Raw genomic sequence first — 57,271 nt, 5'->3', positions numbered from 1 at the left:
CACCTCCTCCTCAGCATCTGGTGCCGGCGTTGCCTTTTTTTTGGTACAACTCAAGTTTTTAACGCACCGCATTGCCTTCTGCAGCGCCTTTTCGGGAGGCTCCGAGGGATTGCATCTAGTATTAGAAAAAAATTAGTTTTAAAAATAAAACAAGACGAGAATAAAAACGAGTGACCGAAAGTAATCGTTATTTGTAAGATTTATTTATAATAAAAGAAATGTTATCTTTGGCATTCAATGTAAAAATCCCAGAAGTCTTTTAAAAATTAAACTTAAAAACAATAGTTACTTTCAGCCTCAATAAAAACTTACTTAATAAGTAAGTTGTGGGACAGAACAAGTTCCTCGGATAATATGCTTAAGATGGAACGATTTAGCCTTCCATTTTTTTATAGATTTACCTTCAGCCTTGTCTAAAAATATAAAAAAATGCAAAAAATATCGAGACGAAATTAGCAAACTTTTGTTTTCGGTCACTTGATTTATTTTATTTTGTTGTAAAAAATTATTTATGTATTTTTTTTATTATTTATTAAATCATTTATTTATTTTGCAGATGCGGAAAAAATACCACTTTTCCAGGAACGGAAAATTAGAGATGTTTGAGATTTTTATTTAAATAGCCATGTTTGTTTACTTACACAAAAATAAAAATTGTGCTTTAATGTTATTAATACAAAAAATCATAAGTTATAAAAACAAACATCTCATATTTTTGGTCCCAAGGAACTTAGCACTCAATAAGATTTTCAAATTTTTTCACAGATTCATTCATTTGTTTGCTGCATCATTTGTTGTTTTTCACGTCAAAAATTAAAATTTTTCACAGCTTTTTTTTTTCCGCCACGTGTTTTTTTGGGAATCTTGTATTTTCCATTTTTTTAATACACATTAACTTGTTTTTACTCTCACTGATTAAATAAATAATGGTCAGCGACAGACTTACATGGGAATCGTATAGGTATCACTTTTAAACCACTGGTTTATTTTATTTAACTACGTAATTGCGTGCAATTCTAACTCCTTCACATACTCGTAAGTAAACGCAAGTGAAAAAGCGTGCCTTCCAGAAAAACAACAAGCAACAACAACAACGGTTCCGCTAATCCGTTGTTGTTCTGTTTTTTTGGCATGTCCATTTTGGTCTATGCATCTTGCACATAAAAGCAGGGTATTTATAGACATATCCGACTATGCAAATCGGTTTATAAAAATATATTCTTAAAACTTCACATATTATTAAATAATATTAATAAACCTATACATTTTTTTTACGAAATACAAATATTTTAAAACAGAAACCTATTATTTTAAATGGTTGTTTTATCATTTACGAACAAATGTCGCATTATTCAAAAGGCAAGGGTGCACAAAAGTCTATATATTTTAGTTGCTGGTCCTCCTTCACACGCACTTTTCCGTCTGAGACATGGCGAGAGAGGAAGAGCCCAAAATTACTTTTTGTGCGTTCTCTTTGCGGACCTGACTTAGAGTGCGTCGCTTTGCCGCCGTTGCGCTCAGCTCTGCCGGCGTCGCTGGCTTCTCTGCCGACGCCGCAGTCGGCATCGTGATGATTGGGCGCTTAACTCAATTGCGGAACTGCAGGGTAGTGTCAAGGCTTGTCCTAACTACTTTGGTTTGAGAGCATTGGACTGAAAACGGAAGAGTTTTTTTGGGACATTCTATAGGTATTTATTAAGCTAATTCATATTCTTTGAAAGAGATAAATAAAGATGTACAGATCTTTAAAGGTTTTTGCCCGTCAATGGGACAAATGGATAAAGGGTTCATTATTCAATAGAATAAGTTAGCCGCGCACTTTGCTCTCTCTGAGCGCCGGCAGGGCTTTTTTCTTTGCCGCTAAGTTCGGCCGGCAACTATTTACATACACACACATACACGCGTAAAAACATTTCGCATTGTCTGGCTCTGAGTAGTAGAGTAGAGTAGGCGTAGCATGGTCAATCGATAGGTATTTACAAGACTAATACATTTCAGTTAATATTTGGTTGAATAGCTTCGTTTGTAGTATCAATCGTGTGTTTCGACTTTTCCAGGCCAAAAAGAAAAACGATTTTCACTGCTGAAAAGTGCATTTCGCGCCAGGAATCTTCGATGTGGTCGCTTTAAGCCAGCAGCTAGATTGCATTTTCGAAATTTTCCGCCTGCAGCTGGCCCTGGACGTGCTTTGTATCCGTGGAGAACAGAGACGCAAAGATAGACGCCGTGTGGGGTTGGGTTGCTTCCGGCCCGCTGCGCTTAGCAGCGAACAGAATGGGCGACCTGCCGGGCTCGGGCTCCACCGCTCAACCACGGGATGCTGCTGTCACCGGAACAGGTGGTAATTCCACGGCTGGTGGCGGCTCCGTTGGATCGACGGCAGTGGACCGACCTCCGTCGCCCGCCCGCCTCTCTCACACTTCTGAAAAACATCCGAAGGTCACGATCACGGAACTCAATATGCTGCGGCGCCATCGGGAGCTCTGCGATGTGGTCCTGAACGTTGGCGGACGGAAGATCTTCGCCCACAGGGTCATCCTGTCCGCCTGCAGCTCTTACTTCTGTGCCATGTTCACTGGCGAACTGGAGGAATCGCGCCAGACGGAGGTCACTATACGCGACATCGACGAGAACACCATGGAGCTGCTTATTGACTTTTGCTACACAGCCCACATCATCGTCGAGGAGTCCAATGTCCACGCGCTCCTTCCCGCCGCCTGTCTGCTGCAACTGGTTGAGATTCAAGACATCTGCTGCGAGTTCCTCAAGCGACAATTGGACCCCACCAACTGCCTGGGCATCCGCGCCTTTGCCGACACACACTCTTGCCGGGAACTGTTGCGAATAGCCGACACGTTCACGCAGCACAACTTCCAGGAGGTGATGGAGAGCGAGGAGTTTCTGCTGCTGCCCGTCGGCCAGTTGGTGGACATCATCTGCAGCGACGAACTGAACGTGCGCTCGGAGGAGCAGGTCTTCAACGCTGTCATGTCCTGGCTCAAGTACAATGTCGCCGAGCGGCGACAGCACCTAGCACAGGTACTACAACATGACCGTCTGCCTCTACTCTCCCCAAAGTTCCTGGTGGGCACGGTGGGCTCTGATCTCCTGGTCCGCAGCGACGAGGCCTGCCGGGATCTGGTGGACGAGGCCAAGAACTATCTGCTGCTTCCGCAGGAGCGACCGCTGATGCAGGGTCCGCGCACCAGACCTCGCAAAACGACCCGACGAGGTGAAGTGATGTTTGGCGTGGGTGGCGTGTGCTCCGACGATGCCATAGCCTCCGTGGAGCGCTTCGATCCGCAGACAAATGACTGGAAAATGGTCGCTCCTATGAGCAAGCGGCGCTGCGGAGTCGGCGTGGCCGTGTTGAATGATTTGCTGTATGCAGTGGGCGGTCACGACGGCCAGAGCTATCTAAACAGCATCGAGCGGTATGATCCGCAAACCAATCAGTGGTCCTGCGACGTGGCGCCTACCACTTCCTGCCGCACCAGCGTGGGCGTGGCCGTGCTCGACGGCTTTCTGTATGCGGTTGGTGGCCAGGATGGCGTTCAGTGCTTCAATCATGTGGAGCGGTACGACCCCAAGGAGAACAAATGGTCGAAGGTGGCCCCGATGACCACACGACGGCTGGGTGTGGCGGTAGCTGTCCTTGGAGGATACCTATATGCAATTGGTGGCTCCGATGGACAACGTCCGTTGAACACTGTTGAGCGATACGATCCCAGACACAACAAATGGGTGGCCGTCAGTCCAATGTCCACGCGAAGCAAGCACCTGGGCTGCGCTGTCTTCAACAACTACATTTACGCCGTCGGCGGACGAGAGCTCCATTCTATCGTACCGTCCACCGACGGCGTAAATGTAGTTAGCTACAAGCGCTACAATCCACTGACCAACACCTGGAGCCCCATCGTGGCCATGACCTCTCGTCGCAGTGGGGTTGGCCTGGCCGTCGTGAATGGACAGCTGTATGCGGTGGGCGGTTTTGATGGGTCCGCCTATTTGAAAACCATCGAGGTCTACGACCCAGAGACGAACCAATGGCGTTTGTGCGGCTGCATGAACTACAGCCGACTGGGCGGCGGCGTGGGCGTTATGCGGGCCCCCCAGACTGAGAACTATATGTGATGCGAAAACAGTTTTAAGCAACAAAATCCCTGAAACTATTCCAACTCCTAGCCCTTCCATTGCTGATAAAATACCGTTGTCTTGTCTCTTTCTCCCCCCCGAACACATGCTATCTCGAGTGCAGGATTCGCAAGGATTCTGTTGTCTGATGGGAGCAGCAGCCGACGACGTTGCCCTCGCAAACGTTGCCGCCGCCGCATTTCTACTAACAATATCCGCAATCGAAGCCAAATCTAATCAACTAAATCCCTTTCACCCCATTGTCTAGCATTATAATCGCATTGTATTAATTGTTAATTGTTTATTTGGTAGAGCCTGAAGCGCGTGTTTGTTAGACTTTCCCAGCGTTAGCATAACCCCTTCGCTCCCGTACACCTGCAATCTCATATATATATATATTTTATAAAGAACTTAATATCTAAATGTTGCTGGTGTTATTTCATGGAAATAGCTAGCTCATAACCATGCCTTCTTTCGAAAAAAAAATTAGAAAGAATTCTATTTGCCGCGGATATTAGATTGCAATTTTTTACATCCACACATGCATAAACACATACATGTATGTATATATGTATATCGTTTTCTGGCTCTAGTGTAAAGCATTGGACTGAAAACGGAAAAGTTTTTTTGGGACAATCTATAGATATTTATTAAGCTAATTCATATTCTTTGAAAGAGATAAATAAAGATGTACAGATCTTTAAAGGCCCACAAACCGCGAAAACCTGTGACGCCCACAATTTGCATGCTAGATAAAAAATTGATTGAAATATCGATTGATCCAAAAATAAATTTGCCACGCCCACTCTAACGCCCATAACACTTAAATCTGTCTACCGCCGGTAGGTGGCGCATTTTAGTCTCGCTTTGCTGCTTGCATATCTCCATTTCCCTTTGAGTAACGGGTATCTGATAGTCGAGGTACTCGACTATAGCGTTCTTCCTTGTTTTTGTTTTTATTTGTTTATTTTAAAATTTGAGCTCGGGGGTTTCCGGTGTTATCGGGGTCGCTGGCACCTCCTCCTCAGCATCTGGTGCCGGCGTTGCCTTTTTTTTGGTACAACTCAAGTTTTTAACGCACCGCATTGCCTTCTGCAGCGCCTTTTCGGGAGGCTCCGAGAGATTGCATCTAGTATTAGAAAAAAATTAGTTTTAAAAATAAAACAAGACGAGAATAAAAACGAGTGACCGAAAGTAATCGTTATTTGTAAGATTTATTTATAATAAAAGAAATGTTATCTTTGGCATTCAATGTAAAAATCCCAGAAGTCTTTTAAAAATTAAACTTAAAAACAATAGTTACTTTCAGCCTCAATAAAAACTTACTTAATAAGTAAGTTGTGGGACAGAACAAGTTCCTCGGATAATATGCTTAAGATGGAACGATTTAGCCTTCCATTTTTTTATAGATTTACCTTCAGCCTTGTCTAAAAATATAAGAAAATGCAAAAAATATCGAGACGAAATTAGCAAACTTTTGTTTTCGGTCACTTGATTTATTTTATTTTGTTGTAAAAAATTATTTATGTATTTTTTTTATTATTTATTAAATCATTTATTTATTTTGCAGATGCGGAAAAAATACCACTTTTCCAGGAACGGAAAATTAGAGATGTTTGAGATTTTTATTTAAATAGCCATGTTTGTTTACTTACACAAAAATAAAAATTGTGCTTTAATGTTATTAATACAAAAAATCATAAGTTATAAAAACAAACATCTCTTATTTTTGGTCCCAAGGAACTTAGCACTCAATAAGATTTTCAAATTTTTTCACAAATTCATTCATTTGTTTATTTATATGCATCATTTGTTGTTTTTCACGTCAAAAATTTTTCACAGCTATTTTTTTTCCGCCACGTGTTTTTTTGGGAATCTTGTATTTTCCATTTTTTTAATACACATTAACTTGTTTTTTTCTCACTGATTAAATAAATAATGGTCTGCGACAGACTTACATGGGAATCGTATAGGTATCACTTTTAAACCACTGGTTTATTTTATTTAACTACGTAATTGCGTGCAATTCTAACTCCTTCACATACTCGTAAGTAAACGCAAGTGAAAAAGCGTGCCTTCCAGAAAAACAACAAGCAACAACAACAACGGTTCCGCTAATCCGTTGTTGTTCTGTTTTTTTGGCATGTCCCGTTTGGTCTATGCATCTTGCACATAAAAGCAGGGTATTTATAGACATATCCGACTATGCAAATCGGTTTATAAAAATATATTCTTAAAACTTCACATATTATTAAATAATATTAATAAACCTATACATTTTTTTTACGAAATACAAATATTTTAAAACAGAAACCTATTATTTTAAATGGTTGTTTTATCATTTACGAACAAATGTCGCATTATTCAAAAGGCAAGGGTGCACAAAAGTCTATATATTTTAGTTGCTGGTCCTCCTTCACACGCACTTTTCCGTCTGAGACATGGCGAGAGAGGAAGAGCCCAAAATTACTTTTTGTGCGTTCTCTTTGCGGACCTGACTTAGAGTGCGTCGCTTTGCCGCCGTTGCGCTCAGCTCTGCCGGCGTCGCTGGCTTCTCTGCCGACGTCGCAGTCGGCATCGTGATGATTGGGCGCTTAACTCAATTGTGGAACTGCAGGGTAGTGTCAAGGCTTGACCTAACTACTTTGGTTTGAGAGCATTGGACTGAAAACGGAAGAGTTTTTTTGGGACAATCTATAGGTATTTGTTAAGCTAATTCATATTCTTTGAAAGAGATAAATAAAGATGTACAGATCTTTAAAGGTTTTTGCCCGTCAATGGGACAAATGGATAATGGGTTCATTATTCAATAGAATAAGTTAGCCGCGCACTTTGCTCTCTCTGAGCGCCGGCAGGGCTTTTTTCTTTGCCGCTAAGTTCGGCCGGCAACTATTTACATACACACACATACACGCGTAAAAACATTTCGCATTGTCTGGCTCTGAGTAGTAGAGTAGAGTAGGCGTAGCATGGTCAATCGATAGGTATTTACAAGACTAATACATTTCAGTTAATATTTGGTTGAATAGCTTCGTTTGTAGTATCAATCGTGTGTTTCGACTTTTCCAGGCCAAAAAGAAAAACGATTTTCACTGCTGAAAAGTGCATTTCGCGCCAGGAATCTTCGATGTGGTCGCTTTAAGCCAGCAGCTAGATTGCATTTTCGAAATTTTCCGCCTGCAGCTGGCCCTGGACGTGCTTTGTATCCGTGGAGAACAGAGACGCAAAGATAGACGCCGTGTGGGGTTGGGTTGCTTCCGGCCCGCTGCGCTTAGCAGCGAACAGAATGGGCGACCTGCCGGGCTCGGGCTCCACCGCTCAACCACGGGATGCTGCTGTCACCGGAACAGGTGGTAATTCCACGGCTGGTGGCGGCTCCGTTGGATCGACGGCAGTGGACCGACCTCCGTCGCCCGCCCGCCTCTCTCACACTTCTGAAAAACATCCGATGGTCACGATCACGGAACTCAATATGCTGCGGCGCCATCGGGAGCTCTGCGATGTGGTCCTGAACGTGGGCGGACGGAAGATCTTCGCCCACAGGGTCATCCTGTCCGCCTGCAGCTCTTACTTCTGTGCCATGTTCACTGGCGAACTGGAGGAATCGCGCCAGACGGAGGTCACTATACGCGACATCGACGAGAACACCATGGAGCTGCTTATTGACTTTTGCTACACCGCCCACATCATCGTCGAGGAGTCCAATGTCCAGGCGCTCCTTCCCGCCGCCTGTCTGCTGCAACTGGTTGAGATTCAAGACATCTGCTGCGAGTTCCTCAAGCGACAATTGGACCCCACCAACTGCCTGGGCATCCGCGCCTTTGCCGACACACACTCTTGCCGGGAACTGTTGCGAATAGCCGACACGTTCACGCAGCACAACTTCCAGGAGGTGATGGAGAGCGAGGAGTTTCTGCTGCTGCCCGTCGGCCAGTTGGTGGACATCATCTGCAGCGACGAACTGAACGTGCGCTCGGAGGAGCAGGTCTTCAACGCTGTCATGTCCTGGCTCAAGTACAATGTCGCCGAGCGGCGACAGCACCTAGCACAGGTACTACAACATGTCCGTCTGCCTCTACTCTCCCCAAAGTTCCTGGTGGGCACGGTGGGCTCTGATCTCCTGGTCCGCAGCGACGAGGCCTGCCGGGATCTGGTGGACGAGGCCAAGAACTATCTGCTGCTTCCGCAGGAGCGACCGCTGATGCAGGGTCCGCGCACCAGACCTCGCAAAACGACCCGACGAGGTGAAGTGCTGTTTGCCGTGGGTGGCGTGTGCTCCGACGATGCCATAGCCTCCGTGGAGCGCTTCGATCCGCAGACAAATGACTGGAAAATGGTCGCTCCTATGAGCAAGCGGCGCTGCGGAGTCGGCGTGGCCGTGTTGAATGATTTGCTGTATGCAGTGGGCGGTCACGACGGCCAGAGCTATCTAAACAGCATCGAGCGGTATGATCCGCAAACCAATCAGTGGTCCTGCGACGTGGCGCCTACCACTTCCTGCCGCACCAGCGTGGGCGTGGCCGTGCTCGACGGCTTTCTGTATGCGGTTGGTGGCCAGGATGGCGTTCAGTGCTTCAATCATGTGGAGCGGTACGACCCCAAGGAGAACAAATGGTCAAAGGTGGCCCCGATGACCACACGACGGCTGGGTGTGGCGGTAGCTGTCCTTGGAGGATACCTATATGCAATTGGTGGCTCCGATGGACAACGTCCGTTGAACACTGTTGAGCGATACGATCCCAGACACAACAAATGGGTGGCCGTCAGTCCAATGTACACGCGAAGCAAGCACCTGGGCTGCGCTGTCTTCAACAACTACATTTACGCCGTCGGCGGACGGTACGATAGCATGGAGCTCTCGTCCGTCTCGCTTTGCTTCTTGCATATCTCCATTTCCCTTTGAGTAACGGGTATCTGATAGTCGACGTACTCGACTATAGCGTTCTTCCTTGTTTTTGTTTTTATTTGTTTATTTTAAAATTTGAGCTCGGGGGTTTCCGGTGTTATCGGGGTCGCTGGCACCTCCTCCTCAGCATCTGGTGCCGGCGTTGCCTTTTTTTTGGTACAACTCAAGTTTTTAACGCACCGCATTGCCTTCTGCAGCGCCTTTTCGGGAGGCTCCGAGGGATTGCATCTAGTATTAGAAAAAAATTAGTTTTAAAAATAAAACAAGACGAGAATAAAAACGAGTGACCGAAAGTAATCGTTATTTGTAAGATTTATTTATAATAAAAGAAATGTTATCTTTGGCATTCAATGTAAAAATCCCAGAAGTCTTTTAAAAATTAAACTTAAAAACAATAGTTACTTTCAGCCTCAATAAAAACTTACTTAATAAGTAAGTTGTGGGACAGAACAAGTTCCTCGGATAATATGCTTAAGATGGAACGATTTAGCCTTCCATTTTTTTATAGATTTACCTTCAGCCTTGTCTAAAAATATAAGAAAATGCAAAAAATATCGAGACGAAATTAGCAAACTTTTGTTTTCGGTCACTTGATTTATTTTATTTTGTTGTAAAAAATTATTTATGTATTTTTTTTATTATTTATTAAATCATTTATTTATTTTGCAGATGCGGAAAAAATACCACTTTTCCAGGAACGGAAAATTAGAGATGTTTGAGATTTTTATTTAAATAGCCATGTTTGTTTACTTACACAAAAATAAAAATTGTGCTTTAATGTTATTAATACAAAAAAGTTATAAAAACAAACATCTCTTATTTTTGGTCCCAAGGAACTTAGCACTCAATAAAATTTTCAAATTTTTTCACAGATTCATTCATTTGTTTATTTATATGCATCATTTGTTGTTTTTCACGTCAAAAATTAAAATTTTTCACAGCTATTTTTTTTTCCGCCACGTGTTTTTTTGGGAATCTTGTATTTTCCATTTTTTTAATACACATGCAGGGTCCTCTTTTAGAAAAGATGACGCTGACTTAAATAGTATGATGATATGCTTTATTCACATTCGACTTGTTAACTTAGGTTTTACAAAATATACGTGTGCTATTAAACTGTACTCTTCGAGATTCTGGCAGCGAGTGAGTATGGCGGTGCGTTGCCACTTTGCACTCACGTTGCAACTGGGTATCGAATATAACTTAGGAATATCGAGTAACTTAGGAATATCGAGTACAGAAAGGGAAAGATAATAGATCAGTAGGTGAGACCGCTTCTAGTGGTCCTTGTCTCTCCAGTACCGCATCCCACAATCGGCCCTCCTGACGCAGGATTCGTCCCGAATGCCTTCATGTACTCTGCGACGGTTGATGTCTTATAAGGCCCATCACCTTCGCCTACCCTTTCAACTTCGTATCTTCCATGGTTTCCTACTCTGACTACTTTATACGGCCCTAGGTACTTTCCTTTCAATTTCAAACCAGTACCATACTGGGTACGTTTAATGGCTACCAAATCGTTCAACTGGAACTTCTTTTCGACCTTTCTTTTTGAATCAAAAGCTTTCTTGTTCTCCGCTTGGATACTCTGAATGTTCTCCCTTGCTTCCTTCCTTAGTTTGTCGCGTTCATCATCTAACTCGGCAATCAAACAATCCTGTATAAACGACTTGAGCTGGACATCTCCTGAGATACGCATATCTAGTCCTGTTAACAGTTTGAACGGTGAAACTTTGGTACTCCTTGGCTCAGTGTTGTTTATAATCTGCTGTACCTTACCTACATGCTTATACCAGCACCCTGGGCTTTTAAGGCTTAGTTTGGAGAGCATCGGAACAACTATTTTATGCATGCGTTCTACTTGTCCGTTTCCCCTTGGTACGCCTGTTGCAATCAGCAAATGTTGGATCTTCTCCATATCGCAGTACTCCTTGAACAGGTGGGATGTGAATGCAGATCCACGATCTGACACTATCCTATACGGATTTCCAAAACAAACAGCCTGGCGCTCCAAACATGTCACTACTTCATCAACCCCTGTGCTTCGCGTAGGATACAACCATACGTACTTGGAAAAGGCATCTACAATTACGAAGATGTGATTATATCGTTTTTTGGTTAACTCCATCGGACCAACATGATCGACATGGTATGTGACGAGCGGCTTGTCTCCTTTGTCTATCGGTGTAAGGAACCCTTCTTGCCTACCAGCCTTCGCGTTCACAAGGATGCACTCTACGCAGCTATCGACCACTCGCGCTACTTTATCTTTTAGCTTCGGAATGTAGTAAGACTTCTCAATCAAATCCTGAGTTTTCTTGGATGAGAAGTGTCCTTGCTTGTGACTGTTCTGGATGATTTCGGTTTCCATGAGTGAAGGTACTACTAGCAACTCTTTGTTAGGATCCTTGAACAGAACTTCGTTCACGATGTAGAAGTCTTCATAGCCTTTGGTCTCAACGACACTTTTGAGCACCTTCGTCCACTCATCTAACAGCTGTGCTTCCCGCAAACGATGTAACAAACTGTCAGTCAACGTATAACATGACACCCTACTCAACGCATCGACATGTCTCATCTTCGAACCTGACCTGTGTTCTATTTCGTAGTCAAAATCTTGAAGGTACATCGCCCATCTAGACACTCTGAGTGGAATCTCTTTCTTCTTCATGGTCATGGCAAAAGCATTACAGTCCGTAATAATTTTAAACTTCTTCCCTAGAACGTACACCCGCCACTTTACCAAGGCTCCAATAACTGCAAGTACTTCCAGTTCATAGGAATGATACTTTTCTTCACACGGCTTGGTTTTACGGCTCATGTAGAAAACTGGATGCCACAAGTTATCACAGGGATCTCGTTGAAGCAAAACGGCTCCAAATCCGAACTTGGATGCATCGGTATGAATTTCTGTGTCAAGCGAATGATTATAGAGCTTCAGAACTGGACCACTGATCAACGCTTCTTTGAGCTTTTTGAATGCTGCTAATTGCTGGTCTTGAAACTCGAACCTCACCTCCTTGCGCAACATATCGGACAACGGTTTGGCAATTACGGCGTATCCTTCCACAAACCTACGGAAGTATGACGTCTATCCTAAGAATCTTTGGACTCCTTTCTTGTCGCGCGGAATCGGAAAATCAGCAACTGCTTGAGTTTTCTCATTACCTGGCTTGATGGTACCGTTTTCAACAACATAGCCTAAGAAGTGAACTTTGCGCTTCAACACCTGACATTTACTCCAATTTATGCGCAAGCCATTTCCTTGTGCCACTTCCAAAACTCGCTTCAACTTCTGCACGCCCTCATCGATACTCTTGCTCGAAATGATCACATCGTCCATGTATACAACCGCGTCCTCGTTCTTAATCGAATCACGCATAACTGCCATGATAAACCTGGTAAACACTGCAGGAGAGTTTGTTATACCGAAGGGTACAAACAGGAACTCATACTGACCACTCTGAGTTACGAACGATGTATACTTTTGGGATTCTGGCGAAACAGGAACGTGAAAGAAACCATTAGTCAAATCTAGAGTTGTAAAAACTTGTCCACCTTGTAGCTTTTCGATCACACAGTCCATTTGAGCTGTTGGGAAGTTATCTCGAACAATCTTTTCATTTAACTTTCTATAATCGCAACACAAGCGCTTCTTCCCGTTCTTCTTATCTACAAGCACCACTGGCGAAGCAAACTCGGATGTACTAGGCTTGATTATCCCTTCCTCTAGCCATTCTTGAACCTGGTCATCGACAATTTTCTGATCGCAATAAGCTAATCGTCTCGGATGTTGGAAAACAGGCAACTCGTCTGTCAACAAGATCTTCATCTCGACTCGTGAAGTGAGGTTTCTTTTTGGCTTGTAACTTTCGATCAATGACTCCACTTCAGAAGCTACTTCCTGACTCAAGTGCTCTAAATCTACTGCTGAGACTGTCTTAGAGTCTTTCGTGCTGATCATGCACAGACTTTCGAATTCACTAATTAGCTGCATACAAGTACTCTGCCCTGCCTGGTTATCCTCTGATCCTGTCGTTGGTCTTTGCTGAACACTTTGAACTCTTGGCGAAAATATAGTGCCAGACTTGGTTACCATCATGTCTATGCTGTTTAAGATTGTTGTGCCTAGGATTGCGTCAAACTTCATATCGTCATCTGGTATGACATGAAACTCGACCGACATGTCGATTCCATCGATAACGACCTTTGTAACGAAGCTTCCGAATGTTAGCACCTGACTTTCACCGATACCTGTCAAAACTCTCTGACGACCCATCAGACTGCCTACTCCAACGCCTAGCTTTAAGAACACACGCCTACGCATCAAACACAATTCAGCACCTGTGTCCACAAGTCCTTTGAATTCTGAATTCCTACACATCACAGATTTCAATTCCAAGCTTGAAGAAAAGGACTCACGCGATGGTTGTGAAACGACTTTATCGTCCTGGACGACATTGGTTGCTCTCTCTGTTTTGACCTGTACATCTGCTTTGCATTGCGCTGCTCGGTGTCCTGGTTGATCGCATTTAAAACATTTCTCCTTCACGGGACAGTCTTTCTTCATGTGCGACGAATCTCCGCACCGAAAACATTTCCTAACTGATCCACCTACCGCATCTTGTTTTGTGTCGTGCACAGCCTTGCTACCCTGTAAACCATACTTGTTAACTGGTTTGGATGATCCACGTGATTTTTGATACGCGTCGATTTGTAGCTTTAGATCCTTGAGGTTTCTGGCCTGGTACAGCATTGCTTTATTTGATCTAGCATCTGGGATACCCTCAACGAAATACTCGATCAAACTTTCCTCCTCCAAACAAATGGGCTTTGCAATTTCCATAAGTGCATAAAGGAACTCGAGCAAGGATTCACCCTTATGCTGCTGTCGTTTTCCCAACCTGCGATGAACTTCTGCTGAGGATAATTTGATTCCAAACTCCTCCAACAAAGCCGATTTCAAACTTGCCCAGTCTTTGATATTTCTCTGGCTACGCACAAACATCTTTGCTGCTCCACTAAGCAACTGTTTTGCATACACAAACAACTGTAAAGGGTTCCACTCAACTGTAGCTGCACAATCCTCCAACTCTCCTATCCATTGGTTTATATCTGGGGAACTCGACCCAGAAAACTGCGAAACACTGCCCTCTACATCTTTCAACGTGAACCATGATCTACCCTGCCTTTCATTTCCTAGTCCTTGATGCCAACCTGCTGCGTTTGGCCGATTTATAGTGGTTTCTGCGGACGTTACTGATAGACCATCTTCACCATTATCCTCCGTTTCCGACTCTCCATCGTTGTTTAGACCGTAGTAGGTCAACAACCTCTCTTGCAATTCCGCTTTCAATCCAGTCGTACCCAATTGCAACTCCGACAACTTCCGACGCAACTCTTCAACTCGCAGTGCCAAGATCCCGTTTCTCTCCATTTTACAACTTGGTCCTATAGATTATTAAGATTAAACAATGTTTTCTTAAATTTAGTATCAAAAGCAAATTATAAATAGATTAACCACCCTGTCTCTGGAACTGCTTGATTTCAATGTTACCCCACTACTTTACAAACGACTTGAAATAAACTTTCCGGCAACACTCCTCCAAAAGTTCAGCCACTCGCTCAATGATGTCGCTTTTGGTCGTCGTCGTCGTATTTCTTTGCCACGCTTCCCGCTTTTGTAGCGTCACACATACAATGAAGACTTCCAAACTCAACTTGAACTTTCTGGATGTTTTCGTCTGCTGCCAAGATCTGTGCACCAGCCTTCCGCTTGCACAATCCTGCACGCACGCTCCGATGACCACACCAGATCCAATCTCTTGCTCGCTGTATCTCCACTGCTTCCAGCCTGTGTCTGCTGCTTCTCCTAGATCTCCAGCCACGATCCGCTGCCTCTTAATCCTTCCAGCACTTCGTCCGCTAGTTCTCCAAGTTCTTGCCTTTGCAAAAGCCACCAACTGTGTCTGCTTTCTGCGCCAGCCTTCTTTGTCACACTCCAGCCAAATTGCTTATGACGATTTGAAGATATCTAGCCGATTTGCTCAATTTCACCAGCTCTCCGCTTACGCACTCCACGTGTTTTTTGCCAAGGTGAAAGTTCTGTCGAATGGTAGGCTATATCTCGGTTGAGCCCCCAAAAATTGCAGGGTCCTCTTTTAGAAAAGATGACGCTGACTTAAATAGTATGATGATATGCTTTATTCACATTCGACTTGTTAACTTAGGTTTTACAAAATATACGTGTGCTATTAAACTGTACTCTTCGAGATTCTGGCAGCGAGTGAGTATGGCGGTGCGTTGCCACTTTGCACTCACGTTGCAACTGGGTATCGAATATAACTTAGGAATATCGAGTAACTTAGGAATATCGAGTACAGAAAGGGAAAGATAATAGATCAGTAGGTGAGACCGCTTCTAGTGGTCCTTGTCTCTCCAGTACCGCATCCCACACACATTAACTTGTTTTTACTCTCACTGATTAAATAAATAATGGTCTGCGACAGACTTACATGGGAATCGTATAGGTATTTTATTTAACTACGTAATTGCGTGCAATTCTAACTCCTTCACATACTCGTAAGTAAACGCAAGTGAAAAAGCGTGCCTTCCAGAAAAACAACAAGCAACAACAACAACGGTTCCGCTAATCCGTTGTTGTTCTGTTTTTTTGGCATGTCCCGTTTGGTCTATGCATCTTGCACATAAAAGCAGGGTATTTAGAGACATATCCGACTATGCAAACCGGTTTATAAAAATATATTCTTAAAACTTCACATATTATTAAATAATATTAATAAACCTATACATTTTTTTTAAGAAATACAAATATTTTAAAACAGAAACCTATTATTTTAAATGGTTGTTTTATCATTTACGAACAAATGTCGCATTATTCAAAAGGCAGGGGTGCACAAAAGTCTATATATTTTAGTTGCTGGTCCTCCTTCACACGCACTTTTCCGTCTGAGACATGGCGAGAGAGGAAGAGCCCAAAATTACTTTTTGTGCGTTCTCTTTGCGGACCTGACTTAGAGTGCGTCGCTTTGCCGCCGTTGCGCTCAGCTCTGCCGGCGTCGCTGGCTTCTCTGCCGACGTCGCAGTCGGCATCGTGATGATTGGGCGCTTAACTCAATTGTGGAACTGCAGGGTAGTGTCAAGGCTTGTCCTAACTACTTTGGTTTGAGAGCATTGGACTGAAAACGGAAGAGTTTTTTTGGGACAATCTATAGGTATTTATTAAGCTAATTCATATTCTTTGAAAGAGATAAATAAAGATGTACATATCTTTAAAGGTTTTTGCCCGTCAATGGGACAAATGGATAAAGGGTTCATTATTCAATAGAATAAGTTAGCCGCGCACTTTGCTCTCTCTGAGCGCCGGCAGGGCTTTTTTCTTTGCCGCTAAGTTCGGCCGGCAACTATTTACATACACACACATACACGCGTAAAAACATTTCGCATTGTCTGGCTCTGAGTAGTAGAGTAGAGTAGGCGTAGCATGGTCAATCGATAGGTATTTACAAGACTAATACATTTCAGTTAATATTTGGTTGAATAGCTTCGTTTGTAGTATCAATCGTGTGTTTCGACTTTTCCAGGCCAAAAAGAAAAACGATTTTCACTGCTGAAAAGTGCAAGATTGCATTTTCGAAATTTTCCGCCTGCAGCTGGCCCTGGACGTGCTTTGTATCCGTGGAGAACAGAGACGCAAAGATAGACGCCGTGTGGGGTTGGGTTGCTTCCGGCCCGCTGCGCTTAGCAGCGAACAGAATGGGCGACCTGCCGGGCTCGGGCTCCACCGCTCAACCACGGGATGCTGCTGTCACCGGAACAGGTGGTAATTCCACGGCTGGTGGCGGCTCCGTTGGATCGACGGCAGTGGACCGACCTCCGTCGCCCGCCCGCCTCTCTCACACTTCTGAAAAACATCCGAAGGTCACGATCACGGAACTCAATATGCTGCGGCGCCATCGGGAGCTCTGCGATGTGGTCCTGAACGTGGGCGGACGGAAGATCTTCGCCCACAGGGTCATCCTGTCCGCCTGCAGCTCTTACTTCTGTGCCATGTTCACTGGCGAACTGGAGGAATCGCGCCAGACGGAGGTCACTATACGCGACATCGACGAGAACACCATGGAGCTGCTTATTGACTTTTGCTACACCGCCCACATCATCGTCGAGGAGTCCAATGTCCAGGCGCTCCTTCCCGCCGCCTGTCTGCTGCAACTGGTTGAGATTCAAGACATCTGCTGCGAGTTCCTCAAGCGACAATTGGACCCCACCAACTGCCTGGGCATCCGCGCCTTTGCCGACACACACTCTTGCCGGGAACTGTTGCGAATAGCCGACACGTTCACGCAGCACAACTTCCAGGAGGTGATGGAGAGCGAGGAGTTTCTGCTGCTGCCCGTCGGCCAGTTGGTGGACATCATCTGCAGCGACGAACTGAACGTGCGCTCGGAGGAGCAGGTCTTCAACGCTGTCATGTCCTGGCTCAAGTACAATGTCGCCGAGCGGCGACAGCACCTAGCACAGGTACTACAACATGTCCGTCTGCCTCTACTCTCCCCAAAGTTCCTGGTGGGCACGGTGGGCTCTGATCTCCTGGTCCGCAGCGACGAGGCCTGCCGGGATCTGGTGGACGAGGCCAAGAACTATCTGCTGCTCCCGCAGGAGCGACCGCTGATGCAGGGTCCGCGCACCAGACCTCGCAAAACGACCCGACGAGGTGAAGTGCTGTTTGCCGTGGGTGGCGTGTGCTCCGACGATGCCATAGCCTCCGTGGAGCGCTTCGATCCGCAGACAAATGACTGGAAAATGGTCGCTCCTATGAGCAAGCGGCGCTGCGGAGTCGGCGTGGCCGTGTTGAATGATTTGCTGTATGCAGTGGGCGGTCACGACGGCCAGAGCTATCTAAACAGCATCGAGCGGTATGATCCGCAAACCAATCAGTGGTCCTGCGACGTGGCGCCTACCACTTCCTGCCGCACCAGCGTGGGCGTGGCCGTGCTCGACGGCTTTCTGTATGCGGTTGGTGGCCAGGATGGCGTTCAGTGCTTCAATCATGTGGAGCGGTACGACCCCAAGGAGAACAAATGGTCAAAGGTGGCCCCGATGACCACACGACGGCTGGGTGTGGCGGTAGCTGTCCTTGGAGGATACCTATATGCAATTGGTGGCTCCGATGGACAACGTCCGTTGAACACTGTTGAGCGATACGATCCCAGACACAACAAATGGGTGGCCGTCAGTCCAATGTACACGCGAAGCAAGCACCTGGGCTGCGCTGTCTTCAACAACTACATTTACGCCGTCGGCGGACGGTACGATAGCATGGAGCTCTCGTCCGCCGAGCGCTACAATCCACTGACCAACACCTGGAGCCCCATCGTGGCCATGACCTCTCGTCGCAGTGGGGTTGGCCTGGCCGTCGTGAATGGACAGCTGTATGCGGTGGGCGGTTTTGATGGGTCCGCCTATTTGAAAACCATCGAGGTCTACGACCCAGAGACGAACCAATGGCGTTTGTGCGGCTGCATGAACTACAGCCGACTGGGCGGCGGCGTGGGCGTTATGCGGGCCCCCCAGACTGAGAACTATATGTGATGCGAAAACAGTTTTAAGCAACAAAATCCCTGAAACTATTCCAACTCCTAGCCCTTCCATTGCTGATAAAATACGGTTGTCTTGTCTCTTTCTCCCCCCCGAACACATGCTATCTCGAGTGCAGGATTCGCAAGGATTCTGTTGTCTGATGGGAGCAGCAGCCGACGACGTTGCCCTCGCAAACGTTGCCGCCGCCGCATTTCTACTAACAATATCCGCAATCGAAGCCAAATCTAATCAACTAAATCGAATTGTATTAATTGTTAATTGTTTATTTGGTAGAGCCTGAAGCGCGTGTTTGTTAGACTTTCCCAGCGTTAGCATAACCCCTTCGCTCCCGTACACCTGCAATCTCATATATATATATATTTTATAAAGAACTTAATATCTAAATGTTGCTGGTGTTATTTCATGGAAATAGCTAACTCATAACCATGCCTTCTTTCGAAAAAAAAATTAGAAAGAATTCTATTTGCCGCGGATATTAGATTGCAATTTTTTACATCCACACATGCATAAACACATACATGTATGTATGTATGTATATCGTTTTCTGGCTCTAGTGTAAAGCATTGGACTGAAAACGGAAAAGTTTTTTTGGGACAATCTATAGGTATTTATTAAGCTAATTCATATTCTTTGAAAGAGATAAATAAAGATGTACAGATCTTTAAAGGCCCACAAACCGCGAAAACCTGTGACGCCCACAATTTGCATGCTAGATAAAAAATTGATTGAAATATCGATTGATCCAAAAATAAATTTGCCACGCCCACTCTAACGCCCATAACACTTAAATCTGTCTACCGCCGGTAGGTGGCGCATTTTAGTCTCGCTTTGCTGCTTGCATATCTCCATTTCCCTTTGAGTAACGGGTATCTGATAGTCGAGGTACTCGACTATAGCGTTCTTCCTTGTTTTTGTTTTTATTTGTTTATTTTAAAATTTGAGCTCGGGGGTTTCCGGTGTTATCGGGGTCGCTGGCACCTCCTCCTCAGCATCTGGTGCCGGCGTTGCCTTTTTTTTGGTACAACTCAAGTTTTTAACGCACCGCATTGCCTTCTGCAGCGCCTTTTCGGGAGGCTCCGAGGGATTGCATCTAGTATTAGAAAAAAATTAGTTTTAAAAATAAAACAAGACGAGAATAAAAACGAGTGACCGAAAGTAATCGTTATTTGTAAGATTTATTTATAATAAAAGAAATGTTATCTTTGGCATTCAATGTAAAAATCCCAGAAGTCTTTTAAAAATTAAACTTAAAAACAATAGTTACTTTCAGCCTCAATAAAAACTTACTTAATAAGTAAGTTGTGGGACAGAACAAGTTCCTCGGATAATATGCTTAAGATGGAACGATTTAGCCTTCCATTTTTTTATAGATTTACCTTCAGCCTTGTCTAAAAATATAAGAAAATGCAAAAAATATCGAGACGAAATTAGCAAACTTTTGTTTTCGGTCACTTGATTTATTTTATTTTGTTGTAAAAAATTATTTATGTATTTTTTTTATTATTTATTAAATCATTTATTTATTTTGCAGATGCGGAAAAAATACCACTTTTCCAGGAACGGAAAATAAGAGATGTTTGAGATTTTTATTTAAATAGCCATGTTTGTTTACTTACACAAAAATAAAAATTGTGCTTTAATGTTATTAATACAAAAAATCATAAGTTATAAAAACAAACATCTCTTATTTTTGGTCCCAAGGAACTTAGCACTCAATAAGATTTTCAAATTTTTTCACAGATTCATTCATTTGTTTATTTATATGCATCATTTGTTGTTTTTCACGTCAAAAATTAAAATTTTTCACAGCTATTTTTTTTCCGCCACGTGTTTTTTTGGGAATCTTGTATTTTCCATTTTTTTAATACACATTAACTTGTTTTTACTCTCACTGATTAAATAAATAATGGTCTGCGACAGACTTACATGGGAATCGTATAGGTATCACTTTTAAACCACTGGTTTATTTTATTTAACTACGTAATTGCGTGCAATTCTAACTCCTTCACATACTCGTAAGTAAACGCAAGTGAAAAAGCGTGCCTTCCAAAAAAACAACAAGCAACAACAACAACGGTTCCGCTAATCCGTTGTTGTTCTGTTTTTTTGGCATGTCCCGTTTGGTCTATGCATCTTGCACATAAAAGCAGGGTATTTATAGACATATCCGACTATGCAAATCGGGTTATAAAAATATATTCTTTAAACTTCACATATTATTAAATAATATTAAAAAACCTATACATTTTTTTTAAGAAATACAAATATTTTAAAACAGAAACCTATTATTTTAAATGGTTGTTTTATCATTTACGAACAAATGTCGCATTATTCAAAAGGCAAGGGTGCACAAAAGTCTATATATTTTAGTTGCTGGTCCTCCTTCACACGCACTTTTCCGTCTGAGACATGGCGAGAGAGGAAGAGCCCAAAATTACTTTTTGTGCGTTCTCTTTGCGGACCTGACTTAGAGTGCGTCGCTTTGCCGCCGTTGCGCTCAGCTCTGCCGGCGTCGCTGGCTTCTCTGCCGACGTCGCAGTCGGCATCGTGATGATTGGGCGCTTAACTCAATTGTGGAACTGCAGGGTAGTGTCAAGGCTTGTCCTAACTACTTTGGTTTGAGAGCATTGGACTGAAAACGGAAGAGTTTTTTTGGGACAATCTATAGGTATTTATTAAGCTAATTCATATTCTTTGAAAGAGATAAATAAAGATGTACAGATCTTTAAAGGTTTTTGCCCGTCAATGGGACAAATGGATAAAGGGTTCATTATTCAATAGAATAAGTTAGCCGCGCACTTTGCTCTCTCTGAGCGCCGGCAGGGCTTTTTTCTTTGCCGCTAAGTTCGGCCGGCAACTATTTACATACACACACATACACGCGTAAAAACATTTCGCATTGTCTGGCTCTGAGTAGTAGAGTAGAGTAGGCGTAGAATGGTCAATCGATAGGTATTTACAAGACTAATACATTTCAGTTAATATTTGTTTGAATAGCTTCGTTTGTAGTATCAATCGTGTGTTTCGACTTTTCCAGGCCAAAAAGAAAAACGATTTTCACTGCTGAAAAGTGCATTTCGCGCCAGGAATCTTCGATGTGGTCGCTTTAAGCCAGCAGCAAGATTGCATTTTCGAAATTTTCCGCCTGCAGCTGGCCCTGGACGTGCTTTGTATCCGTGGAGAACAGAGACGCAAAGATAGACGCCGTGTGGGGTTGGGTTGCTTCCGGCCCGCTGCGCTTAGCAGCGAACAGAATGGGCGACCTGCCGGGCTCGGGCTCCACCGCTCAACCACGGGATGCTGCTGTCACCGGAACAGGTGGTAATTCCACGGCTGGTGGCGGCTCCGTTGGATCGACGGCAGTGGACCGACCTCCGTCGCCCGCCCGCCTCTCTCACACTTCTGAAAAACATCCGAAGGTCACGATCACGGAACTCAATATGCTGCGGCGCCATCGGGAGCTCTGCGATGTGGTCCTGAACGTGGGCGGACGGAAGATCTTCGCCCACAGGGTCATCCTGTCCGCCTGCAGCTCTTACTTCTGTGCCATGTTCACTGGCGAACTGGAGGAATCGCGCCAGACGGAGGTCACTATACGCGACATCGACGAGAACACCATGGAGCTGCTTATTGACTTTTGCTACACCGCCCACATCATCGTCGAGGAGTCCAATGTCCAGGCGCTCCTTCCCGCCGCCTGTCTGCTGCAACTGGTTGAGATTCAAGACATCTGCTGCGAGTTCCTCAAGCGACAATTGGACCCCACCAACTGCCTGGGCATCCGCGCCTTTGCCGACACACACTCTTGCCGGGAACTGTTGCGAATAGCCGACACGTTCACGCAGCACAACTTCCAGGAGGTGATGGAGAGCGAGGAGTTTCTGCTGCTGCCCGTCGGCCAGTTGGTGGACATCATCTGCAGCGACGAACTGAACGTGCGCTCGGAGGAGCAGGTCTTCAACGCTGTCATGTCCTGGCTCAAGTACAATGTCGCCGAGCGGCGACAGCACCTAGCACAGGTACTACAACATGTCCGTCTGCCTCTACTCTCCCCAAAGTTCCTGGTGGGCACGGTGGGCTCTGATCTCCTGGTCCGCAGCGACGAGGCCTGCCGGGATCTGGTGGACGAGGCCAAGAACTATCTGCTGCTTCCGCAGGAGCGACCGCTGATGCAGGGTCCGCGCACCAGACCTCGCAAAACGACCCGACCAGGTGAAGTGCTGTTTGCCGTGGGTGGCGTGTGCTCCGACGATGCCATAGCCTCCGTGGAGCGCTTCGATCCGCAGACAAATGACTGGAAAATGGTCGCTCCTATGAGCAAGCGGCGCTGCGGAGTCGGCGTGGCCGTGTTGAATGATTTGCTGTATGCAGTGGGCGGTCACGACGGCCAGAGCTATCTAAACAGCATCGAGCGGTATGATCCGCAAACCAATCAGTGGTCTTGCGACGTGGCGCCTACCACTTCCTGCCGCACCAGCGTGGGCGTGGCCGTGCTCGACGGCTTTCTGTATGCGGTTGGTGGCCAGGATGGCGTTCAGTGCTTCAATCATGTGGAGCGGTACGACCCCAAGGAGAACAAATGGTCAAAGGTGGCCCCGATGACCACACGACGGCTGGGTGTGGCGGTAGCTGTCCTTGGAGGATACCTATATGCAATTGGTGGCTCCGATGGACAACGTCCGTTGAACACTGTTGAGCGATACGATCCCAGACACAACAAATGGGTGGCCGTCAGTCCAATGTCCACGCGAAGCAAGCACCTGGGCTGCGCTGTCTTCAACAACTACATTTACGCCGTCGGCGGACGGTACGATAGCATGGAGCTCTCGTCCGCCGAGCGCTACAATCCACTGACCAACACCTGGAGCCCCATCGTGGCCATGACCTCTCGTCGCAGTGGGGTTGGCCTGGCCGTCGTGAATGGACAGCTGTATGCGGTGGGCGGTTTTGATGGGTCCGCCTATTTGAAAACCATCGAGGTCTACGACCCAGAGACGAACCAATGGCGTTTGTGCGGCTGCATGAACTACAGCCGACTGGGCGGCGGCGTGGGCGTTATGCGGGCCCCCCAGACTGAGAACTATATGTGATGCGAAAACAGTTTTAAGCAACAAAATCCCTGAAACTATTCCAACTCCTAGCCCTTCCATTGCTGATAAAATACGGTTGTCTTGTCTCTTTCTCCCCCCCGAACACATGCTATCTCGAGTGCAGGATTCGCAAGGATTCTGTTGTCTGATGGGAGCGGCAGCCGACGACGTTGCCCTCGCAAACGTTGCCGCCGCCGCATTTCTACTAACAATATCCGCAATCGAAGCCAAATTTAATCAACTAAATCCCTTTCACCCCATTGTCTAGCATTATAATCGCATTGTATTAATTGTTAATTGTTTATTTGGTAGAGCCTGAAGCGCGTGTTTGTTAGACATTCCCAGCGTTAGCATAACCCCTTCGCTCCCGTACACCTGCAATCTCATATATATATATATTTTATAAAGAACTTAATATCTAAATGTTGCTGGTGTTATTTCATGGAAATAGCTAGCTCATAACCATGCCTTCTTTCGAAAAAAAAATTAGAAAGAATTCTATTTGCCGCGGATATTAGATTGCAATTTTTTACATCCACACATGCATAAACACATACATGTATGTATGTATGTATATCGTTTTCTGGCTCTAGTGTAAAGGCTTGTCCTAACTACTTTGGTTTGAGAGCATTGGACTGAAAACGAAAAAGTTTTTTTGGGACAATCTATAGGTATTTATTAAGCTAATTCATATTCTTTGAAAGAGATAAATAAAGATGTACAGATCTTTAAAGGCCCACAAACCGCGAAAACCTGTGACGCCCACAATTTGCATGCTAGATAAAAAATTTTAACTGAAATGTATTGGGGTCGTCAATACCTATCGATTGATCCAAAAATAAATTTGCCACGCCCACTCTAACGCCCATAACACTTAAATCTGTCTACCGCCGGTAGGTGGCGCATTTTAGTCTCGCTTTGCTGCTTGCATATCTCCATTTCCCTTTGAGTAACGGGTATCTGATAGTCGAGGTACTCGACTATAGCGTTCTTCCTTGCTTTTTCTATGTGTATCGATTGGTCCAAAAAAAAATTTGCCACGCCCTCTCTAACGCCCATAACGCTTAAATCTGTATTTAGCTGAGTAACGGGTATCTGATAGTCGAGGTACTCGACTATAGCGTTCTTCCTTGTTATTATACCCGTTACTCGTAGAGTAAAAGGGTATACTAGATTCGTCGGAAAGTATGTAACAGGCAGAAGGAAGCGTTTCCGACCCCATAAAGTATATATATTCTTGATCAGGATCACTAGCCAAGCCCACCCTAACGCCCATAAACCGCCCACAAACTTCAACAAATCGTAAATATGAACGTGGATATCTCGGAAACTATCAAAGATAGAGAATTGGGATTTCAGATTTAGATCCCGTAGCCTTATACGCAGCGCAAGTTTGTTACGCGAATATGCCACGCCCACTCTAACGCCCACAATTTTTATGCTAGAAAAAAAATTTTAACTGAAATGTATTGGTCTCGTCAATACCTATCGATTGGTCCAAAAAAAATTTGCCACGCCCACTCTAACGCCCATAACGCTTAAGTCTGTATTCCGCCGGTAGGTGGCGCATTTTAATCTCGCTTTGCTACTTGCATATCTCTATTTAGCTGAGTAACGGGTGTCTGATAGTCGAGGTACTCGACTATAGCGTTCCTCCTTGTTATTATACCCGTTACTCGTAGAGTAAAAGGGTATACTTGATTCGTCGGAAAGTATGTAACAGGCAGAAGGAAGCGTTTCCGACCCCATAAAGTATATATATTCTTGATCAGGCCCATAAACCGCCCACAAACTTCAACAAATCGTAAATATGAACGTGGATATCTCGGAGACTATAAAAGATAGAGAATTGAGATTTCAGTTTTAGATCCCGTAGCCTTATACGCAGCGCAAGTTTGTTACTCGAATATGCCACGCCCACTCTAACGCCCACAAACCGCAAAAACCTGTGACGCCCACAATTTTTATGCTAGAAAAAAAATTTTAACTGAAATGTAATGGACTCGTCAATACCTATCGATTGGTCAAAAAAAAATTTGCAACGCCCACTCTAACGCCCATAACGCTTAAATCTGTATTCCGCCGGTAGGTGGCGCATTTTAATCTCGCTTTGCTACTTGCATATCTCTATTTAGCTGAGTAACGGGTATCTGATAGTCGAGGTACTCGGCTATAGCGTTCTTCCTTGTTATTATACCCGTTAAAAGGGTAAGTAAAAGGGTATACTAGATTCGTCGGAAAGTATGTAACAGGCAGAAGGAAGCGTTTCCGACCCCATAAAGTATATATAAAGTATATATATATATATATATATAAAGTATAACGCCCATAAACCGCCCACAAACTTCAAAAAATCGTAAATATGAACGTGGATATCTCGGAAACTATCAGAGATAGAGAATTGGGATTTCAGATTTAGATTCCGTAGCCTTATACGCAGCGCAAGTTTGTTACGCGAATATGTGAAAACCGGTGACGCCCACAATTTTTATGCCAGATAAAAAATTTTAACTGAAATGTATTGGTCTCGTCAAAACCTATCGATTGGTCCAAAAAAAAATTTGGCACGCCCACTCTAACGCCCGTAACGCTTAAATCTGTATACCGCCGGTAGGTGGCGCATTTTAATCTCGCTTTGCTACTTGCATATCTCTATTTAGCTGAGTAACGGGTATCTGATAGTCGAGGTACTCGACTATAGCGTTCTTCCATGTTATTATACCCGTTAAAAGGGTAAGTAAAAGGGTATACTAGATTCGTCGGAAAGTATGTAACAGGCAGAAGGAAGCGTTTCCGACCCCATGTTTGTTTACTTACACAAAAATAAAAATTGTGCTTTAATGTTATTAATACAAAAAATCATAAGTTATAAAAACAAACATCTCTTATTTTTGGTCCCAAGGAACTTAGCACTCAATAAGATTTTCAAATTTTTTCACAGATTCATTCATTTGTTTATTTATATGCATCATTTGTTGTTTTTCACGTCAAAAATTAAAATTTTTCACAGCTTTTTTTTTTCCGCCACGTGTTTTTTTGGGAATCTTGTATTTTCCATTTTTTTAATACACATTAACTTGTTTTTACTCTCACTGATTAAATAAATAATGGTCTGCGACAGACTTACATGGGAATCGTATAGGTATCACTTTTAAACCACTGGTTTATTTTATTTAACTACGTAATTGCGTGCAATTCTAACTCCTTCACATACTCGTAAGTAAACGCAAGTGAAAAAGCGTGCCTTCCAGAAAAACAACAAGCAACAACAACAACGGTTCCGCTAATCCGTTGTTGTTCTGTTTTTTTGGCATGTCCCGTTTGGTCTATGCATCTTGCACATAAAAGCAGGGTATTTATAGACATATCCAACTATGCAAATCGGTTTATAAAAATATATTCTTAAAACTTCACATATTATTAAATAATATTAATAAACCTATACATTTTTTTTAAGAAATACAAATATTTTAAAACAGAAACCTATTATTTTAAATGGTTGTTTTATCATTTACGAACAAATGTCGCATTATTCAAAAGGCAAGGGTGCACAAAAGTCTATATATTTTAGTTGCTGGTCCTCCTTCACACGCACTTTTCCGTCTGAGACATGGCGAGAGAGGAAGAGCCCAAAATTACTTTTTGTGCGTTCTCTTTGCGGACCTGACTTAGAGTGCGTCGCTTTGCCGCCGTTGCGCTCAGCTCTGCCGGCGTCGCTGGCTTCTCTGCCGACGTCGCAGTCGGCATCGTGATGATTGGGCGCTTAACTCAATTGTGGAACTGCAGGGTAGTGTCAAGGCTTGTCCTAACTACTTTGGTTTGAGAGCATTGGACTGAAAACGGAAGAGTTTTTTTGGGACAATCTATAGGTATATGTTAAGCTAATTCATATTCTTTGAAAGAGATAAATAAAGATGTACAGATCTTTAAAGGTTTTTGCCCGTCAATGGGACAAATGGATAAAGGGTTCATTATTCAATAGAATAAGTTAGCCGCGCACTTTGCTCTCTCTGAGCGCCGGCAGGGCTTTTTTCTTTGCCGCTAAGTTCGGCCGGCAACTATTTACATACACACACATACACGCGTAAAAACATTCGCATTGTCTGGCTCTGAGTAGTAGAGTAGAGTAGGCGTAGCATGGTCAATCGATAGGTATTTACAAGACTAATACATTTCAGTTAATATTTGGTTGAATAGCTTCGTTTGTAGTATCAATCGTGTGTTTCGACTTTTCCAGGCCAAAAAGAAAAACGATTTTCACTGCTGAAAAGTGCATTTCGCGCCAGGAATCTTCGATGTGGTCGCTTTAAGCCAGCAGCTAGATTGCATTTTCGAAATTTTCCGCCTGCAGCTGGCCCTGGACGTGCTTTGTATCCGTGGAGAACAGAGACGCAAAGATAGACGCCGTGTGGGGTTGGGTTGCTTCCGGCCCGCTGCGCTTAGCAGCGAACAGAATGGGCGACCTGCCGGGCTCGGGCTCCACCGCTCAACCACGGGATGCTGCTGTCACCGGAACAGGTGGTAATTCCACGGCTGGTGGCGGCTCCGTTGGATCGACGGCAGTGGACCGACCTCCGTCGCCCGCCCGCCTCTCTCACACTTCTGAAAAACATCCGAAGGTCACGATCACGGAACTCAATATGCTGCGGCGCCATCGGGAGCTCTGCGATGTGGTCCTGAACGTTGGCGGACGGAAGATCTTCGCCCACAGGGTCATCCTGTCCGCCTGCAGCTCTTACTTCTGTGCCATGTTCACTGGCGAACTGGAGGAATCGCGCCAGACGGAGGTCACTATACGCGACATCGACGAGAACACCATGGAGCTGCTTATTGACTTTTGCTACACAGCCCACACATCGTCGAGGAGTCCAATGTCCAGGCGCTCCTTCCCGCCGCCTGTCTGCTGCAACTGGTTGAGATTCAAGACATCTGCTGCGAGTTCCTCAAGCGACAATTGGACCCCACCAACTGCCTGGGCATCCGCGCCTTTGCCGACACACACTCTTGCCGGGAACTGTTGCGAATAGCCGACACGTTCACGCAGCACAACTTCCAGGAGGTGATGGAGAGCGAGGAGTTTCTGCTGCTGCCCGTCGGCCAGTTGGTGGACATCATCTGCAGCGACGAACTGAACGTGCGCTCGGAGGAGCAGGTCTTCAACGCTGTCATGTCCTGGCTCAAGTACAATGTCGCCGAGCGGCGACAGCACCTAGCACAGGTACTACAACATGTCCGTCTGCCTCTACTCTCCCCAAAGTTCCTGGTGGGCACGGTGGGCTCTGATCTCCTGGTCCGCAGCGACGAGGCCTGCCGGGATCTGGTGGACGAGGCCAAGAACTATCTGCTGCTTCCGCAGGAGCGACCGCTGATGCAGGGTCCGCGCACCAGACCTCGCAAAACGACCCGACCAGGTGAAGTGCTGTTTGCCGTGGGTGGCGTGTGCTCCGACGATGCCATAGCCTCCGTGGAGCGCTTCGATCCGCAGACAAATGACTGGAAAATGGTCGCTCCTATGAGCAAGCGGCGCTGCGGAGTCGGCGTGGCCGTGTTGAATGATTTGCTGTATGCAGTGGGCGGTCACGACGGCCAGAGCTATCTAAACAGCATCGAGCGGTATGATCCGCAAACCAATCAGTGGTCCTGCGACGTGGCGCCTACCACTTCCTGCCGCACCAGCGTGGGCGTGGCCGTGCTCGACGGCTTTCTGTATGCGGTTGGTGGCCAGGATGGCGTTCAGTGCTTCAATCATGTGGAGCGGTACGACTCCAAGGAGAACAAATGGTCAAAGGTGGCCCCGATGACCACACGACGGCTGGGTGTGGCGGTAGCTGTCCTTGGAGGATACCTATATGCAATTGGTGGCTCCGATGGACAACGTCCGTTGAACACTGTTGAGCGATACGATCCCAGACACAACAAATGGGTGGCCGTCAGTCCAATGTACACGCGAAGCAAGCACCTGGGCTGCGCTGTCTTCAACAACTACATTTACGCCGTCGGCGGACGGTACGATAGCATGGAGCTCTCGTCCGCCGAGCGCTACAATCCACTGACCAACACCTGGAGCCCCATCGTGGCCATGACCTCTCGTCGCAGTGGGGTTGGCCTGGCCGTCGTGAATGGACAGCTGTATGCGGTGGGCGGTTTTGATGGGTCCGCCTATTTGAAAACCATCGAGGTCTACGACCCAGAGACGAACCAATGGCGTTTGTGCGGCTGCATGAACTACAGCCGACTGGGCGGCGGCGTGGGCGTTATGCGGGCCCCCCAGACTGAGAACTATATGTGATGCGAAAACAGTTTTAAGCAACAAAATCCCTGAAACTATTCCAACTCCTAGCCCTTCCATTGCTGATAAAATACGGTTGTCTTGTCTCTTTCTCCCCCCCGAACACATGCTATCTCGAGTGCAGGATTCGCAAGGATTCTGTTGTCTGATGGGAGCAGCAGCCGACGACGTTGCCCTCGCAAACGTTGCCCCCGCCGCATTTCTACTAACAATATCCGCAATCGAAGCCAAATCTAATCAACTAAATCCCTTTCACCCCATTGTCTAGCATTATAATCGCATTGTATTAATTGTTAATTGTTTATTTGGTAGAGCCTGAAGCGCGTGTTTGTTAGACATTCCCAGCGTTAGCATAACCCCTTCGCTCCCGTACACCTGCAATCTCATATATATATATATTTTATAAAGAACTTAATATCTAAATGTTGCTGGTGTTATTTCATGGAAATAGCTAGCTCATAACCATGCCTTCTTTCGAAAAAAAAATTAGAAAGAATTCTATTTGCCGCGGATATTAGATTGCAATTTTTTACATCCACACATGCATAAACACATACATGTATGTATGTATGTATATCGTTTTCTGGCTCTAGTGTAAAGCATTGGACTGAAAACGGAAAAGTTTTTTTGGGACAATCTATAGGTATTTATTAAGCTAATTCATATTCTTTGAAAGAGATAAATAAAGATGTACAGATCTTTAAAGGCCCACAAACCGCGAAAACCTGTGACGCCCACAATTTGCATGCTAGATAAAAAATTGATTGAAATATCGATTGATCCAAAAATAAATTTGCCACGCCCACTCTAACGCCCATAACACTTAAATCTGTCTACCGCCGGTAGGTGGCGCATTTTAGTCTCGCTTTGCTTCTTGCATATCTCCATTTCCCTTTGAGTAACGGGTATCTGATAGTCGACGTACTCGACTATAGCGTTCTTCCTTGTTTTTGTTTTTATTTGTTTATTTTAAAATTTGAGCTCGGGGGTTTCCGGTGTTATCGGGGTCGCTGGCACCTCCTCCTCAGCATCTGGTGCCGGCGTTGCCTTTTTTTTGGTACAACTCAAGTTTTTAACGCACCGCATTGCCTTCTGCAGCGCCTTTTCGGGAGGCTCCGAGGGATTGCATCTAGTATTAGAAAAAAATTAGTTTTAAAAATAAAACAAGACGAGAATAAAAACGAGTGACCGAAAGTAATCGTTATTTGTAAGATTTATTTATAATAAAAGAAATGTTATCTTTGGCATTCAATGTAAAAATCCCAGAAGTCTTTTAAAAATTAAACTTAAAAACAATAGTTACTTTCAGCCTCAATAAAAACTTACTTAATAAGTAAGTTGTGGGACAGAACAAGTTCCTCGGATAATATGCTTAAGATGGAACGATTTAGCCTTCCATTTTTTTATAGATTTACCTTCAGCCTTGTCTAAAAATATAAGAAAATGCAAAAAATATCGAGACGAAATTAGCAAACTTTTGTTTTCGGTCACTTGATTTATTTTATTTTGTTGTAAAAAATTATTTATGTATTTTTTTTATTATTTATTAAATCATTTATTTATTTTGCAGATGCGGAAAAAATACCACTTTTCCAGGAACGGAAAATTAGAGATGTTTGAGATTTTTATTTAAATAGCCATGTTTGTTTACTTACACAAAAATAAAAATTGTGCTTTAATGTTATTAATACAAAAAATCATAAGTTATAAAAACAAACATCTCTTATTTTTGGTCCCAAGGAACTTAGCACTCAATAAGATTTTCAAATTTTTTCACAGATTCATTCATTTGTTTATTTATATGCATCATTTGTTGTTTTTCACGTCAAAAATTAAAATTTTTCACAGATATTTTTTTTCCGCCACGTGTTTTTTTGGGATTCTTGTATTTTCCATTTTTTTAATACACATTAACTTGTTTTTACTCTCACTGATTAAATAAATAATGGTCTGCGACAGACTTACATGGGAATCGTATAGGTATTTTATTTAACTACGTAATTGCGTGCAATTCTAACTCCTTCACATACTCGTAAGTAAACGCAAGTGAAAAAGCGTGCCCTCCAGAAAAACAACAAGCAACAACAACAACGGTTCCGCTAATCCGTTGTTGTTCTGTTTTTTTGGCATGTCCCGTTTGGTCTATGCATCTTGCACATAAAAGCAGGGTATTTATAGACATATCCGACTATGCAAATCGGTTTATAAAAATATATTCTTAAAACTTCACATATTATTAAATAATATTAATAAACCTATACATTTTTTTTAAGAAATACAAATATTTTAAAACAGAAACCTATTATTTTAAATGGTTGTTTTATCATTTACGAACAAATGTCGCATTATTCAAAAGGCAGGGGTGCACAAAAGTCTATATATTTTAGTTGCTGGTCCTCCTTCACACGCACTTTTCCGTCTGAGACATGGCGAGAGAGGAAGAGCCCAAAATTACTTTTTGTGCGTTCTCTTTGCGGACCTGACTTAGAGTGCGTCGCTTTGCCGCCGTTGCGCTCAGCTCTGCCGGCGTCGCTGGCTTCTCTGCCGACGTCGCAGTCGGCATCGTGATGATTGGGCGCTTAATTCAATTGTGGAACTGCAGGGTAGTGTCAAGGCTTGTCCTAACTACTTTGGTTTGAGAGCATTGGACTGAAAACGGAAGAGTTTTTTTGGGACAATCTATAGGTATTTATTAAGCTAATTCATATTCTTTGAAAGAGATAAATAAAGATGTACAGATCTTTAAAGGCCCACAAACCGCGAAAACCTGTGACGCCCACAATTTACATGCTAGATAAAAAATTGATTGAAATATCGATTTATCCAAAAAAAAAATTTGCCACGCCCACTCTAACGCCCATAACACTTAAATCTGTCTACCGCCGGTAGGTGGCGCATTTTAGTCTCGCTTTGCTGCTTGCATATCTCCATTTCCCTTTGAGTAACGGGTATCTGATAGTTGAGGTACTCGACTATAGCGTTCTTCCTTGTTTTTGTTTTTATTTGTTTATTTTAAAATTTGAGCTCGGGGTTTTCCGGTGTTATCGGGGTCGCTGGCACCTCCTCCTCAGCATCTGGTGCCGGCGTTGCCTTTTTTTTGGTACAACTCAAGTTTTTAACGCACCGCATTGCCTTCTGCAGCGCCTTTTCGGGAGGCTCCGAGGGATTGCATCTAGTATTAGAAAAAAATTAGTTTTAAAAATAAAACAAGACGAGAATAAAAACGAGTGACCGAAAGTAATCGTTATTTGTAAGATTTATTTATAATAAAAGAAATGTTATCTATCTGTTAAAAACAATAGTTACTTTCAGCCTCAATAAAAACTTACTTAATAAGTAAGTTGTGGGACAGAACAAGTTCCTCGGATAATATGCTTAAGATGGAACGATTTAGCCTTCCATTTTTTTATAGATTTACCTTCAGCCTTGTCTAAAAATATAAGAAAATGCAAAAAATATCGAGACGAAATTAGCAAACTTTTGTTTTCGGTCACTTGATTTATTTTATTTTGTTGTAAAAAATTATTTATGTATTTTTTTTATTATTTATTAAATCATTTATTTATTTTGCAGATGCGGAAAAAATACCACTTTTCCAGGAACGGAAAATAAGAGATGTTTGAGATTTTTATTTAAATAGCCATGTTTGTTTACTTACACAAAAATAAAAATTGTGCTTTAATGTTATTAATACAAAAATCATAAGTTATAAAAACAAACATCTCTTATTTTTGGTCCCAAGGAACTTAGCACTCAATAAGATTTTCAAATTTTTTCACAGATTCATTCATTTGTTTATTTATATGCATCATTTGTTGTTTTTCACGTCAAAAATTAAAATTTTTCACAGCTATTTTTTTTCCGCCACGTGTTTTTTTGGGAATCTTGTATTTTCCATTTTTTTAATACACATTAACTTGTTTTTACTCTCACTGATTAAATAAATAATGGTCTGCGACAGACTTACATGGGAATCGTATAGGTATCACTTTTAAACCACTGGTTTATTTTATTTAACTACGTAATTGCGTGCAATTCTAACTCCTTCACATACTCGTAAGTAAACGCAAGTGAAAAAGCGTGCCTTCCAGAAAAACAACAAGCAACAACAACAACGGTTCCGCTAATCCGTTGTTGTTCTGTTTTTTTGGCATGTCCCGTTTGGTCTATGCATCTTGCACATAAAAGCAGGGTATTTATAGACATATCCGACTATGCAAATCGGTTTATAAAAATATATTCTTTAAACTTCACATATTATTAAATAATATTAAAAAACCTATACATTTTTTTTAAGAAATACAAATATTTTAAAACAGAAACCTATTATTTTAAATGGTTGTTTTATCATTTACGAACAAATGTCGCATTATTCAAAAGGCAAGGGTGCACAAAAGTCTATATATTTTAGTTGCTGGTCCTCCTTCACACGCACTTTTCCGTCTGAGACATGGCGAGAGAGGAAGAGCCCAAAATTACTTTTTGTGCGTTCTCTTTGCGGACCTGACTTAGAGTGCGTCGCTTTGCCGCCGTTGCGCTCAGCTCTGCCGGCGTCGCTGGCTTCTCTGCCGACGTCGCAGTCGGCATCGTGATGATTGGGCGCTTTACTCAATTGTGGAACTGCAGGGTAGTGTCAAGGCTTGTCCTAACTACTTTGGTTTGAGAGCATTGGACTGAAAACGGAAGAGTTTTTTTGGGACAATCTATAGGTATTTATTAAGCTAATTCATATTCTTTGAAAGAGATAAATAAAGATGTACAGATCTTTAAAGGTTTTTGCCCGTCAATGGGACAAATGGATAAAGGGTTCATTATTCAATAGAATAAGTTAGCCGCGCACTTTGCTCTCTCTGAGCGCCGGCAGGGCTTTTTTCTTTGCCGCTAAGTTCGGCCGGCAACTATTTACATACACACACATACACGCGTAAAAACATTTCGCATTGTCTGGCTCTGAGTAGTAGAGTAGAGTAGGCGTAGAATGGTCAATCGATAGGTATTTACAAGGCTAATACATTTCAGTTAATATTTGGTTGAATAGCTTCGTTTGTAGTATCAATCGTGTGTTTCGACTTTTCCAGGCCAAAAAGAAAAACGATTTTCACTGCTGAAAAGTGCATTTCGCGCCAGGAATCTTCGATGTGGTCGCTTTAAGCCAGCAGCAAGATTGCATTTTCGAAATTTTCCGCCTGCAGCTGGCCCTGGACGTGCTTTGTATCCGTGGAGAACAGAGACGCAAAGATAGACGCCGTGTGGGGTTGGGTTGCTTCCGGCCCGCTGCGCTTAGCAGCGAACAGAATGGGCGACCTGCCAGGCTCGGGCTCCACCGCTCAACCACGGGATGCTGCTGTCACCGGAACAGGTGGTAATTCCACGGCTGGTGGCGGCTCCGTTGGATCGACGGCAGTGGACCGACCTCCGTCGCCCGCCCGCCTCTCTCACACTTCTGAAAAACATCCGAAGGTCACGATCACGGAACTCAATATGCTGCGGCGCCATCGGGAGCTCTGCGATGTGGTCCTGAACGTGGGCGGACGGAAGATCTTCGCCCACAGGGTCATCCTGTCCGCCTGCAGCTCTTACTTCTGTGCCATGTTCACTGGCGAACTGGAGGAATCGCGCCAGACGGAGGTCACTATACGCGACATCGACGAGAACACCATGGAGCTGCTTATTGACTTTTGCTACACCGCCCACATCATCGTCGAGGAGTCCAATGTCCAGGCGCTCCTTCCCGCCGCCTGTCTGCTGCAACTGGTTGAGATTCAAGACATCTGCTGCGAGTTCCTCAAGCGACAATTGGACCCCACCAACTGCCTGGGCATCCGCGCCTTTGCCGACACACACTCTTGCCGGGAACTGTTGCGAATAGCCGACACGTTCACGCAGCACAACTTCCAGGAGGTGTTGGAGAGCGAGGAGTTTCTGCTGCTGCCCGTCGGCCAGTTGGTGGACATCATCTGCAGCGACGAACTGAACGTGCGCTCGGAGGAGCAGGTCTTCAACGCTGTCATGTCCTGGCTCAAGTACAATGTCGCCGAGCGGCGACAGCACCTAGCACAGGTACTACAACATGTCCGTCTGCCTCTACTCTCCCCAAAGTTCCTGGTGGGCACGGTGGGCTCTGATCTCCTGGTCCGCAGCGACGAGGCCTGCCGGGATCTGGTGGACGAGGCCAAGAACTATCTGCTGCTTCCGCAGGAGCGACCGCTGATGCAGGGTCCGCGCACCAGACCTCGCAAAACGACCCGACCAGGTGAAGTGCTGTTTGCCGTGGGTGGCGTGTGCTCCGACGATGCCATAGCCTCCGTGGAGCGCTTCGATCCGCAGACAAATGACTGGAAAATGGTCGCTCCTATGAGCAAGCGGCGCTGCGGAGTCGGCGTGGCCGTGTTGAATGATTTGCTGTATGCAGTGGGCGGTCACGACGGCCAGAGCTATCTAAACAGCATCGAGCGGTATGATCCGCAAACCAATCAGTGGTCTTGCGACGTGGCGCCTACCACTTCCTGCCGCACCAGCGTGGGCGTGGCCGTGCTCGACGGCTTTCTGTATGCGGTTGGTGGCCAGGATGGCGTTCAGTGCTTCAATCATGTGGAGCGGTACGACCCCAAGGAGAACAAATGGTCAAAGGTGGCCCCGATGACCACACGACGGCTGGGTGTGGCGGTAGCTGTCCTTGGAGGATACCTATATGCAATTGGTGGCTCCGATGGACAACGTCCGTTGAACACTGTTGAGCGATACGATCCCAGACACAACAAATGGGTGGCCGTCAGTCCAATGTCCACGCGAAGCAAGCACCTGGGCTGCGCTGTCTTCAACAACTACATTTACGCCGTCGGCGGACGGTACGATAGCATGGAGCTCTCGTCCGCCGAGCGCTACAATCCACTGACCAACACCTGGAGCCCCATCGTGGCCATGACCTCTCGTCGCAGTGGGGTTGGCCTGGCCGTCGTGAATGGACAGCTGTATGCGGTGGGCGGTTTTGATGGGTCCGCCTATTTGAAAACCATCGAGGTCTACGACCCAGAGACGAACCAATGGCGTTTGTGCGGCTGCATGAACTACAGCCGACTGGGCGGCGGCGTGGGCGTTATGCGGGCCCCCCAGACTGAGAACTATATGTGATGAGAAAACAGTTTTAAGCAACAAAATCCCTGAAACTATTCCAACTCCTAGCCCTTCCATTGCTGATAAAATACGGTTGTCTTGTCTCTTTCTCCCCCCCGAACACATGCTATCTCGAGTGCAGGATTCGCAAGGATTCTGTTGTGTGATGGGAGCAGCAGCCGACGACGTTGCCCTCGCAAACGTTGCCGCCGCCGCATTTCTACTAACAATATCCGCAATCGAAGCCAAATCTAATCAACTAAATCCCTTTCACCCCATTGTCTAGCATTATAATCGCATTGTATTAATTGTTAATTGTTTATTTGCCTGAAGCGCGTGTTTGTTAGACATTCCCAGCGTTAGCATAACCCCTTCGCTCCCGTACACCTGCAATCTCATATATATATATATTTTATAAAGAACTTAATATCTAAATGTTGCTGGTGTTATTTCATGGAAATAGCTAGCTCATAACCATGCCTTCTTTCGAAAAAAAAATTAGAAAGAATTCTATTTGCCGCGGATATTAGATTGCAATTTTTTACATCCACACATGCATAAACACATACATGTATGTATGTATGTATATCGTTTTCTGGCTCTAGTGTAAAGGCTTGTCCTAACTACTTTGGTTTGAGAGCATTGGACTGAAAACGGAAAAGTTTTTTTGGGACAATCTATAGGTATTTATTAAGCTAATTCATATTCTTTGAAATAGATAAATAAAGATGTACAGATCTTTAAAGGCCCACAAACCGCGAAAACCTGTGACGCCCACAATTTGCATGCTAGATAAAAAATTTTAACTGAAATGTATTGGGGTCGTCAATACCTATCGATTGATCCAAAAATAAATTTGCCACGCCCACTCTAACGCCCATAACACTTAAATCTGTCTACCGCCGGTAGGTGGCGCATTTTAGTCTCGCTTTGCTGCTTGCATATCTCCATTTCCCTTTGAGTAACGGGTATCTGATAGTCGAGGTACTCGACTATAGCGTTCTTCCTTGTTTTTTCTATGTGTATCGATTGGTCCAAAAAAAAATTTGCCACGCCCACTCTAACGCCCATAACGCTTAAATCTGTATTTAGCTGAGTAACGGGTATCTGATAGTCGAGGTACTCGACTATAGCGTTCTTCCTTGTTATTATACCCGTTACTCGTAGAGTAAAAGGGTATACTAGATTCGTCGGAAAGTATGTAACAGGCAGAAGGAAGCGTTTCCGACCCCATAAAGTATATATATTCTTGATCAGGATCACTAGCCAAGCCCACCCTAACGCCCATAAACCGCCCACAAACTTCAACAAATCGTAAATATGAACGTGGATATCTCGGAGACTATAAAAGATAGAGAATTGAGATTTCAGTTTTAGATCCCGTAGCCTTATACGCAGCGCAAGTTTGTTACTCGAATATGCCACGCCCACTCTAACGCCCACAAACCGCAAAAGGAAGCGTTTCCGACCCCATAAAGTATATATAAAGTATATATATATATATATATATAAAGTATAACGCCCATAAACCGCCCACAAACTTCAAAAAATCGTAAATATGAACGTGGATATCTCGGAAACTATCAGAGATAGAGAATTGGGATTTCAGATTTAGATTCCGTAGCCTTATACGCAGCGCAAGTTTGTTACGCGAATATGTGAAAACCGGTGACGCCCACAATTTTTATGCCAGATAAAAAATTTTAACTGAAATGTATTGGTCTCGTCAAAACCTATCGATTGGTCCAAAAAAAAATTTGGCACGCCCACTCTAACGCCCGTAACGCTTAAATCTGTATACCGCCGGTAGGTGGCGCATTTTAATCTCGCTTTGCTACTTGCATATCTCTATTTAGCTGAGTAACGGGTATCTGATAGTCGAGGTACTCGACTATAGCGTTCTTCCATGTTATTATACCCGTTAAAAGGGTAAGTAAAAGGGTATACTAGATTCGTCGGAAAGTATGTAACAGGCAGAAGGAAGCGTTTCCGACCCCATGTTTGTTTACTTACACAAAAATAAAAATTGTGCTTTAATGTTATTAATACAAAAAATCATAAGTTATAAAAACAAACATCTCTTATTTTTGGTCCCAAGGAACTTAGCACTCAATAAGATTTTCAAATTTTTTCACAGATTCATTCATTTGTTTATTTATATGCATCATTTGTTGTTTTTCACGTCAAAAATTAAAATTTTTCACAGCTTTTTTTTTCCGCCACGTGTTTTTTTGGGAATCTTGTATTTTCCATTTTTTTAATACACATTAACTTGTTTTTACTCTCACTGATTAAATAAATAATGGTCTGCGACAGACTTACATGGGAATCGTATAGGTATCACTTTTAAACCACTGGTTTATTTTATTTAACTACGTAATTGCGTGCAATTCTAACTCCTTCACATACTCGTAAGTAAACGCAAGTGAAAAAGCGTGCCTTCCAGAAAAACAACAAGCAACAACAACAACGGTTCCGCTAATCCGTTGTTGTTCTGTTTTTTTGGCATGTCCCGTTTGGTCTATGCATCTTGCACATAAAAGCAGGGTATTTATAGACATATCCGACTATGCAAATCGGTTTATAAAAATATATTCTTAAAACTTCACATATTATTAAATAATATTAATAAACCTATACATTTTTTTTAAGAAATACAAATATTTTAAAACAGAAACCTATTATTTTAAATGGTTGTTTTATCATTTACGAACAAATGTCGCATTATTCAAAAGGCAAGGGTGCACAAAAGTCTATATATTTTAGTTGCTGGTCCTCCTTCACACGCACTTTTCCGTCTGAGACATGGCGAGAGAGGAAGAGCCCAAAATTACTTTTTGTGCGTTCTCTTTGCGGACCTGACTTAGAGTGCGTCGCTTTGCGCCGTTGCGCTCAGCTCTGCCGGCGTCGCTGGCTTCTCTGCCGACGTCGCAGTCGGCATCGTGATGATTGGGCGCTTAACTCAATTGTGGAACTGCAGGGTAGTGTCAAGGCTTGTCCTAACTACTTTGGTTTGAGAGCATTGGACTGAAAACGGAAGAGTTTTTTTGGGACAATCTATAGGTATTTGTTAAGCTAATTCATATTCTTTGAAAGAGATAAATAAAGATGTACAGATCTTTAAAGGTTTTTGCCCGTCAATGGGACAAATGGATAAAGGGTTCATTATTCAATAGAATAAGTTAGCCGCGCACTTTGCTCTCTCTGAGCGCCGGCAGGGCTTTTTTCTTTGCCGCTAAGTTCGGCCGGCAACTATTTACATACACACACATACACGCGTAAAAACATTTCGCATTGTCTGGCTCTGAGTAGTAGAGTAGAGTAGGCGTAGCATGGTCAATCGATAGGTATTTACAAGACTAATACATTTCAGTTAATATTTGGTTGAATAGCTTCGTTTGTAGTATCAATCGTGTGTTTCGACTTTTCCAGGCCAAAAAGAAAAACGATTTTCACTGCTGAAAAGTGCATTTCGCGCCAGGAATCTTCGATGTGGTCGCTTTAAGCCAGCAGCTAGATTGCATTTTCGAAATTTTCCGCCTGCAGCTGGCCCTGGACGTGCTTTGTATCCGTGGAGAACAGAGACGCAAAGATAGACGCCGTGTGGGGTTGGGTTGCTTCCGGCCCGCTGCGCTTAGCAGCGAACAGAATGGGCGACCTGCCGGGCTCGGGCTCCACCGCTCAACCACGGGATGCTGCTGTCACCGGAACAGGTGGTAATTCCACGGCTGGTGGCGGCTCCGTTGGATCGACGGCAGTGGACCGACCTCCGTCGCCCGCCCGCCTCTCTCACACTTCTGAAAAACATCCGAAGGTCACGATCACGGAACTCAATATGCTGCGGCGCCATCGGGAGCTCTGCGATGTGGTCCTGAACGTTGGCGGACGGAAGATCTTCGCCCACAGGGTCATCCTGTCCGCCTGCAGCTCTTACTTCTGTGCCATGTTCACTGGCGAACTGGAGGAATCGCGCCAGACGGAGGTCACTATACGCGACATCGACGAGAACACCATGGAGCTGCTTATTGACTTTTGCTACACAGCCCACATCATCGTCGAGGAGTCCAATGTCCAGGCGCTCCTTCCCGCCGCCTGTCTGCTGCAACTGGTTGAGATTCAAGACATCTGCTGCGAGTTCCTCAAGCGACAATTGGACCCCACCAACTGCCTGGGCATCCGCGCCTTTGCCGACACACACTCTTGCCGGGAACTGTTGCGAATAGCCGACACGTTCACGCAGCACAACTTCCAGGAGGTGATGGAGAGCGAGGAGTTTCTGCTGCTGCCCGTCGGCCAGTTGGTGGACATCATCTGCAGCGACGAACTGAACGTGCGCTCGGAGGAGCAGGTCTTCAACGCTGTCATGTCCTGGCTCAAGTACAATGTCGCCGAGCGGCGACAGCACCTAGCACAGGTACTACAACATGTCCGTCTGCCTCTACTCTCCCCAAAGTTCCTGGTGGGCACGGTGGGCTCTGATCTCCTGGTCCGCAGCGACGAGGCCTGCCGGGTTCTGGTGGACGAGGCCAAGAACTATCTGCTGCTTCCGCAGGAGCGACCGCTGATGCAGGGTCCGCGCACCAGACCTCGCAAAACGACCCGACCAGGTGAAGTGCTGTTTGCCGTGGGTGGCGTGTGCTCCGACGATGCCATAGCCTCCGTGGAGCGCTTCGATCCGCAGACAAATGACTGGAAAATGGTCGCTCCTATGAGCAAGCGGCGCTGCGGAGTCGGCGTGGCCGTGTTGAATGATTTGCTGTATGCAGTGGGCGGTCACGACGGCCAGAGCTATCTAAACAGCATCGAGCGGTATGATCCGCAAACCAATCAGTGGTCCTGCGACGTGGCGCCTACCACTTCCTGCCGCACCAGCGTGGGCGTGGCCGTGCTCGACGGCTTTCTGTATGCGGTTGGTGGCCAGGATGGCGTTCAGTGCTTCAATCATGTGGAGCGGTACGACCCCAAGGAGAACAAATGGTCAAAGGTGGCCCCGATGACCACACGACGGCTGGGTGTGGCGGTAGCTGTCCTTGGAGGATACCTATATGCAATTGGTGGCTCCGATGGACAACGTCCGTTGAACACTGTTGAGCGATACGATCCCAGACACAACAAATGGGTGGCCGTCAGTCCAATGTACACGCGAAGCAAGCACCTGGGCTGCGCTGTCTTCAACAACTACATTTACGCCGTCGGCGGACGGTACGATAGCATGGAGCTCTCGTCCGCCGAGCGCTACAATCCACTGACCAACACCTGGAGCCCCATCGTGGCCATGACCTCTCGTCGCAGTGGGGTTGGCCTGGCCGTCGTGAATGGACAGCTGTATGCGGTGGGCGGTTTTGATGGGTCCGCCTATTTGAAAACCATCGAGGTCTACGACCCAGAGACGAACCAATGGCGTTTGTGCGGCTGCATGAACTACAGCCGACTGGGCGGCGGCGTGGGCGTTATGCGGGCCCCCCAGACTGAGAACTATATGTGATGCGAAAACAGTTTTAAGCAACAAAATCCCTGAAACTATTCCAACTCCTAGCCCTTCCATTGCTGATAAAATACGGTTGTCTTGTCTCTTTCTCCCCCCCGAACACATGCTATCTCGAGTGCAGGATTCGCAAGGATTCTGTTGTCTGATGGGAGCAGCAGCCGACGACGTTGCCCTCGCAAACGTTGCCCCCGCCGCATTTCTACTAACAATATCCGCAATCGAAGCCAAATCTAATCAACTAAATCCCTTTCACCCCATTGTCTAGCATTATAATCGCATTGTATTAATTGTTAATTGTTTATTTGGTAGAGCCTGAAGCGCGTGTTTGTTAGACATTCCCAGCGTTAGCATAACCCCTTCGCTCCCGTACACCTGCAATCTCATATATATATATATTTTATAAAGAACTTAATATCTAAATGTTGCTGGTGTTATTTCATGGAAATAGCTAGCTCATAACCATGCCTTCTTTCGAAAAAAAAATTAGAAAGAATTCTATTTGCCGCGGATATTAGATTGCAATTTTTTACATCCACACATGCATAAACACATACATGTATGTATGTATGTATATCGTTTTCTGGCTCTAGTGTAAAGCATTGATTGAAATATCGATTGATCCAAAAATAAATTTGCCACGCCCACTCTAACGCCCATAACACTTAAATCTGTCTACCGCCGGTAGGTGGCGCATTTTAGTCTCGCTTTGCTTCTTGCATATCTCCATTTCCCTTTGAGTAACGGGTATCTGATAGTCGACGTACTCGACTATAGCGTTCTTCCTTGTTTTTGTTTTTATTTGTTTATTTTAAAATTTGAGCTCGGGGGTTTCCGGTGTTATCGGGGTCGCTGGCACCTCCTCCTCAGCATCTGGTGCCGGCGTTGCCTTTTTTTTGGTACAACTCAAGTTTTTAACGCACCGCATTGCCTTCTGCAGCGCCTTTTCGGGAGGCTCCGAGGGATTGCATCTAGTATTAGAAAAAAATTAGTTTTAAAAATAAAACAAGACGAGAATAAAAACGAGTGACCGAAAGTAATCGTTATTTGTAAGATTTATTTATAATAAAAGAAATGTTATCTTTGGCATTCAATGTAAAAATCCCAGAAGTCTTTTAAAAATTAAACTTAAAAACAATAGTTACTTTCAGCCTCAATAAAAACTTACTTAATAAGTAAGTTGTGGGACAGAACAAGTTCCTCGGATAATATGCTTAAGATGGAACGATTTAGCCTTCCATTTTTTTATAGATTTACCTTCAGCCTTGTCTAAAAATATAAGAAAATGCAAAAAATATCGAGACGAAATTAGCAAACTTTTGTTTTCGGTCACTTGATTTATTTTATTTTGTTGTAAAAAATTATTTATGTATTTTTTTTATTATTTATTAAATCATTTATTTATTTTGCAGATGCGGAAAAAATACCACTTTTCCAGGAACGGAAAATTAGAGATGTTTGAGATTTTTATTTAAATAGCCATGTTTGTTTACTTACACAAAAATAAAAATTGTGCTTTAATGTTATTAATACAAAAAATCATAAGTTATAAAAACAAACATCTCTTATTTTTGGTCCCAAGGAACTTAGCACTCAATAAGATTTTCAAATTTTTTCACAGATTCATTCATTTGTTTATTTATATGCATCATTTGTTGTTTTTCACGTCAAAAATTAAAATTTTTCACAGCTATTTTTTTTCCGCCACGTGTTTTTTTGGGATTCTTGTATTTTCCATTTTTTTAATACACATTAACTTGTTTTTACTCTCACTGATTAAATAAATAATGGTCTGCGACAGACTTACATGGGAATCGTATAGGTATTTTATTTAACTACGTAATTGCGTGCAATTCTAACTCCTTCACATACTCGTAAGTAAACGCAAGTGAAAAAGCGTGCCCTCCAGAAAAACAACAAGCAACAACAACAACGGTTCCGCTAATCCGTTGTTGTTCTGTTTTTTTGGCATGTCCCGTTTGGTCTATGCATCTTGCACATAAAAGCAGGGTATTTATAGACATATCCGACTATGCAAATCGGTTTATAAAAATATATTCTTAAAACTTCACATATTATTAAATAATATTAATAAACCTATACATTTTTTTTAAGAAATACAAATATTTTAAAACAGAAACCTATTATTTTAAATGGTTGTTTTATCATTTACGAACAAATGTCGCATTATTCAAAAGGCAGGGGTGCACAAAAGTCTATATATTTTAGTTGCTGGTCCTCCTTCACACGCACTTTTCCGTCTGAGACATGGCGAGAGAGGAAGAGCCCAAAATTACTTTTTGTGCGTTCTCTTTGCGGACCTGACTTAGAGTGCGTCGCTTTGCCGCCGTTGCGCTCAGCTCTGCCGGCGTCGCTGGCTTCTCTGCCGACGTCGCAGTCGGCATCGTGATGATTGGGCGCTTAACTCAATTGTGGAACTGCAGGGTAGTGTCAAGGCTTGTCCTAACTACTTTGGTTTGAGAGCATTGGACTGAAAACGGAAGAGTTTTTTTGGGACAATCTATAGGTATTTATTAAGCTAATTCATATTCTTTGAAAGAGATAAATAAAGATGTACAGATCTTTAAAGGCCCACAAACCGCGAAAACCTGTGACGCCCACAATTTACATGCTAGATAAAAAATTGATTGAAATATCGATTGATCCAAAAATAAATTTGCCACGCCCACTCTAACGCCCATAACACTTAAATCTGTCTACCGCCGGTAGGTGGCGCATTTTAGTCTCGCTTTGCTGCTTGCATATCTCCATTTCCCTTTGAGTAACGGGTATCTGATAGTTGAGGTACTCGACTATAGCGTTCTTCCTTGTTTTTGTTTTTATTTGTTTATTTTAAAATTTGAGCTCGGGGTTTTCCGGTGTTATCGGGGTCGCTGGCACCTCCTCCTCAGCATCTGGTGCCGGCGTTGCCTTTTTTTTGGTACAACTCAAGTTTTTAACGCACCGCATTGCCTTCTGCAGCGCCTTTTCGGGAGGCTCCGAGGGATTGCATCTAGTATTAGAAAAAAATTAGTTTTAAAAATAAAACAAGACGAGAATAAAAACGAGTGACCGAAAGTAATCGTTATTTGTAAGATTTATTTATAATAAAAGAAATGTTATCTATCTGTTAAAAACAATAGTTACTTTCAGCCTCAATAAAAACTTACTTAATAAGTAAGTTGTGGGACAGAACAAGTTCCTCGGATAATATGCTTAAGATGGAACGATTTAGCCTTCCATTTTTTTATAGATTTACCTTCAGCCTTGTCTAAAAATATAAGAAAATGCAAAAAATATCGAGACGAAATTAGCAAACTTTTGTTTTCGGTCACTTGATTTATTTTATTTTGTTGTAAAAAATTATTTATGTATTTTTTTTATTATTTATTAAATCATTTATTTATTTTGCAGATGCGGAAAAAATACCACTTTTCCAGGAACGGAAAATAAGAGATGTTTGAGATTTTTATTTAAATAGCCATGTTTGTTTACTTACACAAAAATAAAAATTGTGCTTTAATGTTATTAATACAAAAATCATAAGTTATAAAAACAAACATCTCTTATTTTTGGTCCCAAGGAACTTAGCACTCAATAAGATTTTCAAATTTTTTCACAGATTCATTCATTTGTTTATTTATATGCATCATTTGTTGTTTTTCACGTCAAAAATTAAAATTTTTCACAGCTATTTTTTTTCCGCCACGTGTTTTTTTGGGAATCTTGTATTTTCCATTTTTTTAATACACATTAACTTGTTTTTACTCTCACTGATTAAATAAATAATGGTCTGCGACAGACTTACATGGGAATCGTATAGGTATCACTTTTAAACCACTGGTTTATTTTATTTAACTACGTAATTGCGTGCAATTCTAACTCCTTCACATACTCGTAAGTAAACGCAAGTGAAAAAGCGTGCCTTCCAGAAAAACAACAAGCAACAACAACAACGGTTCCGCTAATCCGTTGTTGTTCTGTTTTTTTGGCATGTCCCGTTTGGTCTATGCATCTTGCACATAAAAGCAGGGTATTTATAGACATATCCGACTATGCAAATCGGTTTATAAAAATATATTCTTTAAACTTCACATATTATTAAATAATATTAAAAAACCTATACATTTTTTTTAAGAAATACAAATATTTTAAAACAGAAACCTATTATTTTAAATGGTTGTTTTATCATTTACGAACAAATGTCGCATTATTCAAAAGGCAAGGGTGCACAAAAGTCTATATATTTTAGTTGCTGGTCCTCCTTCACACGCACTTTTCCGTCTGAGACATGGCGAGAGAGGAAGAGCCCAAAATTACTTTTTGTGCGTTCTCTTTGCGGACCTGACTTAGAGTGCGTCGCTTTGCCGCCGTTGCGCTCAGCTCTGCCGGCGTCGCTGGCTTCTCTGCCGACGTCGCAGTCGGCATCGTGATGATTGGGCGCTTTACTCAATTGTGGAACTGCAGGGTAGTGTCAAGGCTTGTCCTAACTACTTTGGTTTGAGAGCATTGGACTGAAAACGGAAGAGTTTTTTTGGGACAATCTATAGGTATTTATTAAGCTAATTCATATTCTTTGAAAGAGATAAATAAAGATGTACAGATCTTTAAAGGTTTTTGCCCGTCAATGGGACAAATGGATAAAGGGTTCATTATTCAATAGAATAAGTTAGCCGCGCACTTTGCTCTCTCTGAGCGCCGGCAGGGCTTTTTTCTTTGCCGCTAAGTTCGGCCGGCAACTATTTACATACACACACATACACGCGTAAAAACATTTCGCATTGTCTGGCTCTGAGTAGTAGAGTAGAGTAGGCGTAGAATGGTCAATCGATAGGTATTTACAAGACTAATACATTTCAGTTAATATTTGGTTGAATAGCTTCGTTTGTAGTATCAATCGTGTGTTTCGACTTTTCCAGGCCAAAAAGAAAAACGATTTTCACTGCTGAAAAGTGCATTTCGCGCCAGGAATCTTCGATGTGGTCGCTTTAAGCCAGCAGCAAGATTGCATTTTCGAAATTTTCCGCCTGCAGCTGGCCCTGGACGTGCTTTGTATCCGTGGAGAACAGAGACGCAAAGATAGACGCCGTGTGGGGTTGGGTTGCTTCCGGCCCGCTGCGCTTAGCAGCGAACAGAATGGGCGACCTGCCGGGCTCGGGCTCCACCGCTCAACCACGGGATGCTGCTGTCACCGGAACAGGTGGTAATTCCACGGCTGGTGGCGGCTCCGTTGGATCGACGGCAGTGGACCGACCTCCGTCGCCCGCCCGCCTCTCTCACACTTCTGAAAAACATCCGAAGGTCACGATCACGGAACTCAATATGCTGCGGCGCCATCGGGAGCTCTGCGATGTGGTCCTGAACGTGGGCGGACGGAAGATCTTCGCCCACAGGGTCATCCTGTCCGCCTGCAGCTCTTACTTCTGTGCCATGTTCACTGGCGAACTGGAGGAATCGCGCCAGACGGAGGTCACTATACGCGACATCGACGAGAACACCATGGAGCTGCTTATTGACTTTTGCTACACCGCCCACATCATCGTCGAGGAGTCCAATGTCCAGGCGCTCCTTCCCGCCGCCTGTCTGCTGCAACTGGTTGAGATTCAAGACATCTGCTGCGAGTTCCTCAAGCGACAATTGGACCCCACCAACTGCCTGGGCATCCGCGCCTTTGCCGACACACACTCTTGCCGGGAACTGTTGCGAATAGCCGACACGTTCACGCAGCACAACTTCCAGGAGGTGTTGGAGAGCGAGGAGTTTCTGCTGCTGCCCGTCGGCCAGTTGGTGGACATCATCTGCAGCGACGAACTGAACGTGCGCTCGGAGGAGCAGGTCTTCAACGCTGTCATGTCCTGGCTCAAGTACAATGTCGCCGAGCGGCGACAGCACCTAGCACAGGTACTACAACATGTCCGTCTGCCTCTACTCTCCCCAAAGTTCCTGGTGGGCACGGTGGGCTCTGATCTCCTGGTCCGCAGCGACGAGGCCTGCCGGGATCTGGTGGACGAGGCCAAGAACTATCTGCTGCTTCCGCAGGAGCGACCGCTGATGCAGGGTCCGCGCACCAGACCTCGCAAAACGACCCGACCAGGTGAAGTGCTGTTTGCCGTGGGTGGCGTGTGCTCCGACGATGCCATAGCCTCCGTGGAGCGCTTCGATCCGCAGAAAAATGACTGGAAAATGGTCGCTCCTATGAGCAAGCGGCGCTGCGGAGTCGGCGTGGCCGTGTTGAATGATTTGCTGTATGCAGTGGGCGGTCACGACGGCCAGAGCTATCTAAACAGCATCGAGCGGTATGATCCGCAAACCAATCAGTGGTCTTGCGACGTGGCGCCTACCACTTCCTGCCGCACCAGCGTGGGCGTGGCCGTGCTCGACGGCTTTCTGTATGCGGTTGGTGGCCAGGATGGCGTTCAGTGCTTCAATCATGTGGAGCGGTACGACCCCAAGGAGAACAAATGGTCAAAGGTGGCCCCGATGACCACACGACGGCTGGGTGTGGCGGTAGCTGTCCTTGGAGGATACCTATATGCAATTGGTGGCTCCGATGGACAACGTCCGTTGAACACTGTTGAGCGATACGATCCCAGACACAACAAATGGGTGGCCGTCAGTCCAATGTCCACGCGAAGCAAGCACCTGGGCTGCGCTGTCTTCAACAACTACATTTACGCCGTCGGCGGACGGTACGATAGCATGGAGCTCTCGTCCGCCGAGCGCTACAATCCACTGACCAACACCTGGAGCCCCATCGTGGCCATGACCTCTCGTCGCAGTGGGGTTGGCCTGGCCGTCGTGAATGGACAGCTGTATGCGGTGGGCGGTTTTGATGGGTCCGCCTATTTGAAAACCATCGAGGTCTACGACCCAGAGACGAACCAATGGCGTTTGTGCGGCTGCATGAACTACAGCCGACTGGGCGGCGGCGTGGGCGTTATGCGGGCCCCCCATACTGAGAACTATATGTGATGAGAAAACAGTTTTAAGCAACAAAATCCCTGAAACTATTCCAACTCCTAGCCCTTCCATTGCTGATAAAATACGGTTGTCTTGTCTCTTTCTCCCCCCCGAACACATGCTATCTCGAGTGCAGGATTCGCAAGGATTCTGTTGTGTGATGGGAGCAGCAGCCGACGACGTTGCCCTCGCAAACGTTGCCGCCGCCGCATTTCTACTAACAATATCCGCAATCGAAGCCAAATCTAATCAACTAAATCCCTTTCACCCCATTGTCTAGCATTATAATCGCATTGTATTAATTGTTAATTGTTTATTTGCCTGAAGCGCGTGTTTGTTAGACATTCCCAGCGTTAGCATAACCCCTTCGCTCCCGTACACCTGCAATCTCATATATATATATATTTTATAAAGAACTTAATATCTAAATGTTGCTGGTGTTATTTCATGGAAATAGCTAGCTCATAACCATGCCTTCTTTCGAAAAAAAAATTAGAAAGAATTCTATTTGCCGCGGATATTAGATTGCAATTTTTTACATCCACACATGCATAAACACATACATGTATGTATGTATGTATATCGTTTTCTGGCTCTAGTGTAAAGGCTTGTCCTAACTACTTTGGTTTGAGAGCATTGGACTGAAAACGGAAAAGTTTTTTTGGGACAATCTATAGGTATTTATTAAGCTAATTCATATTCTTTGAAATAGATAAATAAAGATGTACAGATCTTTAAAGGCCCACAAACCGCGAAAACCTGTGACGCCCACAATTTGCATGCTAGATAAAAAATTTTAACTGAAATGTATTGGGGTCGTCAATACCTATCGATTGATCCAAAAATAAATTTGCCACGCCCACTCTAACGCCCATAACACTTAAATCTGTCTACCGCCGGTAGGTGGCGCATTTTAGTCTCGCTTTGCTGCTTGCATATCTCCATTTCCCTTTGAGTAACGGGTATCTGATAGTCGAGGTACTCGACTATAGCGTTCTTCCTTGTTTTTTCTATGTGTATCGATTGGTCCAAAAAAAAATTTGCCACGCCCACTCTAACGCCCATAACGCTTAAATCTGTATTTAGCTGAGTAACGGGTATCTGATAGTCGAGGTACTCGACTATAGCGTTCTTCCTTGTTATTATACCCGTTACTCGTAGAGTAAAAGGGTATACTAGATTCGTTGGAAAGTATATTACAGGCAGAAGGAAGCGTTTCCGACCCCATAAAGTATATATATTCTTGATCAGGATCACTAGCCAAGCCCACCCTAACGCCCATAAACCGCCCACAAACTTCAACAAATCGTAAATATGAACGTGGATATCTCGGAAACTATCAAAGATAGAGAATTGGGATTTCAGATTTAGATCCCGTAGCCTTATACGCAGCGCAAGTTTGTTACGCGAATATGCCACGCCCACTCTAACGCCCACAAACCGCGAAAACCTGTGACGCCCACAATTTTTATGCTAGAAAAAAAATTTTAACTGAAATGTATTGGTCTTGTCAATACCTATCGATTGGTCCAAAAAAAATTTGCCACGCCCACTCTAACGCCCATAACGCTTAAGTCTGTATTCCGCCGGTAGGTGGCGCATTTTAATCTCGCTTTGCTACTTGCATATCTCTATTTAGCTGAGTTACGGGTATCTGATAGTCGAGGTACTCGACTATAGCGTTCTTCCTTGTTATTATACCCGTTACTCGTAGAGTAAAAGGGTATACTTGATTCGTCGGAAAGTATGTAACAGGCAGAAGGAAGCGTTTCCGACCCCATAAAGTATATATATTCTTGATCAGGATCACTAGCCGAGCCCACCCTAACGCCCATAAACCGCCCACAAACTTCAACAAATCGTAAATATGAACGTGGATATCTCGGAAACTATAAAAGATAGAGAATTGAGATTTTAGTTTTAGATCCCGTAGCCTTATACGCAGCGCAAGTTTGTTACTCGAATTTGCCACGCCCACTCTAACGCCCACAAACCGCAAAAACCTGAGACGCCCACAATTTTTATGCTAGAAAAAAAATTTTAACTGAAATGTAATGGACTCGTCAATACCTATCGATTGGTCAAAAAAAATTTGCAACGCCCACTCTAACGCCCATAACGCTTAAATCTGTATTCCGCCGGTAGGTGGCGCATTTTAATCTCGCTTTGCTACTTGCATATCTCTATTTAGCTGAGTAACGGGTATCTGATAGTCGAGGTACTCGGCTATAGCGTTCTTCCTTGTTATTATACCCGTTAAAAGGGTAAGTAAAAGGATATACTAGATTCGTCGGAAAGTATGTAACAGGCAGAAGGAAGCGTTTCCGACCCCATAAAGTATATATAAAGTATATATATATATATATATATAAAGTATAACGCCCATAAACCGCCCACAAACTTCAAAAAATCGTAGATATGAACGTGGATATCTCGGAAACTATCAGAGATAGAGAATTGGGATTTCGGATTTAGATTCCGTAGCCTTATACGCAGCGCAAGTTTGTTACGCGAATATGTGAAAACCGGTGACGCCCACAATTTTTATGCCAGATAAAAAATTTTAACTGAAATGTATTGGTCTCGTCAAAACCTATCGATTGGTCCAAAAAAAAATTTGGCACGCCCACTCTAACGCCCATAACGCTTAAATCTGTATACCGCCGGTAGGTGGCGCATTTTAATCTCGCTTTGCTACTTGCATATCTCTATTTAGCTGAGTAACGGGTATCTGATAGTCGAGGTACTCGACTATAGCGTTCTTCCATGTTATTATACCCGTTAAAAGGGTAAGTAAAAGGGTATACTAGATTCGTCGGAAAGTATGTAACAGGCAGAAGGAAGCGTTTCCGACCCCATAAAGTATATATAAAGTATATATATATATATATATAAAGTATAACGCCCATAAACCGCCCACAAACTTCAAAAAATCGTAAATATGAACGTGGATATCTCGGAAACTATCAGAAATAGAGAATTGGGATTTCAGATTTAGATTCCGTAGCCTTATACGCAGGGCAAGTTTGTTACGCGAATATATGAAAACCGGTGACGCCCACAATTTTTATGCCAGATAAAAAATTTTAACTGAAATGTATTGGTCTCGTCAATACCTATCGATTGGTACAAAAAAAATTTGCCCCGTCCACTCTAACGCCCATAACGCTTAAATCTGTATACCGCCGGTAGGTGGCGCATTTTAATCTCGCTTTGCTACTTGCATATCTCTATTTAGCTGAGTAACGGATATCTGATAGTCGAGGTACTCGACTATAGCGTTCTTCCTTGTTATTATACCCGTTACTCGTAGAGTAAAAGGGTATACTAGATTTGTCGGAAGGTATGTAACAGGCAGAAGGAAGCGTTTCCGACCCCATATAGTATATATATTCTTGATCAGGATCACTGCCGAGCCCACCCTAACGCCCATAAACCGCCCACAAACTTCAAAAAATCGTAAATATGAACGTGGATATCTAGGAAACTATCAAAATCAACCAACTACAAAATCAATCAACTACAAAATTTTAACTGAAATGTATTGGTCTCGTCAATACCTATCGATTGGTCAAAAAAAAAAATTGCCACGCCCACTCTAACGCCCATAACGCTTAAATCTGTATACCGCCGGTAGGTGGCGCCTTTTAATCTCGCTTTGCTACTTGCATATCTCTATTTAGCTGAGTAACGGGTATCTGATAGTCGAGGTACTCGACTATATCGTTCTTCCTTGTTATTATACCCGTTACTCCTAGAGTAAAAGGGGATACTAGATTTGTCGGAAGGTATGTAACAGGCAGAAGGAAGCGTTTCCGACCCCATAAAGTATGTATATTACTGATCAGGATCACTAGCCGAGCCCTTCCTAACGCCCATAAACCGCCCACAAACTTCAAAAAATCGTAAATATGAACGTGAATATCTCGGAAACTATCAGAGATAGAGAATTGGGATTTCAGATTTAGATTCCGTAGCCTTATACGCAGCGCAAGTTCGTTACGCGAATATTCCACGCCCACTATAACGCCCACAAACCGCGAAAACCTGTGACGCCCACAATTTTTATGCTAGATAAACAATTTTAACTGAAATGTATTGGTCTCGTCAATACCTATCGATTGGTCCAAAAAAAATTTGCCGCGCCCACTCTAACGCCCATAACGCTTAAATCTGTATACCGCTGGTAGGTGGCACATTTTAATCTCGCTTTGCTACTTGCATATCTCTATTTAGCTGAGTAACGGGTATCTGTTAGTCGAGGTACTCGACTATAGCGTTCTTCCTTGTTATTATACCCGTTACTCGTAGAGTAAAAGGCTATACTAGATTTGTCAGAAGGTATGTAACAGGCAGAAGGAAGAGTTTCCGACCCCATAAAGTACATATATTCTTGATCAGGATCACTAGCCGAGCCCACCCTAACGCCCATAAACCGCCCACAAACTTCAAAAAATCGTAAATATGAACGTGGATATCTCGGAAACTATCAAAATCAACCAACTACAAAATCAATCAACTACAAAATTTTAACTGAAATGTATTGGTCTCGTCAATACCTATCGATTGGTCAAAAAAAAAAAATTGCCACGCCCACTCTAACGCCCATAACGCTTAAATCTGTATACCGCCGGTAGGTGGCGCATTTTAGTCTCGCTTTGCTGCTTGCATATCTCCATTTCCCTTTGAGTAACGGGTATCTGATAGTCGAGGTACTCGACTATAGCGTTCTTCCTTGTTTTTTCTATGTGTATCGATTGGTCCAAAAAAAAATTTGCCACGCCCACTCTAACGCCCATAACGCTTAAATCTGTATTTAGCTGAGTAACGGGTATCTGATAGTCGAGGTACTCGACTATAGCGTTCTTCCTTGTTATTATACCCGTTACTCGTAGAGTAAAAGGGTATACTAGATTCGTCGGAAAGTATGTAACAGGCAGAAGGAAGCGTTTCCGACCCCATAAAGTATATATATTCTTGATCAGGATCACTAGCCAAGCCCACCCTAACGCCCATAAACCGCCCACAAACTTCAACAAATCGTAAATATGAACGTGGATATCTCGGAAACTATCAAAGATAGAGAATTGGGATTTCAGATTTAGATCCCGTAGCCTTATACGCAGCGCAAGTTTGTTACGCGAATATGCCACGCCCACTCTAACGCCCACAAACCGCGAAAACCTGTGACGCCCACAATTTTTATGCTAGAAAAAAAATTTTAACTGAAATGTAATGGACTCGTCAATACCTATCGATTGGTCCAAAAAAAATTTGCCACGCCCACTCTAACGCCCATAACGCTTAAGTCTGTATTCCGCCGGTAGGTGGCGCATTTTAATCTCGCTTTGCTACTTGCATATCTCTATTTAGCTGAGTTACGGGTATCTGATAGTCGAGGTACTCGACTATAGCGTTCTTCCTTGTTATTATACCCGTTACTCGTAGAGTAAAAGGGTATACTTGATTCGTCGGAAAGTATGTAACAGGCAGAAGGAAGCGTTTCCGACCCCATAAAGTATATATATTCTTGATCAGGATCACTAGCCGAGCCCACCCTAACGCCCATAAACCGCCCACAAACTTCAACAAATCGTAAATATGAACGTGGATATCTCGGAAACTATAAAAGATAGAGAATTGAGATTTTAGTTTTAGATCCCGTAGCCTTATACGCAGCGCAAGTTTGTTACTCGAATTTGCCACGCCCACTCTAACGCCCACAAACCGCAAAAACCTGAGACGCCCACAATTTTTATGCTAGAAAAAAAATTTTAACTGAAATGTAATGGACTCGTCAATACCTATCGATTGGTCAAAAAAAATTTGCAACGCCCACTCTAACGCCCATAACGCTTAAATCTGTATTCCGCCGGTAGGTGGCGCATTTTAATCTCGCTTTGCTACTTGCATATCTCTATTTAGCTGAGTAACGGGTATCTGATAGTCGAGGTACTCGGCTATAGCGTTCTTCCTTGTTATTATACCCGTTAAAAGGGTAAGTAAAAGGGTATACTAGATTCGTCGGAAAGTATGTAACAGGCAGAAGGAAGCGTTTCCGACCCCATAAAGTATATATAAAGTATATATATATATATATATATAAAGTATAACGCCCATAAACCGCCCACAAACTTCAAAAAATCGTAGATATGAACGTGGATATCTCGGAAACTATCAGAGATAGAGAATTGGGATTTCAGATTTAGATTCCGTAGCCTTATACGCAGCGCAAGTTTGTTACGCGAATATGTGAAAACCGGTGACGCCCACAATTTTTATGCCAGATAAAAAATTTTAACTGAAATGTATTGGTCTCGTCAAAACCTATCGATTGGTCCAAAAAAAAATTTGGCACGCCCACTCTAACGCCCATAACGCTTAAATCTGTATACCGCCGGTAGGTGGCGCATTTTAATCTCGCTTTGCTACTTGCATATCTCTATTTAGCTGAGTAACGGGTATCTGATAGTCGAGGTACTCGACTATAGCGTTCTTCCATGTTATTATACCCGTTAAAAGGGTAAGTAAAAGGGTATACTAGATTCGTCGGAAAGTATGTAACAGGCAGAAGGAAGCGTTTCCGACCCCATAAAGTATATATAAAGTATATATATATATATATATAAAGTATAACGCCCATAAACCGCCCACAAACTTCAAAATATCGTAAATATGAACGTGGATATCTCGGAAACTATCAGAAATAGAGAATTGGGATTTCAGATTTAGATTCCGTAGCCTTATACGCAGGGCAAGTTTGTTACGCGAATATATGAAAACCGGTGACGCCCACAATTTTTATGCCAGATAAAAAATTTTAACTGAAATGTATTGGTCTCGTCAATACCTATCGATTGGTACAAAAAAAATTTGCCCCGTCCACTCTAACGCCCATAACGCTTAAATCTGTATACCGCCGGTAGGTGGCGCATTTTAATCTCGCTTTGCTACTTGCATATCTCTATTTAGCTGAGTAACGGATATCTGATAGTCGAGGTACTCGACTATAGCGTTCTTCCTTGTTATTATACCCGTTACTCGTAGAGTAAAAGGGTATACTAGATTTGTCGGAAGGTATGTAACAGGCAGAAGGAAGCGTTTCCGACCCCATATAGTATATATATTCTTGATCAGGATCACTGCCGAGCCCACCCTAACGCCCATAAACCGCCCACAAACTTCAAAAAATCGTAAATATGAACGTGGATATCTAGGAAACTATCAAAATCAACCAACTACAAAATCAATCAACTACAAAATTTTAACTGAAATGTATTGGTCTCGTCAATACCTATCGATTGGTCCACTCTAACGCCCATAACGCTTAAATCTGTATTCCGCCGGTAGGTGGCGCATTTTAATCTCGCTTTGCTACTTGCATATCTCTATTTAGCTGAGTAACGGGTATCTGATAGTCGAGGTACTCGGCTATAGCGTTCTTCCTTGTTATTATACCCGTTAAAAGGGTAAGTAAAAGGGTATACTAGATTCGTCGGAAAGTATGTAACAGGCAGAAGGAAGCGTTTCCGACCCCATAAAGTATATATAAAGTATATATATATATATATATATAAAGTATAACGCCCATAAACCGCCCACAAACTTCAAAAAATCGTAGATATGAACGTGGATATCTCGGAAACTATCAGAGATAGAGAATTGGGATTTCA

At 43.9% G+C, this 57,271-nt stretch overlaps 7 protein-coding genes and 1 pseudogene across 7 annotated transcripts; all 8 read left to right on the top strand.

Annotated features, from left to right (window-relative positions):
* Positions 1-2,003: 2,003 nt before the first annotated feature.
* LOC139353561 (kelch-like protein diablo) lies at positions 2,004-4,557 on the top strand. The gene has a single exon (XM_070997916.1). It carries the CDS (start codon positions 2,275-2,277, stop codon positions 4,132-4,134), a length of 1,860 nt encoding a protein of 619 aa, XP_070854017.1. The 5' UTR covers positions 2,004-2,274; the 3' UTR covers positions 4,135-4,557.
* Positions 4,558-7,153: 2,596 nt separating this feature from the next.
* On the top strand, positions 7,154-9,037 carry LOC139353569 (kelch-like protein diablo). The gene has a single exon (XM_070997924.1). It carries the CDS (start codon positions 7,421-7,423, stop codon positions 9,035-9,037), a length of 1,617 nt encoding a protein of 538 aa, XP_070854025.1. The 5' UTR covers positions 7,154-7,420.
* A 7,628-nt stretch (positions 9,038-16,665) lies between these two features.
* On the top strand, positions 16,666-18,960 carry LOC139353558 (kelch-like protein diablo). Its single transcript, XM_070997914.1, has one exon. It carries the CDS (start codon positions 16,817-16,819, stop codon positions 18,650-18,652), a length of 1,836 nt encoding a protein of 611 aa, XP_070854015.1. The 5' UTR covers positions 16,666-16,816; the 3' UTR covers positions 18,653-18,960.
* A 2,682-nt stretch (positions 18,961-21,642) lies between these two features.
* Positions 21,643-24,094, top strand: LOC139353551 (kelch-like protein diablo). Its single transcript, XM_070997908.1, has one exon. The coding sequence runs from the start codon at positions 21,916-21,918 to the stop codon at positions 23,749-23,751; it is 1,836 nt and encodes a 611-aa protein (XP_070854009.1). The 5' UTR covers positions 21,643-21,915; the 3' UTR covers positions 23,752-24,094.
* Positions 24,095-27,936: 3,842 nt separating this feature from the next.
* Positions 27,937-30,426, top strand: LOC139353566 (kelch-like protein diablo; annotated as a pseudogene).
* A 4,632-nt stretch (positions 30,427-35,058) lies between these two features.
* LOC139353557 (kelch-like protein diablo) lies at positions 35,059-37,580 on the top strand. The gene has a single exon (XM_070997913.1). It carries the CDS (start codon positions 35,336-35,338, stop codon positions 37,169-37,171), a length of 1,836 nt encoding a protein of 611 aa, XP_070854014.1. The 5' UTR covers positions 35,059-35,335; the 3' UTR covers positions 37,172-37,580.
* Positions 37,581-40,534: 2,954 nt separating this feature from the next.
* LOC139353563 (kelch-like protein diablo) lies at positions 40,535-43,053 on the top strand. The gene has a single exon (XM_070997918.1). It carries the CDS (start codon positions 40,803-40,805, stop codon positions 42,636-42,638), a length of 1,836 nt encoding a protein of 611 aa, XP_070854019.1. The 5' UTR covers positions 40,535-40,802; the 3' UTR covers positions 42,639-43,053.
* A 4,442-nt stretch (positions 43,054-47,495) lies between these two features.
* Positions 47,496-50,019, top strand: LOC139353559 (kelch-like protein diablo). The gene has a single exon (XM_070997915.1). The coding sequence runs from the start codon at positions 47,775-47,777 to the stop codon at positions 49,608-49,610; it is 1,836 nt and encodes a 611-aa protein (XP_070854016.1). The 5' UTR covers positions 47,496-47,774; the 3' UTR covers positions 49,611-50,019.
* Positions 50,020-57,271: the final 7,252 nt, after the last annotated feature.

The sequence above is a fragment of the Drosophila suzukii genome, chromosome Y (assembly GCF_043229965.1).
Source record: "Drosophila suzukii chromosome Y, CBGP_Dsuzu_IsoJpt1.0, whole genome shotgun sequence".
In the NCBI taxonomy this organism is placed as follows: Eukaryota; Metazoa; Arthropoda; class Insecta; order Diptera; family Drosophilidae; genus Drosophila; species Drosophila suzukii.
This window is presented reverse-complemented; position numbering and strand designations above follow the sequence as displayed.

Bases quoted from the DNA above. Each gene is read 5' to 3' on its own strand.
- LOC139353561 (XM_070997916.1), top strand. From the start codon at position 2,275: ATGGGCGACCTGCCGGGCTCGGGCTCCACCGCTCAACCACGGGATGCT.
- LOC139353569 (XM_070997924.1), top strand. From the start codon at position 7,421: ATGGGCGACCTGCCGGGCTCGGGCTCCACCGCTCAACCACGGGATGCT.
- LOC139353558 (XM_070997914.1), top strand. From the start codon at position 16,817: ATGGGCGACCTGCCGGGCTCGGGCTCCACCGCTCAACCACGGGATGCT.
- LOC139353551 (XM_070997908.1), top strand. From the start codon at position 21,916: ATGGGCGACCTGCCGGGCTCGGGCTCCACCGCTCAACCACGGGATGCT.
- LOC139353557 (XM_070997913.1), top strand. From the start codon at position 35,336: ATGGGCGACCTGCCAGGCTCGGGCTCCACCGCTCAACCACGGGATGCT.
- LOC139353563 (XM_070997918.1), top strand. From the start codon at position 40,803: ATGGGCGACCTGCCGGGCTCGGGCTCCACCGCTCAACCACGGGATGCT.
- LOC139353559 (XM_070997915.1), top strand. From the start codon at position 47,775: ATGGGCGACCTGCCGGGCTCGGGCTCCACCGCTCAACCACGGGATGCT.